The 59,506-nt window shown below is 43.8% G+C and overlaps 1 protein-coding gene and 1 long non-coding RNA gene across 2 annotated transcripts; one reads left to right on the plus strand and one right to left on the minus strand.

The window, feature by feature from the left end:
* Positions 1-15,129: 15,129 nt before the first annotated feature.
* Positions 15,130-21,220, plus strand: LOC111770571 (uncharacterized). The gene is made up of 2 exons (XR_002803837.2): positions 15,130-15,267; positions 20,627-21,220. It is a non-coding gene; the product is annotated as an uncharacterized lncRNA (long non-coding RNA).
* A 3,927-nt stretch (positions 21,221-25,147) lies between these two features.
* Positions 25,148-29,337, minus strand: LOC100053601 (major allergen Equ c 1). Its single transcript, XM_001489323.6, has 7 exons — positions 29,141-29,337; positions 28,644-28,780; positions 27,845-27,918; positions 27,068-27,178; positions 26,608-26,709; positions 26,385-26,430; positions 25,148-25,427 (listed from the first exon to the last, which is right to left on the minus strand). Exons 1-6 carry the CDS (start codon positions 29,234-29,236, stop codon positions 26,387-26,389), a joined length of 564 nt encoding a protein of 187 aa, XP_001489373.1. The 5' UTR covers positions 29,237-29,337; the 3' UTR covers positions 25,148-25,427; positions 26,385-26,386.
* Between the last annotated feature and the right edge of the window lie 30,169 nt (positions 29,338-59,506).

The following is a 59,506-nucleotide window of genomic DNA, read 5'->3' on the forward strand; positions in this document are numbered from 1 at the left end:
CACTCATTTAACCACTCCTCTAAGAAAAATCAGGAAATAAAGAAGAAAGTGGACCTCATAACACTCAATTTTATTAATGTACGCTGAGAACAAGAAGGCAACCTGTCCTTATATTTCTGCATCAGCTCTAAGATCCCAGAAACCAAAATCATGCTTGTATATCTTCCATTTCCAAAAAAGAAAGTTTAGAGAGAAGAACATCATTTATATTTCTTAATTAACTTTAGCATTTACATTTACCATTTACTTTTTCAGATTTCCAGGGAGTATTTGCCATTTCCACAATTTGACATATAATTTTTTGTGGAAAACTTCCTTCGGTGTGCTATTGTTACAGACTTCTGTCAGTGTAGGTCAAGTTCACGGCTGTAACAGATAAATACAAAAATATTATTTGCTTGAACATCATACAAACCTATCTTAGCTTCATATAACACCCAAACATAGGCTTTCAAAGATCAAATGACTCTGCTTGTTGCTCTTCTTCCAACAATGATTTAGGGACCCGGGTACCATCTATTTTGCAGATTTGCCATTGTCAACATGTGACATCAAAACTTGCTACAGTGTTCAGCCCTAGCCCACTCATCGCAAAGAGTGAAAAAGCTGTTGCCCCTCATGGGGGTGTTTTCACTGGCCAGCCCCTATGGAGCAAACATCACTTCTAGACACATACACTTGGCCAGAACTCATTCACATGGGCATAGCTAAGAGTAAAGAGGCTGTGAAATAGAATCTAATTTCCTGACTAAGGAGAAGGGGAGACGAGTTTGGTGAATTAGAGCACTGATTTCGACACTATGGGGACTGATGTTGTTTTTAATATTAACATCCTGTTTTCTTGTGGGGACACATTTTATCCAATAAAACTCTGACTCAAACTCCGATTCCACATATTAAACTCACGAAATGGAATTGAGTGAAGAAGACAGAATGTTAACCAATATGGTTCACAGCATCATTGGCTCTTTAAAAGGGAGATTCACATTGATCCCAAGGGCATGGATTGAAGTTGAAAACCAGCCAAGACTGTTGTTGTCTCAAAATAAGAAAGAAAGTTATTGAGATTTAGTATTATTTAGATATAGATTGACACTGGTGCTGTCACTCAGTCACTATGACAGATGCTCACGTGTTGGGATGGTATATAATGTTATTCAGTCAGCATGCAGAGAGGTTGACAGTGGGACACACTCCTTGCTGTGCTTTCAACACACTTGGCTGTCATTCAGTTTATGTGTGATCTGATAGATGAACATCTCAATTATTGTCATTTCTTTATTCAGGTCCTTGACAATTTCTAGAGCTCCTATTATGCAATTTGGGTTGTACCTGGGGGGGGGGGCACTCTTTGAGATCCTTGCACACAAAACATTTTTTAAGCTGAGTGATGTCCACTGCGGACATCTTCTCCATCCACCTTTATTCCTCATCAGCCCCTGTTTCAAGGACGGACTTCACAACCAGGTCTGTGAATCTCCTCGCAGGAAACCTTCAAGCAGATCAGCGAAAGAGATGATTTTAAAAAACCGCAAAAACCAGTCCCTGGCCTGGACAGTTCTTTCCTGCACCCTCCCCTCAGGTGAAGAAGGCCAGATGGCCATGAATTGTGAGTTTGAATGAAATACATTCAATGGGAACCACTAATTCTCAATCCATGCAAATTTTACCTCCTCACACTATTCTTAAAGTTGCTTTTTCTGTCATCCCCCACTCCACTCATCCCCCTTCCTGATGTACACAACCTGCACTCCAAAGATAATCATAAACCAGAACTCAGAAATCTGGGCTATTTTACATGAATCCACACCCATCCAGAAACGTCTCTTTATTTCAGCTCAAGGAAAGTGGGCAGAAGGTTCTTTGCCCCTGGGGGCACGTTCCCATTCCCAGGGCATAGGTAAGCACACCAGAATACTCAACTTTCCTAGATCCGTCCTCCCCCCTTTTTGTCTAACAAATTCCTTCCTTGCCAACACAAAAATCCCACTGGAATGCTTAAGTGCTTTCGTGTTCTGTTTCTCTTTTTATCCAACCCATCATTTCCTCATCCTGATCACTCAAGAAAGGCCAAAAACCAATCAGGAGATCTCAGAACTAGAGAGAGTTTTGACAAGAATGACTGAATACTCTTGTATTAATCATTTTTATTCCTGTTGCTCATTAGTCAGTTTTTGTCCCTTTCATTTTTTCAATTTGCATATGTCCATATAGTCCTTGGATATTATACATTAATGAAAGAGTGAATGAATGAATGCAAATACATTATAAGAGTGTCAAGATCTGATTTGGGAGATGATGAGTCTCAGCAGATGAATTAATATACAACTACCTTTGAAAGCCGTGTCTGAGCTTCTTCTGATGAGTCTGGTGGTTTTCCTGGTGGTCATTGCTGTGTTCCCTGAATTCCCAGGCAGTGTGGGGAGAGGAGTCTCAGTCTGTGCCACCTCAACTCTGGGTCTGAGGGCAGCTTTCCGTGGGTGTTAGTACCAGTATTCCTGAAGCAGGTGTTCCCTTTCGGCATCCTTCGGACTATTTAAAAAAACTGCCTACTTTTGCCTTTATATAAGTTCAATTTTCAACCTCCACTGGAGAAAATAACACACTTAAGCTCTTTTAGAGCTAGAATTATTTGATAGAGGGTTGAGGTCAGGTGCCCTGAAATTCAGTCTCATCTCTAGAACTCAATATGCCCCATTCGTCCTGAAAAGAGAAGCTTCACTGATGTTCCACCCCCGGCGTCAGCTGGAAAGAGTGATGCTCTATGTTCCTACTACAGTCAGGCAAGCTGCTCAGGAATTTACTGTCTCTCAGGGAAAATATAAATTCTCCTGCAGTTTACTGAAGGAATTTTTTTTTTCAGAATCGCATATTGTGGAAATATATTTTTGAGGACCTGCACTCGTATGATATGAGGTAAAATTATTGCACATGTACGTGAAAACACTTTGCTCTACAAAACATATACACTGAGGAATACCATATGTAAAATAAACACAGAAAAATGAATTTAAATTAAAATTAGTGTAAAGACTTAAGAGTAAAAGGTAAATCTTTAACATATAGACGGCTAAAGCCTTACCCATACCACACCTACAGCCAGGAGTGGCAAGAGGAAGACGCAGAGAGAGAGAGCAGTTAGAAAACTAAGAATGAGAAGAATAAAGCTTCATGGAAGGTAAGGAAAAGAAAAGTAAAACTAGTAAAAGAAAGCTTCTTGGAAGTAGATATCTAAGTAAATTTTCGGAAAGTACTCATATAGAGGTCGAGTCCTAACACTTGAGTTTAGGTGCTGCAAAGTGGAGCTTCCTTTGTATGTACACCTGCAGTGAAAGTTCTCTGAACATAGACAGAAATTGTTTCTCTAAGGGGTTTTTCCTCCCAGAGGCTGGTATGCAAGGACAGGACTTGGGATCTCAACCTTGGGAAGAGATGTCCCCACACCCATGAGAAAACCAAGCAGGAATCAGAGGGTCCACGGAAGTAGAGGTCACTGAGTCAGACACAGTGAATCTCCCATATAGTCCAGCACAGCACAGCAAGGGTCTAGAGTTCACAAAGGGGTTTGAGGCCAAGATGCAGCTCGTGAGGAAATCCTCCTTTGCCCGGCCTATGCTCTGTGCACAAATCCCCCTTGGTGACCTAGCAGTGGACTAGCTGTGGCACCACAGGGTTTAGGATCCTGGGACCCCATTCTCTCTAACACTTTGAGTACATGCATAACCACCTGGGACTTTGGAAGCAAGGTTCCACCTGGAAAGGAAAAAGCTCATATCTCTTCATCACTGCCTCTCAGCAGTGGAGACCTGGTGCTGGTGGTCATTTCTAGAGCCAGGTAGTCTCCTTTCTCCTTCAGCAACAGGCAGAGCCTGATAGGGCTTCCTCTGTAAGTTATTTTTTTTATGCCTTGCTGCATTTAATATTTTTTCTTTGTCATTGGCTTTTGCCAGCTTGACTACTATCTGAATTGGAGAAGATCTTTTTATGTTATATAGTTAGGAGATCTATGAGCTTCTTTTACTGTATTTCCAAGCTCCTTTCCCAGGTTTGGGAAGTTCTCAGCCATTATTTCTTTGAACAAGCTTTCTGTTCCACTCTCCCTCGCTTATCCCTCTGGAAGACCTGTAATCCTTATGTTACATTTCCTAATTCAGTCGGCTATTTCTCAGAGAATTTCTTCATTTCTTTTTAGTCTTAGTTTTCTCTCCTCCTCCATCTGAAGCATTTCTATGTTTCTGTCCTCTAGACTGCTTATTTGTTCCTCTAGAAGATCAGCTCTGTTATTCAGGGAGTCCAGATTTTTTTTACTCATCCATTGTGTTTTTCATCTCCAACATTTCTGATTGGTTCTTCTTTATAGTTCCAGTCTCTTTGGGGAAGAAGTTCCTGATTTCATCGAACCGTCTATCTTTATTTTTTTTGTAACTTGTTGAGGTTTTTTTTATGACAGCTGTTTTGAATTCACTGTCATTTAGGTGATAAACCTCTGTGCCTTCATGATTAATTTCTGTGTGCTTGTCATTTTCCTTCTGGTCTTGAGATTTAATATATTTTTTCATATTGTTTGATGGTGTGGATTTGTGCCTCTAAATAGTGATAGTATCTGGTTGAAGCTTCCACCTGCCACCACTGAGTGGGGGTCAAGAGCTGTGTATTCTGAGCCCGCCACAATCCATGACTCACTGGCTCACAGCCACTGCTTTTATATCTGTTGGGGCAGTCTGGCCAATCAGCTGAGCTGGAGCACCAGGTGAAGGAGGGGCACTTTCTTTCCCCTGCCCGATCCCAGTGACGTTGTCACTCTGCCCTAGCTATCTGCTCTCCTGGGGTGCTGGCTTGATGAATACAACCCCACAATAGCTTAGTCATCTCTGTGTGGGGCTTCCCCACAGTCTGTGTGACTTCTTGGAGAGTGAAGTTCTTCCCACAGACAGCTTCCCCTCCCCACTTTCCTCTCAGAAACACATGTGGTCCAGAGCCCAGGGTCCCTGCCATTGGGGGAGAGAGAGGAGATTTCCTTACCTCCTTCCGCTTCCTCTGAGGGGGTCCAGCACCTTCACTCTCAGACATGTGGCTGTGTGAGTCTCTCAGAAGTCTTTTGTGTTGTGTGAATGTCAGCTGTTGGTCAGTGAATGTCCTTTTCATTGTATCTTGGGGACAGGGTGTATGGGAGAGCTCACTCTGCCATGATGCTGACCTATAATTGATTTTGTTTATGGTGTGAGATAGAGATCTGATGTTTGTCGATGAAAATCACCAATCTATAAATGAAAATTTGGGTGAGTTTATTCTGAGCTGAAAGCTGAGGACCATGGCCCAGGAGAGTCTTTCCACAAAGGAACAGAGCACTCCAAAGAAGAGGGGGTACACAGGGTGGTTATATACCCTCAAAGAGGGTGTTTCACATATGATTGAAATGTCCCTCCCACAATAGTCACAGGATTGCCCTGTTGGCACAGTGTTTGATGGGCACAGCAGGTAGTGGGTCTGCTATCTCGGCGGGCATAGCAGGGAGCAAGTCTATTATCTCAAGCCGGGTGGTCACAGGCAGGTACCGCAAGCAATCAGCTCCTAGCCTAAGGAAAGATGCTTAATCCTTAAGGAAATGCCAACTTTGGGAGGGGGAGAGAAGCTGCACCTTTATCTCAAGGGCCTTTGTTCTTGCCATAGGGAATATCTAAAGCAGATATACAATGCATGCTCAACGGCCATGGTCAGGCCCTTTTGGAAAGACAAGGTCAGGCCGAATTAGGTTTACACCAAATGGTTTCCTCATATACTCCAATATCCTATTGCTTGCCACTTTTATTTGTCATGTTCTTCTTTCCAAATGGCTAACCATTTATCCCAGTTCTAAACCTGCATTTCCATTTGCTGGTACCTCTAAAACCAGTTTCACTTCCATACATTTCAACCTTCTCTTCTTCTGGGACCTTTGTACCTAAATTCCCACTTTCTTAAATGATGTTCCTCTCATTCTTGTTGGTCAGTTAATGCCTACTGACAAAAGACCACTAAGAACATGTATCTGGTGAAAAATATTGTTCGTATTTAGCTCATTGCTGCAAGAGAAACCATACTCCCTAGGACCTTAGGGTGTCTCAATAAGAGTGAGTTGAAAGGGGCTTATGGGATATGGGCTTGTGCTGAGTGATGTTAAGAAGGGATTAGGGAAGCACGAACCAGTTTTGGGATAGTGTCAAAGAGAAGGGCATTTCAGCATCGGGGTAACTTGGGAAGCAGCAGATAGGAGGAATGAGGTGAGGCTGAGAATGTCATTGGTGAGAAGCAGTGGTCAGTCAAATAAAGGGTCATTATCATTTTAACAGCCTCTATAGAAGCATTGTTTCCATCGTCATGTCCAGGTCCTGTTGGAAACATCGCTCATATTTTCATACGAATATCCCAGGCTGATTACTGGCAGGCCTGATTTTCTTTTTCTCACTTCTCATCCTTTGAATTAGATCTTGGCTTAAATATTACCTTCTCAGTGACTCTTTTTAACTGCTGTTGCTTATTTCTTTCCCAGTATTTATTACAAATTGTAATTATTTAATTTATTGTCAATTTGCCTTTTTTCTTCACTACTAGAATATAACATCCATGAGGGCAGGAACTCAACTCAATTCTGACATGACCCAGAGATAGAATCAGATTCCACAGGTTAAGAGTCCAGTCTGACACAACTGCCATCAAACCCTCTTCAGATGCCAGTCCCAAGTCCAGGTTGTGATCTGTGCTCCTGAACAACAAGCTATAGATGAGAGGTTCCAACTACCCGTCCCTGGGTTTCATTAATTTGCTAGAGTGGCTCACAGAACTCAGAGAAACATCTTACTTACTAGATTACTGGTTTATTATAAAAGGATGTAACTCAGGAATAGCCATATGGAAGACATGTATAGGGCAAGAAATCGGGAAACGGCTTGGAGCTTCCATGCCCTCTGCAGATACACCACTCTACCCAAGTTCAATCTCGAAAAGTTCACCAACCTGGAAGCCCTCTGAACCCCATCCTTTTGTGTCTTTATGGAAGCTTTATTACATGGTCATGATGGGTTAAATCAATGGTCACTGATGAATGAACTCAATCTCCAGCCCTTCTCCCCTCCCAGAGGTCAGGGCTGAAAATTCTAACCCTCTGATCACATGGTTGGTTCCCCTGGCAACCAGCTGCCATTCTTTGGTTACCTGGAGGCTTTCCAAAACTCACCTCAGTAACATGACAAAAGAAAGCTTTGTCAATTAAGGAATTCCAGGGGTGTTAGGAGTTCTGTGCCAGGAACCAGGATGAAAACAAATATACATTTATTATTATAAATCACAATATCACAGGTAGAGAGAACAGCACCTTCACTGAGTGCAAGTCTAGCCCTTAACAATCCACTTAAAAACATTTTTATCTGTGATCTCTTGGAATCAAAATTATGTGCCTACCAAATGTAAGCTTTTGGGATCCATGAAATTTGTAGATTTTGAGCAAAGTTATAAAAACAACTGCCTCTCCCATGTGAACCTGTTTGTGGAACCATATTGTATCTTAGAAATTCAGGCAGCCTAATTCACCTGGGCCAATCACCATGATCACACTTAGAGGATTTATTTCCAAACCTGGGATCCAAACTATCACAGTGGTCACCCTGGGAGGATGGGAGATCAGGGCCTTCCACATTTGAGCACTTAGAATTAATTCTCACTCTCGCAACACACATCATTTGTAGGAATATGCGACACTCTCTATCAATATGGGATGCAAGATAAATGTTGCAAAAATATTATGATACCTCAAAAAATCAAAGTCATGGTTAAAGCCTCAGAACAGGCCCCAGCAACAACAGCAGCTTCTCATTAATGTCTGTACTTTCCCTTATGCCTAAACAATGGCACCTAAACCAGATGGACTTTGGCTTGACCAAGGTCCCCAGACAAGGAAAAAGGACTATGGAACCCAGGAGGTGCACTCCGGATGACTCACCTAGCTGCAGATGCAAGCTCATCAGCTTGTGATCCAGTCCTTCACTTCCCAATCTCTGAAGTGCTAGAGGCAGTCAGCCAGTGAGGAAGCCATAAGGGGAACTCCCTGGGCAGGAAAACAGAAAAAAAAAAAAAAGCCACCCAGCAGTTTTGGGGAGAAATCCCAAAATAGTTTCCTCCACATCCACTAGCCACAGGCAGAGGACAGCATTTCATCTGGGTCATCAGAAATTGATACCAAGCAATGGGCTCACTCTGCTCACCAATCTAAGCCAATTAATCACAATGAGTTAGGGATGGAGAAAGGACGTTTAATTAGATTAGCTGGCAAATTGGAAGACTGGTGACTAAAGTCTCAAAAACCCATCTGCAAGGATTACAGAATCTTGAGGCAGTTACATAGGGAAAATGGGCAGTTAGGAAGGGGTTCAAGGATGTTGGTCTCCAGGCTTGATGGGCTCCAGGCATCACATTCTTCCATTCTTCTGTTAGCTGTGATGGATACCTTGTAGGTGTGTTTCCCACCTGTAGTCAGCCTGTTCCTGGGGAGAAAGTCATAGAACAAAGTTTTAATTTATCAAGCTGTTAGGGAGCACATACATAAGTGGAGGCCATAAATCGGGAGACTATGTGAGTGTTTTTAGAGTACATGAGTGGCAGTGAGTAGTCACACAGAGGAGGGGCTGGGAAATTTAGTGTAACAAGAGAACGTTACTTATGGTCACTTACACAGGACTACTCATCTTTCCAGAATTAAATTCATTTTGAAGTCACAGAAAACTAAGCAGATCTCTCCCTGAATACTCTCTAAGAAATGTTATTTTGATAGGTGGCTGAAAGTGGATGTTTTGTTAGCAGCCCCTTTAAATGAGTGGTTTCCTGAGATCAGGGATCCTCAGCTATGACAGAGGCACCCTGTGTGTAGCATCTACCTAAGCCTGTTCCACATTGTTCCCATGGGACTTGAGGGACAAAGAAAACCCATGCAAACATGACGTTCATGCTGACTCCCATGTAGTAAGTAATAGTCTCTTGTCTCTGACCCAGAAGGCTCATGTCTTCTCCCCCAGCATCCATAAAACTGTAGTAGTGTAAGTTGATTAGTTTGCAAGTAGGTTTGGGGATATGAGAAGAAAATACCCTGGGATCTGGCAGCAAGTGCTGTTGCCCAAGTGGTGGTGGGTGAAGACTCTCCCACTATCCTGCCTGTTAGTGAGACTGAAGAGTGGGAGGTAGGATTGAAACACGCAGCCCAGTAGTGCTTTTGGTGGTTGTGCACACTTCCAGTGAGAGATGCCATGAGCAGCTGCTGGAAACAAAGTAAAGGGGCCTTGCTTACTAGCACCAAACCACTTTCTCCCTTCACACCCTGATCCCTCCCTTCCTGCCCTGACGCCTCCCTTCCCCTCTACCGGCACATCAGCCACTTTAAGGAAAAGGCTAGGGAACCGTGGGTGGGGACAGGATGATGACTCTATTGGATACAGGCACCCAAGTCACCGTTCTATTTGGTCTAATACAGGAAAGGATGTCTGGCTGGGGTTCTAGGTCACAGTTGGGGAGAGAAACTAACATGATCTTGTGGATAGGTCCTTTGGGCTGACTCAATATACTGTCTTTGTTGCATCTACATCTGACTAGATAGTAATTGTTGTAGGCTTCTGCTTCACCATCCCAGAGGGGATTAGCCTAACTGAGGAAGAGCAACGCATAGATAAGGGACAAATAGTGGGACAAACTCCACTACCATTTGCCACCAGTAGTTGGGTCGAGATTCAGCATGAGAGCCTCTACCCTCTGACGAGCAAAGCTTTCACCATATAGATGTCTTGTTGGTTGGCAAGTCAGAAGCCTCAGTCTCCATGGCCCTGACTACAGTGTTGCACATCTCTGCTAGCAGGTGTGCCTGACAAACCTGAAAATTCAGGGGGCCAGATGCCAAGTAAAGTTTCTTAGGTCTACATGGGTGGGTTCAGGACACTCAGTCTCTCTGGCAGTGAAGGAAATAAAAACCAAAAAACAAATGCTGTCTTTGCCCACCCTCTGCTCCCCAAGAGGAGCCCAACACCTTAGACTCCTTGGGCACTGGAGACAGAAAAAGCCTCACTTTTGCCAGTTGGAGCCTCTGGCAAAGGGAGACAGATTCTACCTGGAAGTGCCCTCAGGGTTTTGGACTTGTGGCCTCTCTGATGTGGCTACCAAGTAGCCTTTGGAAGGCGGCTCTTAGCTTGCTGAGTTCTTGTTGAAATGGAATACTTGACCCACGAAGGCTTTGTGACTCTCAGTCTTCAAATTCCCATTTTGGGGTGGATCAACCTAACAAAGTAGAAAGACTAACAAAGTAGAAAGAGTCCAAAAAAGGCTTGCTTAGAAAGGAACATAACGTATTCAAGAACACAGCTGTCCTGAGCCCAGTGGCACCTTGGCTTTATATGGGAAAAGTACCAGATATTCCTCTACAGAAACTTCACATCCACTCCCCTCTGACAGGAGCAGAGCCACTGGCCCAACAGTGCCCTCCTCTGAGCCTGCCTGTGTCTGGCTTGATGAAGGTTTGGATAAGTTGATACCTGGCAGTGTCCACTGGGCTGACGTAGCTGTTCAGCCTCAGAGCCAACCCTGCAGAACTGGAAGTGAATGTGGTCACCCCACTCAGTGGGCAGAACTCAGACTTGTTGGGCTGTTGCTGATGGCCCAGCTGTTTGTTCTTCCACTTGGAAAAGTACAGACCTCCAGATCAAAGATGTCCCGCAAGCTGTGGAAGCAAATCATGCTTGCTGATTGAACTGTCTGGGTCATTCACTTAGATGCCTGTGGCAAGGACTCCTTCTAAGACAGCACAATCAAGCTGCTGATCAAAACTAACTGTTTTTGATGTGGAGGCAACTGTTGCATGCTGGACTCATGACTCCTCCCTAAAGTTGACCTGCTTGTCCCACGGTGCAGGAGGCCACATCACGAGGGGAGTTTCCCTTCCCCTGCCCAGCAGATCAACTCTACCAGCGCTTTGACCCTCTCTGAGGCTGTCAGGGTGGCTCACCACTGATACTGCTTCCAGTTACTGACCAGCTTACTCTGACACTGAAAGGGAGGCCTAGGGGATTCCAACTTAATTCTTAAGGTTTATAAAAATGCCCTGGTCTCTTTCACCTGATTCTTCCAGACAAAAGGTCTGGGCATGAGTAGGAACGATTGGGTAGAAGGTAAAGTTATAGCTTCTGGAATGGGACATGAGATTTTGTGGAGGTGAAGGAAGAGCAACACAGCAGCACCTGGGAGGTGTGGCAGAGGGAGAGGGCATTAATGACTGTGTCCTCCTTTGGGAATGCATTGTTTATGTGAAAGCTACACTTTGGCTTACTTCTCTCCTAAAATACAATGGCTTACACCCTAAGAAGTGGACGTAAGAGAACTGGAAGTGTTTAAGGAAATATCGCCGTGGTCCTGGTAAGCACAGGTCAGCCTGAATTCTCCGGTCTGGGTTGTTTGTGGATGAGAGAATCACCCTAGGCTTCGTCCCTGTGGGCCCAGGAAATCTGTGCAATTGCTAATACGCCCTGTTCCACCTAGACTAATGCTTTGGCTTGCTATGGAAACTTAAGGAGAAAGGCACTTGGCCTTCTAAGGTAGACACTGATGGTTTATGAGTTTTGTTTAGCTGGAAGCCTGGTGGGCATAGCTGAGGTCAATGTTGCAGGTTGACCAGCAGGACCAATTCTGCTTAGAGTACAAACTGGATGAATCTGGTCTTAGTTCCTGTCGCCTTAACTAATCATAACGGCTGAGGCCTGCCCAGTGGCATAGTCGTTGAGTTTGCGCACTCCGCTTTGGTGGCCTGGGGTTTGCCCATTTGGATCCTGGGCACAGACCTACACACCACTCATCACCCCACGCTGTGGTGCATTCAACATAGAAGAACTAGAATGACCTGCAACCAGGATATGCAAATAGATACTGGGGCTTTGGGGAGAAGGAAAAAAAAAGAGGAAGATTGGCAACAGATGTTAGCTCAAGGCCAATCTTGCTCACCAAAAAGCACACCTTAAAAAAAAGAAAATGCACAATGGTGTGTCCTTAGAGTGACTTAATGAAAAGCAAGGAGATTAAAAAGAGAAACAAACAGGGGCTGGCCCCGTGGCCGAGTGGTTAAGTTTGCGCGCTCCACTGCAGGCGGTCCAGTGTTTCGTTAGTTCGAATCCTGGGCGCGGACATGGCACTGCTCATCAGACCACGCTGAGGCAGTGTCCCACATGCCACAACTAGAAGGACCCACAACGAAGAATACACAACTATGTACCGGGGGGCTTTGGGGAGAAAAAGGAAAAAAATAAAATAAAATCTTTAAAAAAAAAAAAAAAAAAGAGAAACAAACAGATGGGGCAATATTTACACAAACAGGCATTTCAGGACTGTTGAGACTGTTAGGGCGTTAACCGGACAAACAGGGATTTTATATAAGCCCTGGCTGATTAAACAGGAAATACAGTCATCAGATTTGGTCTACATTTAGCCAACTGTAAACAAAGCAAAGAATCTCCCCAAATGAAACTTGATACGAAATTTTAGTGGGATTGTTGAAAATAGCTCTTAAAAATTACCAGGCTGTCTGGTAGGCAAAAATAGGAATAAGAATAAAACAACGTGCGGACCCAGCACTGCTCATCAGGCCATGCTGAGGTGGCGTCCCACAGAGCAGAACTAGAAGGACCTACAACTAGATATACAACTATGTACTGGGGGGCTTTCGGGAGAAGACAAAAAAAGAGGAAGAATGACAACAGATGTTAACTCAGGGCCTATATTTAAAAAAATAAATAAATAAAGGTGATAAATGCTTCATCTGAATTGAGAAATTTTGACTTGAAAATCTGACCCAGCTATTTCCTTTTACTTTATTTTGAGATTAATCTATAAAACGATGAAAAGGGAACATTTTCTACCAAAAATAATGTGACACAATGTAAACTGAAATCTGAGGGCATCTGTTTGCTTTAAATGCCTTTTGTATTTTCAAGACTGAAAAGAAATCAACCAAGTGTCAATTTGAATATTTTGGAGAGAACAAAATAGACATAGTAATACCATTGAATGCTAGGCACTAGTTTTTTGGGGGTTTTTTGGTTTGTTTTTGTTTTTGTTTTTTTGCTGAGGAAGATATGCCCTGACATAAAGTCTGTCCTAATCTCCCTCTATTTTGTACGTGGGTCACCACCACAGCACAGTCACTACCAAGTGGTGTAGGTCTGCACCCGGGAACTGAATCTGGGCTGCCAAAGTGGAGCCAAACTTAACCACTAGGCCATGGGGCCTTCCCGCAGACTTTTAATTCTTAATACCCAAATCATCATGGAATTTTCATATCTCTCAGTATAATAGGGTTTTTTGGACAGTTGTTTGGGGGAACACTTGTTTAGGTTAAAAAAAATAAGGAAACATTTTTAACAATCTGTGGGGAAAGCTTGATTTATATTCCAAATACAATTGGAAGACCTTCAGAATCATCAAAAGTGATGTGCATCTCTGATGTCCTAAGAAAAGCATCACAAAGCAACCACGTTAGTTTTTGCTGATAGAGAAGCGATGTTTTAAGCTTTTTACATCCCCACATTACAGTTTACTGTTTTCCTATAGGCACTCGATGTGTTTTACTAGGATTTTAGGAGACTGTTGGGAAGTTCCGGGTTCTGTGTAACACATTACAATTTTTCCTACTTAAAATACCAAGTGTTGGTGAGGATATGGAGGAACTGGAACTCGCACACACTGCTGATGGAAATGCAAAATGGTACAACCACTCTAGAAAAGTCTGTCAGCTTCTTAAATTAAACAGACACCTACCACATGACCCAGCTGTTCCACTTGTAGGTACAACCCAAGAGAAAGGTAAACCTATGGCCATAAAGAGACTTGTGCATGAATGTCCACAGTAGCTTTCTTTGAAATAGCCGAGAACTTGAAACAACCCAAATGTCCATCAACAGATGAATGGGTAAACACTTCTGGTATATCCATACAACAAACACTATTTAGCAACAAAAAGGAAGAGACTATTGATAAATAACACAAACGAATGTCAAAATAATTATACTGAGTGAAAATAACCAGAAAAACAACAAAAAAGAATACATACTAAAGCCTGCATTTATATAAATCTGTAAAAAATGCAAACTCTAGAGACAGAAAGTGGCTCAGGGGTTGCCTGGGGCTTGAGTGACACTGTGGGAGGGAGGGATGACAAAGGGACAGAGAGAACTTTTGAGGATGATGGACATATTCACTATCCTGACTGTGGTGATGGTCTCATGGGTATATTGACGTAAAAACTTATGAAATTTTATACTTTAAATACATGCAGGTGATTGTCAATTATACCTCAATAAAAGTATTATTAAAAATAGGAAGTAACTTTCCACATTGTACTTTCACACAGAACCTGTGGTTTCCAAGACCATGACTTTCATTTCTGATGTGATGTGGGAAATGCCTCTATTTGGAAGACAGAACTAATGACTTCCCCACACTGCATTGACTCACAGGCTTCAGAGAGGAGGCTCCCTCTAATAAACCTGCAGACAGCAGAGAACAACAAACACAGGATCCTTGCAGGCCCTATTTCTAAGCTCTGCAGCTCCTCCGGGTGTTGGGAGGAGGCCCGAGAGGTCTGGGGGCTCCGGACGCCCGGGTTCTACAAAGCATCTGTACCAGTCTCCCCCTTAGCGAGGAGACTGAAACCTCAAACTTCCTCCTCTCCCCACAGCCCCCTTGGGCTGCCTTCCCCTCCATGCTCCGCGCGGACCTGCAGAGAATGCGAGGAAGCCAGCGTGAGCCCCAAGCCTTCTGGAAGAGGCCTCCCAAAGGGGCTTCTTTGTGCCAGACTCAGCCCAGGCGGCGGGACGCCCGGCTTTCCTAGCAGCGCCCTGCGATGTGCGCGGTCGGCCAGCAGGCGGCGCCAGGCTTCCCGCGGACGTCCTCAGAGCGCGGCGCCAGGCTCCCGCATGTGTCCACCACCAGGTCCCCGCCCACTCGGTGCATCTCTCCCTACTGCAGGGAGACAAGCCTGAGCCACGAGCGTTCGCGAGGCCGCCTGTGAGGGGACCTGACCATTCTCCGGGGCTCCTGTGGGCACCGGAACGGATGTGAAGGGGTCACTTTGCGATTTCGCCTCCCACCGGCCGCCTCCTGGCATCTGCATAGCATCGTTTGGCGCCGCTTCAGGCACCCCGTCTCCGCGGCTCCAGTACTAGAGAGTGTAGTTTCGAGATGTGTGGCGTGACCAACTCATTCCACCCTTCCGTAAGTGTTTTTCAGTTTTGGCTGCACTTTTAGATGCCCTGGGAGCTTTTAAAAATCCTGATGCCAGCTGGCCGGTGGCCGAGTGGTGAAGTTCCTGCGCTGCGCTGCTCTTCCGTGGCTCAGGGTTGCCAGTTCGGATGCTGAGCGCACATGGTACCACTCATCAGGCCATGCTGAGGTGGCGTCCTACATGCCACAGCTAGAGGGACCCCCACAACTAGACTATACAACTATGTACTGGGGAGGCTCTGGGGAGAAGAAGAAGAAGAAAAACAAGAGAAAAAAGAGAGAAGATTGGCAAAAGCTGTTGGCTCAGGTGCCAATCTTTAAAAAAAAAAAAAGAAGGTTAAAAAAAAATCCTGATACCTAGGACTTGTGGAACTACTGCTCACTTTTCACTGATCAAAGCAAGTCCCAGGGCCACGTCTAACTGCAACGTGCCTAGGAGAAGCATAAATCTTTGGTGGACAACACAAATATCACAGCCCTAGAGAAACAGAAAACTGAAGAAACCAGTTACAAAAATGATGGTCCAGTGGTTTTATGGGTTAATTCTCTGTAATTTAAATGATAATCTCTAAAGAATTCATCATCCCAAAGGTATTTGAACCATTTTCAGGTGGAAAGCTCCCTTATATATTCTATGAAGTTAACATTATCTTATAATCAAATCTGATAAGAATCATACAATAAAAATGAAAGTGCATCATACTATGGATGAATCTTAATTTTGGAGATAGATGTAAAAATTGCAATTAAATTATGACCAAACTGAATCAAGAAATGCATTGAAAGAATAATGACAGCAAATACTTTAGGTAGTACTTACTGTGTGTCAGGCACTGTTCTAAATGCTTTTCAGTATTACCTAATTTAATCTTTAGGACAATCTATTATTTAGGTATTACTGTTAGTATTATCCCCCTTTTAGAGATGGGGAAGATTTAAATGAATTCTTATTATATTCTTTGCTTTAGATCTGAGATGGAAAAGGATAGTGAAGGAATATAGGGAGCAGCAGCTCAGTGATGGGGAAAGCTTTCTACATATCTTTTCCTGACATGAAGGAATGTGGAGACATGGGCATAGCTGTCAGTTTGGGGCAGAGGGATAGCAATATACATATCATGCAAGATGACCACTCAGGTAGTAATCCCTTTATTTTTTTGAGTGGAGATGCATATACTTATCTACTGCAAGAGTCTGTGCTTCAAACCAGTCAAACTGATTTGAGGGAACAGGAAACAGGAAGCACAGGTAAAGGCTGTGTCGTGAGCTCCCCACACACTCAGTCCCTCCTTTTCTTCTGAACCCTGCAAATCTGGTCTTCCATTTTTATCTGTGTATACAGAGGCCTCCACTGCCCTCAGCCCACTCAGCCTCAACTCAAAAGACTGGGCCATGTTCAGGAATACCCATCTCCCTCCCTTTTGTCAAGTCTGTGCCTGTCATGTCAGCAGCTTCTTGAATCTTGACTTCTTTCAAGACCCCCAGGTGGCTGACAGAAATGGGAGTGGGGTAGCACTCTGGCCAGGGTTGTAGGAGGTGGGGAGAAAGGGTCATGGATCCCTTGTTCTTCTCTTGAAGGTTGACTGCGGGGCCTGCTCTTGTGTGTGTGAGGGACAACTAGGCCTCCGTTCCAAGAGCCCAGGGTTTTATGAAGAGATTTTAGGAAGCAATCTCCTTAGAGTCCCCATCTCTCTACTTCCACCAATGGGAAAAATCCTAAGGGCCCCACATTCTTTAGTCTGAGCTGAGACACCCTCCTGAAAATATTAGGACAAGACAAGGGAGAAAGAGGATGGGTTCTCTCATTCTTCCTGTGCAGGTCAGGGAAGCCCACTTCCTAAGGCAATGAGCATGGAGTGTGTGTGTCAGGTTAGGCAATGTTTCAGGTGTTGGCTACTGAAGTGAACAAAAGGAGCTCCCTGACTTTGTTGTACTTACATTCTAGAGGGAGTGAGGACAGGCAAGAAACTAATAAATATGGGGGGCCAGTCAAGCAAAGTGGGGAAAGAGCACTACTTTATACTTGGGGTTTGGAGGAGTCCTCTGTGTGAGGTGACACATAGGGACCAGAAGGCCATGAGGAAGTGGGCCATGCAGATACTGGGGACAAATATGTCAGACAAAGGGAGAAAGCAGCAAGGACAAGGGTCCAGTGATGGGAATGCTCATGGGGTGTTTGAGGAAAATTGTGTGTATAACTAATTCAGATTTAACAGAAACTGGGGAAAATGCAGGTAGATTTGTTAGGTTGTGGGATTCCTGGCAGCTGGGCAATGGCTCTCAGTGCTGCTGACCTGGTCCTATTTCGGGGGCCAGGCTCTCCTGAACAACCTGGCACTCCAGTTCTCTCTCTTTCTTTACCAAATTGTTAGCCAGTAATTGTCCATTATTCTAATAACCAAACAGATCCATCATAAACATTTTGAAACCAATAGAACAATGTTTCTGAAATGCTGTTGAAGAATGCTATATTTAAGAAATGTTTTTAAGAACAATAGCTCATATTTGGACCAGCCTGGTTCCAGGAGCAGACAGTTTCAACTCAAGTTCTGTCCTGGGACAAGAGAATCAAGTGACGAGGTCATTTAAGCCAAGAATAGAGATTTGGAATCTTCAGTGTTGTCCCTGAAACCTCAGATAACCTCAGGGTGTCCTGGTTTGATATTTACTCTGGAAGTTTATTTGACATTTATCTGCATTTCCTCCATTTGGGCTTACGTTCTTCATGATATTTAAAGGGGAGCAGTAACAGGACAACTTAAAATATCTCCTTAATCCCTCAGTCATAATATTTAATGCCTATTTTATTGAAGGCACTCTGAAGGGCTCAATTTCACAAGCATGTTTCTTTGGGGGAAAAATGGAGCACAAATGACTCTAGTAAAGAGCAGCCAGAGGGAAAGGTCATGGTGTAGAAAAGGGGGTCAGCAAAGTTTTTCTCTAAAGGGCAAAGAAGTAAATATTGTAGGCTTTGGCCAAGAGGCAAACTGGAAGATATTATGTAGGTACTAATATAATAATAGAGAAAACACATTTCTAGACTTTTGATGAAATTGAAAATATAATGTTGAGTAAAATTTTTTCTTTTGAAAATCTAAGTCTATTAGAAGAATGGAATTCTCTTTTGGAAGAACATTTTGCTCCAGTGGGTTTAAAAATTAGTGTTCCTAATATCGATCGCAAGTGTTCTTGGCTCATGGCCTATACGAAAATAGGCTTGGGCTAGATTTGGTTTCCGGGCCATAGTTTGCCAACCACTGGTATAGAAAATACGGTTTCAATGTTTAAAGTATTCCTGGAGGTTCTGGCTAAAGCTATAGGAAGAGAAGAAAAAAGAGAAGCAAGAGGATAAGAAGAGATACATTGACACTATTTGCAGATAATATAACCATGCACCTATGAAACTAGCAGAATCCACAAAGTATTAGAACTAATTTTTTTTTGTTTTTTTGGCTTTTTTTGGAGGAAGATTAGCCCTCAGCTAACTACTGCCAGTCCTCCTCTTTTTGCTGAGGAAGCCTGGCTCTGAGCTAACATCCGTGCCCATCTTCCTCTAGTTTATACGTGGGACGCCTACCACAGCATGGCTGCCAAGCAGTGCCATGTCCACACCCGGGATCCGAACCAGTGAACCCCGGGCCGCCGAGAAGCAGAACGTGCGAACTTAACCGCTGCGCCACCGGGCCGGCCCCAGTATTAGAACTAATTTTATTATAGCTAATGAAAAATTTCATCAAGGTTGCTAGAGAGATCAACTTACAAAAATCAATAGCATTTCTTTATACAATCAGTCCTCCGTATCTGTATGTGTTGCATCAGTGATTCAACCAACAATCGATCAAAATTTCACAGATACGGAGGAATTAAGTTGAATCTGTGGATGTGAAGCTCACAGATATGAGGGCTGGGTGTATTCATTGTACCAGGCCAGGTTACACAAGGGACTTGCACGTCTGCGGATTTTGGTATCTGCTGGGGGTCCCAGAATCAATCCCCCGAGGATACTGAGGGATGGCTGTACCAGCAAAAACTAATAGCAATAACTAATGGTTAAGAAAACCAAAAACAGAGGCCAGCGCTGTGGCCTAGTGGCTAAGTTCGCAAGTTCCCCTTCGGTGGCCTGGGGTTCCCTGATTCCAATCCTGGACATGGACCTACACCCTGCTCATCAAGCCGTGCTGTGGCGGCATCCCACATAGAAGAACTAGAAGGACTTACAACTAGGATATATAGCTATGTACTGGGGCTTTAGGGAGAAAAAAAAAAAGGAGGAAGATTGGCAACAGACGTTAGCTCAGGGCCAATCTTCCTCACCAAAAAAAAAAAAAACCAACTGTGAAAGTGTCTAGGAATCAACAACTAAGAATACATAAGAAAATTACTGAGGAGAAAACTTTAAAACTCTAAGGAAGGACATAGAAGGTGATCTGAATAAAATGACAGACACGGGGCTCTCAGGTTTGGCCCATTGAGCCTCATGTCAGACTTTTCACCTCCAAAACTATAATATTATAAACTTGTGCTTTTTTTTTTTTTTTTTTTGAGGAAGATTAGCACTGAGCTAACATCTGCTGCCAATCCTCCTCTCTTTTTGCTGAGGAAGACTGGCCCTGAGCTAACAACCGTGCACATCTTCCTCTGCTTTATATACGGGACACCTGCCACAGCATGGCTTGCCAGGGGTACCATGTCCACACCCAGGATCCAAACCGGTGAACCCTGGGCTGCCGAAGGGAAACGTGTGCACTTAACCTCCGCACCACCAGGCCGGCCCCTAAACTTGTGCTGTTTTCAACCACTAACTTTATGGTGATTTGTTACAGCGGAAACAAGAAACTAATACAGGACCCATTTCTCCTGTCCAGCTGGATGCCAAGAATAGAGCTTTTTAACTCTGTTTTTGATGCACAAGTAGAGTTTCCGAACATATATTTTTAACTCTTGGAAGGAAGGTGGCATCTGTGATCTACTGAGTAATCCTAGTTCATACTTGCCTGCATTTGGAATATTATTCTGTGGTGCTCTTTGCAGCAGATTGATTTCCTTTCCTTTAACCAACTCAATTTGTTTTCAGACCCTAAGAACCTGTTGATGGGCAGTGAGGGGACAGTAGGGTGCTAATGAACTAATAAGAAATGACTTAAATATCATGGTGGAAATTCCCCAATGGGACTCAGCTGTGAGCCTGGCCCTCCAGTCCCTGAGCAAAGCGTAGGAAGAAGCAGCAGCATAGCCCCCGTAATGGCTGATTCCACTGTAACTTTCACTTCATCCCTGATTTCATTAGATATTTTAGAAAATTAAAAAATACATTTGAACACTTATGTCTTTCTCTCTGTGTGTCTTTTAGGTACAACGATAACTGATGTGGGTTGACATCAGCAAGATGGTGCAATAGGAAGTGCCAGCCCTTATACGCCCCACAGAAACACCTGTTTCAACAACCACTCATGGATGAGGCTTCCTTGTGGGAGTCTGGAAGTAAAACTGAGAGGTTTCAGCTCCCAGGTGGAGCAAAGTCGTCCAAGACTAGATGCACTGAAGAAGGTTTCACATTGCCCGTGTCACCCCACTCCCAAGGTGGCACAACATTGGCATCTCTGGGAGCTTGGTAGAAAGCAGAATCTCAGGTCCCACCCCAGACCTGCTAAATCAGAGCCTGCAGTTTCACAAGATCCCCAGGGAATTGCATGCACGCTGTGAGAAGTGCTGCATTATCCTACATTTAGCAATCCATGAATGATGTTTTGCATTTGTCTGTGTGTTATTTAAAATTTATGTAAGTGATATCATACTACACATACCATTTAACAACTACCTTTTTTCTTTCAACAAGTTCTGTTTGAGAACTAACAATGCTAATATAGATCTAGTACATTCTCTTTTAATTTGTTGAAGAAAAGTCACACTTATGTTGCTGATAATGAAATCTATTATTAAATCAGTCTGTTAGTGGCATTGATTTATTGCAATCAGGTACAAATGGAGATGGTGAGAGACTTAAAGTTCTCTTTATTTTTAAAAAAGCAGTCTTTTATTTCCTGGGGGCATCACAGCCACTGGGGGAATGTACTTCCCAAAGAAAAGCGATTACTATTTATGGCTTTAAGAGTAAAGGTTACATGCCTAGGAAAAAATAATGAGTTTTTAAAATCCAGATGTCTTGATGTCAGTGAAAACAGCCAAAGTAAATTAGACCAGCAAGGACACTTTTATGCTAACAGGGTGGATGTACAGAATACAAAGGGTCATTCATCCTAACTTGAATTGAGATTTACATTCTTAATCTTTCTGGAAACTAGCTGGCAAACATCCCCAGGCTTTGATCTTTATCAGACATAAATTGGTCCGCATTTCAGAGGCCCTTTAACTGACCAGATCTTCAATACCAAGTGCAATGTCCGGCTTATTCATGATTTTAATCACCCAAGCCTAGTTAAATGTATATGGGGTATGGTGAAGATTTGCTAGCTGGGACAATTGAGAGAACCTAAAAGATGTGGTCAGTTTACTCGAGGGCTGGTGTTGGGCATCAAGGATTCAGCTGTCACAGCCTGGAAAGCTGGTAACTCTCATTACATGTTGGAAAAACATTTGGTCAAATGGTTCCTGCTGTACCTTGGAAAATAGAGCATGTGTGGACGGGGCCTGTAGCTAAGGGATGAAATGGAAAAGACTCAGGGTGTTGAAATATTGGTATCACGTACAGAATTTCTTGCTCATTTCAGCAAAACTTAGATGAGGGAAGAACTCAGGCTAGAGCCACCGAGGCTGCAAACAGAGAGAGAGAAGGTAGCACAGCTTTGCAAAGGGAGGCCCCCTCTGCCTGAAGCCTCACTCTAAGTTGAGTGAGAGTCACTGCTTCTTTACCCCAAAGTGAAGGGGTTGTAAGTAGTGGCTGTGAAGTGGAAGTCTGGTCTTAGGAGAGAATGCTGCTGTCATGACAGGTTGTGAGCCTGCAGGCAAAGAAGGGATTAAGGGCTCACCCCACCCAAATCCATTGTTTTAGATGTCCTCAAAGTAGCCACCATTAAATTGAGCAAAGCAAATGGGCTGGGAAGGGCATAAGGCCAATCTAGAAAAACACCAGAGTTTCCAGGCTTAACTCTATGTCTAGATAAGATTTTGGGGGTCTGGTTATCTGCACATGGAAGAGTCAAGAGGCAAATACATCCAAAGCCTACTAAGTTTTTGAGGAATTTGCATGGCCAAAAAACATTCAGATCTGGCCTATAGCAAAAGCATGTGACTCTTTAATCCTCAAAATAATGTCTCCAAACCCGCACAAGCAGGAAGTAGATGTGGCCATGGGGGATAAGTGACAAGGAAGAACCTCACAGAGCCAGGGCCCAAGGAGGACAGTAGTCATAAGACCATGCTTCCATCACATTCTCTTTTCCCTTAATTCTTGCACCTCTGCTTTAACCACACAGATAAGCACAACGTCCTAGGGTTGGTGGAGAAACAAGATAGAACAGGGTTCCTGAATGACTACTTGGTAGGGAGCTGCCAGCCAACTTAGAACACGTACTTCAGATTGTTCCCAGAAGGGCAAAATTAATTGTATCTTCATTAAACCATACTGGATTATGGTTGAGTCTCTTTTTTATAGCAGCCTAGCTAGATAAACTAATTAAATGTTCAGAACTGAGATATTTATCTTTTCCCACTTAGCTGGTTCTTTCAGCTGACTGGAGTAAATGACAATTCCATCCTTCAGCTGCTCAGACCAAAATTCCTGGAGGCCTCCTGTGTCCCAGCCCCTACAGGATGCATAGCATTGAACCAGGCCCTGCATTTGTGGTTTAGCTTGGTGCCTCCCAGAATTCCAGGCAGCACATGCATGGAATGGGCCTGGGTTCTAGTCCTAAAAATGTTAATACTCTTCAACCAAAGACCACCATCGATATCCTTGTAGTTGATTAGCTGGGTTGTTGCTGCAGCTAGCAAGAATGCTCACCATTGGGAACCGTGGGTATCTCAGCGAGAGAGTGTTAGGAAGAATCTACTATAGGATTTGGGGAGAATCTAAGGAAGCTCTAGATTTGGTGCTGTCAGAAAGCAGGGGCCAGTCTGTGATTGGATATCCCAATAAATCTTGTCTATAGGGAGTGGAGATAAGCATGAGAATAAAGTTGTAATCGGTAAAGAAGTAGCAGTCACTCATTCTAGCAGAGAGAGGGGCATGTTTGTAGATTGCACAGTGATCTTGCTTCTATGATCTTGGAGTGACCTTGTGTGATGCTGATGTTTTATGAGATTGTTTCCGTCCAGCAGAACAACCTGGCCTAGCCGTGAGCATCAGGCCAGCCTGTGATAACATGGAAGCCTCGCTATGGGAGTCAAGCCAGTTCCAGGATAGCAGCGGCTGCTTTTTTTCTTTCTCAAATGCGTGGCGATGCCTCTTTTGTAGGCCTCAGGCAGTCACCTTCTTTCTGTGACCCCAAGTGCGGGAGAGGAGCTGTCTTCAAATTCATTCTCACTCAGCCCCTGCTTCTCAGAGGTATGCATCTTCGGCTGCATCCCCACCTGGCCGTTGCTACACTTGTCTCCACCCCTGCACATGTGACCCAGATCTGTACTCAGAACCCAGGGGGCAGGGCTGCTCTGGCCTGTTTACCCACATCATTCCCATCTGTTCGGTTTCTTTCTTTTCTTCTGGAAAGAACCTCTCTGTCTTTGATCTACAAACCTCTTCACTCCTTGCTGTTGAGCGTTCTTAACATTTCATGCCTCATTTACATAAAATGTCCGGATTTGGAGGGTAGGTTTCAGTGTGAGCTCAAGCTGCCATCTTGACCTGGGATCAGCTGAGGGTCTTTTTGTGCCTCCCTCTGGGCTGCAGTTTCCTGACCTGTGGTACAACCCAGCCATCTTCACCATCAATGTGGCCCTGCTTGCATTGATTGCTACAGTAGTTAATGTTCTCAGCTATCTCAAGGAAATGCTGGGCTGTGCCCTTCTGGATATCAGCTGTTCTGACCCCTAAATGCCAACATTTATAAATGAAAGATTCTAATATGACGGATTGATTTTCTGCATAGCCTTTTGTCACATTTCAGCAAACCAGACCCATTGCTTCAGTCAGGAGTCGTAAGCCTGAACCTAACTTATCTTCTGATCTGGAGGTGGGGTAAGATGTGGGGAGCATCAGATGCCTAGAAAGCCTTCTCTCCATAACCTTATGTCCATGATGACTGAGTCATTCTTTTTGCAGGACAACCCCCGCCCATGTCTTGCTCTGCCCCAACACCCATGTGTAAATTTTACACTGTCAGGAAAAGATGATAAGTGGAGGAAGATCTTTTATTTTCCTTTCTCCAAAGACTGCAAGCTCCATAAGGAAGAAGTTAATAACATTTAGCCTGCTTGATGCCTCCTGACTGTACCAAGTACAGATTGCTGAGGATAGGTATTGCTCACGTGTCAGGGAATCTCACTGAATATGTTCACAGTAGGTAACAGCAGTGGTTGAAGGAGGTTTCCCAAGAGTACAAAAGGACACTGGCCATCTCATAGGATGGATGACACAGAGAAGCTGGGATGTGGAGGCACGCTCTGAAACACGTCCAGGTGGTATCAGCCTCAGCGGGATCTGTCTCTCAGTAACTCATAGAAAAAGAGAATTGTAGGATGGGCCAAATTATAGGACAAGTCTTATAGTTTGTCTCAGCAGCTCACTAAGAAATAGGCAAATCAAAGGGCAAGCAGCCCTCACAGGGACAGAGAATTACTGCAGAGGAGGGAGAATCCTGAAACTCAGGGAAGATTCTGAGAAGCTAGAGGAGGGTTATGGGTACAGGGCCAAGGAAGCCCCCTCATTTGCTTGCTGTCGGCCCCACATCTCTCACACACACAAAGACAAGTCACATGACTGCAAGGCTAATCATTTATTGATCAGGTGGAGGGAGGTCTCAGCATGGTCAAGTTCTGGGCATGGCAGAGAGAGTGGGAATTTGGGAAAAACCTTTGATTCTTGGTGTGTTGAGGAGTCTTCCTAGACAATTAGGGAAGTTCCAGAAGATGCAGAGATAATGCCTTCACATGCGATAGTGATGGAAATCAGGTGACAGAACTTGTCACAAGATGTCATGGGGATCACGGAGCGAAGATTCTGGAGCCCAGGTGAGGAAGTATTCACTCTCACTCAGCTACATAAGCCAATGAGAAAGAAAACACAGAAATTTATTAAGCACTTATGGATTGAATAGAAGACAAAGAGAACTTCTATTAGAGAGAAAAATGGTGAAGACACAGATATCAACCTGCATTGTAATCTACGTTATTTGCCAGAACAGTGGGAGGGAGGACACTGAGTAAGTGACGTTTTTCTTCTATTGCTGCTTCCATCTTAACCTTCCCTCAACTAAGGCTATGAAACCCAGAATGGAAGCGATGAAGGAACCTGGGCTCATTTCTGCCACCTTCACCATTAGAAGTTTTGAAGAATTTTTGATAAATTGAAAAATAATGTCTAAAGCCATAGCTACCTTTGATGAAGTGCTGACTTTGTGCAAGCTATAGTGGCTAAGACTTCCACATACATTGTCTGAATGAAGCCCCACAGTAAATCTGAGGCAGGAAACAGATGAGGAAACTCAGAGTCCATTTTCCAGATCAGAAGACAACTGGAAGGTGAGACAGCTTTATTCTCAGATTAGAAGTTAAGGCTGTACAGAGATCAAAGGAAGCCATTTTTACCATAAATTGGAGGGTGAGATGGCCTTCTGGGCTTGGAAGACGGACCACAAACACAGAATGTATTTGTGTCATACTCACACCCTATTACTCTTTTCTCATTTAAAACTTTAAGGCTTAATGATTTTGAGCACATTATCAGTCACTGAGCCCTTTTCACCAGCAATATTATCCACACAGGAAATCACTATGTAGACATCATTGTTTCCCTTTTAATTGCTTAGATCATTTGCTCAGAAGCTCATGGTAGGAGTGGGTCCTGAACCCGGGTCCTCCAACTCCAAATTTCAAGCTCTCTCCACAAGCTGCCTTACCAAGTTATTTTTATTGTAATCTTTAGACATAAACCCCTAATGCTTTTGGAGGACACTGATCCCTGGGCCACCCCCTCACCACCAGAGATCACCCACCTCTAAGCCTGGCCCACTCCGTTCCCTCGGAGCTGGAAACAGCGATCTGTAGAGGTAGAGCAGAGCACATTCAAACCAATTGCAGTTTATTTCCCAGAGAGAAACCAAATGATTCTCAAGATTAGGACAAAGGGGATTGATTGGAGGTATCACCTTCTCTGGGATTTCTCCTTTCAGTAACATGGGAATTTAGGAAGAGAAAACCAGAGATAGCTGAACTTACCGGTTTGAGTCAGGTCAATTATGTTTTCCTTAACAATTCCTTGTTTTTGGACAATTTTCACAAACTCTTCCTTGATTTCTGGACTCACATCTGGTTCTCGGGCTGTAGGAAGAGTGACGGTAACTACTGTGTCCTGTATATTTGTCACTGAGGCTCATGAGGGGCGTGGGGCTCCAGATGGATGGGAGGATGGATGGCACTGATTGGGTGCTTAGGCAGAGTCTTGGGGATGGGATGTAACCTGTCTTGAATTTGACATCTTTAGAATATCCTTCCGGCATGATGAGAGATTTCGTCATCTTCCCATCACTGAGCCTGAGGGGTTACCAAAGGTGAGTATCTGTCCTCAGAGGAGGAGAGACATTCCAGGATAAGATTGGGAGGACCACTTTGTCTCCAGCCTTCCTTCCTCCCCGTTTTTCCCCACCCTAGGATGAATGCTAGCATGAAAATACTCTACCATAGAACTCCAACAGTTGGAATGGTCTGTCCTTGTCAAAATTCACAAGATAAAGAATCATATGTTCATTATTGCCAAATTCACTTATGCGAAGTACATTGTATCCATCATCTGTGGAGGAAAAAGAACACAGCTCAGACCTTCTTTGGTCCATAGGAAGCAAGTAAAACCCTTTACTTATTCTCTCCCACTAACCAAATTCACGTGCATATCCTGGAAGAGATAGCAAGTGATAGCTAATGTCTTTCATTTGCATCTCCTGGGCTTCATCAGGTGACATCTAAGGGATGCTGGCAGGTCGAATACTATGGTAGGAAAATTCAGGTGCAGTGGTAACTCATCCTCCATCATGTTCCCTGCCTCTCTTGGCCATCTCTGCCAACTGTATGTCTCTGTCCTCTCTGTAAGCCCCTTTGGCATTATATACCGAGTGCGACATCCTGAGCAGTGTGCTGTGGCAATGGTCACCAGGTGTCATTAGAAAGTGGGCAGAGAATGAGAAACTGTTCTGCCAATTTATTCTCTTTTTTTTTTGCCAATTTTCTTTTGTTGCAAGAGGTACATATGACCAAATTACCTTCTTTATCTGATGGTATTATGTGCGAGGCATCTGCTTTTATGCACAAGGATCTCCCAAATTCAGGATACTAGCTATTAGAGGACCTCCATTACGTTGCCTAAATAAGCACTGATCAATAATTGAGCAAGATCTTGAAGATATTGGAGTTTAGTTGCAGCTGAAAGTAGAATTTGGGAAGACTTCTTTTGTATACTTACACTTAACACTATATACACCATCCTCTTCTGTTTTGTCAGCAACCACAGAAAATTCAGTACACTCTCCATTTACCCTGCAAAACACAGTGAACTGATGCCCAGGAGACACTGATGTGGCGGGTCCCTCACACTCTACCCATAACTTGAGTTTCTTATTCCACTTAACTGTTTAACATTTTGCTGTGCAATTTTCAAAGAGCTTCTATTTCCATTATTTCACTTTATTTGATACTTTGAGAATGAGTCAACTACTCCTATCCCTGTTACTCTACCATTACGTCCCACTATTACTGTTATTACAGCTACTTGTCTTGATAACTGGCTGAGTGCTCACCATGTGCCAGCCTCTCAGATAAATAAACATTACCTCACTTGGTCCTCATAAAAAGCCATGAGAGAGAATCATTGTCATCCTCTTTTACCCAAGGGAAAATTGGGGGTGGAAAGAGATGAGTTTTCTTGGTCACACAACTAGTAAGAGAGATTCAAGAGCTAGATAGGCTGTTGATTACACATCCTATGCTCTTAATCTGTGCTATTTGGCCACACTATTGATGATTCTGAAACCCCTCTATCCCTTACCTCCTCCACTTTCATTTAAATTTATTCTTTCCAGCAACCCTTATCTCTGAATCTAGAAAAGCCCCAGGTTCATCAAGCCCTAGATCAGTGCCAGATGAGGGGCTCTCATTTTGGATACAGGCCCAGAAGGTAGGTGTACGTGTGTGTGTGTGTAGAGGTCCAAGACCATACTGAGGCTTCTGTTTTTCCTTTCCCAAGTTAAAAAGGCCACACTTACTTTGTCTGATATTCAGCATACAGAGAAGAGTTGTCCAAGGCACGGATGAGGTCCACAAATACCCTCATGCTACCGTTTTCTTCTATCTTTTCCTTAACATCTGAAGCTAAGAAAATGGAATACCACTCTCCTGAAATCTGCAATAAATAAATAAAATGATTGGATAAGAAAAGAGGGGAGTGGATACCACATGAACACTTGTCTTCTTGAACTCAGTGCTGTGGGCCAGGTCTTATAATGGTGATGTAAAGATGGAATTAGAACTAAGGTCAGTTGACACCACATCTAGGGCTCTTTCCACTGACCCTCCAGGGAGAATGGAGGTCCCCAAGTGTTGTCATTCTTTAACATGGTACAATTGCTCTTAGTTCAAGGTCTGCAGCCACTCCTTTTGTCTAATATGTCGACCAACTCCTGCCTCTGGCAGGGCCACCTTGCTTCAGAATCCTCCGAACCGCCCCCCACAGTCAGAAGTCACTCTGCTCTACCAACTCTACCTTTGAAATATCGAAGTTTCTTATCGCAACATCACTGTTCTCTTCCTGTTGGGCACAGACAAGAATCAGCCCCAGACACAGCAACAGCAGCTTCATCCTGGCCGGGGACAGCACTGACTCCTCTATAGTCACCGGGAGTGAGTCTTTCCCTGATGGTGACTCCACTCCCCAGCTCCTCTCTCTTTATATCCATTCTGGGTCCAGATATTTGTCCCCGGGGCACCATCTTTCCTCCTCCCACTCCATGAAGTGGTCCGTCATTCCCTGGTGTGAGGCCAAGGATTGTTCCTGCCCTTTTGAAACTTGGCAGTCCCATATCTTTTAGATCTACTTAGTGACTTTCAATTTCTGAAAACACATACTCAATAAAAATAGTGGATGCTGTAAAGGGCTGCCTTTTGGAAGCAGATTTAACTGTGGACCTAGCTTGGAATCAGAAAGCCAATGATGTGTGGCAAGAATGGAGTATAACAGGGAAATGGAATGTGTGGGGAATCTATGTCCCAACGCTCACATCATGTACAGAATTAGGTGAGTTACTCCACTTTTACTAGCCTCAGAAACAAAGAAACTGTCTCTACCAAAGATAATAGTACCTATCACAAAGCATTAAAATAGAATTGACTGAAATAGTGTTGACTAAAATGTTGTCTTTAAAGTGTGATGCCTGATATCCAGTACATTTTAACTCCTTTTCCGTATTCTCAGAACTCAATCCCTGCAGCCTTTACTTCCCCCACAATGAATGAACAACTGTTCAATCACTATGGGCACCTCACTATACCATAGGCCCCATAAGAGGAATGGAGAAGTACAAGATGTCATCCCTTCCTTCAAGCAACTTTCAATGAAGGCAGAGAAATGTTTCATATACTCAATAAAAACTTAATTCTACAAGCGTATGAAATAACCCAACTGAGTGGGACCAAGACCAGACCACTGTAGGTCAGAAAGGGGCTCATGCTAGGGAGGTGGCGTCATGTAGAAAGTACTTAAGAACACAGGCTTTGGAGTCATGTAGACCTGGGCTTCATTCCCATCTCCGCCATTTTGAAGCCATGAGGACCGATTTAGCGACTCTGAGTCTTCACTTCCTCTTAATGGGGGAAGATCCGCCTATAGATTGCTGTAGGGATTCAATGGGATGATGTGCGTAGAACCCTCAGCATGGTGTCTGGCACACACTGGGCTGGTGGGATCAGAGAATTATGTCTGGAGAAGGTGGGAGTTGGGGAAGGTCATGAATGTCAGGGAGGGTATGGAGATATGGAGAGCTTGTGGGAAGAGGATTCCAGGTGAGAGGAATCCTATAAATTAGGCTCCTATGCTCCTATGTTTAAAGCTATGGCTTATTTCTGCCTTGTGCTAATGCCCCCTCCTGCACTCCCCACAGCAGAAAGAAGGTAGTGTCACGGGAGGAGCTGGGCAGAACATAGGAACTGTGGCATTATATCTGTGGCCTACTCTAAAAAGTCATCCCAGCCCCTGGGTGATCATTGCTGGTTCATTCTCAAGTAGCATCTAATCCCTGGTATTTTGAGGCCTATATAACTTTAGCCATCATGGGCTGGCTGTAAGATTTCCTGCCCCTGAGAAGGAGAAACTGAGCTTGATAAATGGTGGGAAAGACTGTACTTTATTCCCTCTATTTGATTCTTTCTGAGAATAGATGGCAGCCTATGAGAAACCGGGTTTTCAAAATGAACCCTACTCTTCCTGGCTATGATGCTGAGGAGAGAGTCAGCCACCACTACTGCACACACCATCTCTAGCCCATCCTACCACCACGGCTAACTCTGCACTCTTAGATCATAGCACAATATTGTAACTCTCTGCTTCTGGTGGAGATGTCTTTCTTGTTCACCCCTGTACCTACTATAGCACCTGATATGTAGGATCGCCTTTGGAAGGATCATACACTAAAGCCTCTCTTAAAAGCACTAGGGATTCTTGTTAATAGAACGAACCTTATAGAAAATCCCATTGTAAATAGAAATATTACTCTTGGGTAGTGACCTCCTAGTATATATTATTGGGTCACAGGAGTAGAAAGAGAGCATGGAACCGAAGTCTATGATCAGATTCCTATGTTTTGGATGATCTTATCTACTAATATCTGAGTTGACCATTCCCCACTCTGATTATTCACTTCCATTTCAAATCTTCCACATTTTTGGTGGTCAGCATGAACATCGCCAGGACAGCCTGTAAACACTGAGACAGTAAGGTCAAGGCTGCAAAAATACCCAAGACGTGTGATGCAGTCCAGCCAAGGACTTGATGAAAGAAAACCCAGGCAAAAATAAAAGCTGAAAGAACACTAAATCAATCAGGAGTGATGCTTAGCTTTACAACAGAATTCCCACGAATAAGACTCTTGTACTGCATTAAACGTTTGTGGTAGGAGCTGTGGATTAATGATCTGAAAACACTCTGACAACTTGTAGATGATTGATAAATATCACAGGCGAATGAATTATCCACCTTTATATTGGGGAGGATGGGAAGAGGTAGAGATGTGGAAAGATGACACAAAAATAAAACAAAACAAAAAGTAACCACTGATCTTATGTCCCAGATGACGGTGTAAGCACGTGGAATAAGGATTCAATGTACGAATGTTCACTTGGCCACCCATCGATGGGGAAAATGTCTATTGTATACTGCAAGATATCCAAGTACAGCATTTGACTGTAGAGCAATTTTTCCTGTGGTGTATTATGTTGCTTTAGGCGATGATGCTACTGAAGGATTTTTGAAAAATGATTCAACCGAATTCAGCTACCATTATTAAATGCCTACTCTATACTAGGCCTTTACCAGGCACTATGAGGGCTGAATAAATAAGAAAGACAGGGGCTGTGTCCTCAAGAAACTCCTAGCTAGTGCGAGGATGATTTGAAAACAATCTAATTATAAGGTAGAAAGTAAAAAAAAAAATTATATAGGAAAACAGAGAAGCCAATAATAATGAAGAAGAGGAATAAGAGGAGAAAAAATGAAACGTGATTTGATTCCGTTATAGCCTGAACACCCAATTCCAGGGGCGGAGCCAGGATTTTTTCCCTCCAGACGAGCAGAGCTTCCCCTACAGAACACGAGTTGTAATAGTCTCTGGTCCAGTGGAGAGGGAAAGAGAGGGTCTTCTGGGAAGTAAAGGTTTTGTGGAGAAAGGGTGAGAGTTGGGTTGTTCTTCCAGCCTATGGGCCCCAAGAGAATGGACTCCCTCCTTTCTGTAAGGGGACAAACAGCACTTCTGATGAGCCAGTCTGTCAGAACAACAGGCGCATTTGGAACGAGTGCACATCCCGTACTCCGGTGCCACCCTGAAGAACCAGCCTTTGGACCTTCTCTTTTGTGGAACCAACTGAGTATGGTCCTGATTCTTGTTAAGAGTAGCCAGTCTTTCCAGAACTGAGCTGTCCAGGCCACAAATATCTACCAATCTTTCTACAATACAGACCTAATATTCAATCATCTTCCCACATTTCAATGTAGCATTGACACCTGAATCCAAACTGCTAGAATACAGTCAAGTTGCATCAGCTACTTTTACATATAAGGCCCTTAAGCCTTCAACAAACTTAGAAACAATCTGACAATCAAAGAAAGAAGGTCTTATTGAAAGCCATGTTTGTTCAAGTAAGAGATTGTGCCAGAATCCACTTACCAAGGCAAACAGTTATAAGGGAGATGCATTTTGCAATAGTACAAATGTCATCAGTCCAGGAAACAGGTAGACAAAAATAATATTTTGATCTCAGAAATAGAGTCCGAACTCAGTGGGTATTAAACAAGTGCTTTACAAATATTATTTCTTTTAATCCATTATCCTGTTTTACAGAGGTATGAACTAAGGCTCAGGGAAGTTTAAACTTACCAAGATCACCAAGCCACTAAGTGGGAGAACCCATATTTGGACCCAAGACTCTTTGATCCCAGAGCCCCTACTCTTATCGACTTCACTATGTAGGTTGAGGCTTGATGTTTCTGACACGAAGGACAGATGGAACAGGGACAAGTAGTGCTTTAGACCCTCAGAGTTGTCTGCCTGGTAGTTGCTACTGACGAAGCTGCATGTAGATTTCCCCAAAATGTGGCCCTATGGGTGTAGCTGCAAGAATCTGATCAAGCAAAGGACAAGTAACAACTGTCTGAGTCAACAAATATTTGAGGGAGGAGTGGACGGATGGATGACCTGGGGAGTATAGCTCTTCTAATAAGGAAGTAGGAGATGCTTCCATACCAAAATCAAAACTATGCCCTTTCCTTCATGACTTCAAGTTAAGTACCTGGTCAACAACCACATTAACACTTCCTCACCCAATACCAAATATAGGGCATTTTATAAGTGACCCAAGAGACGAGTGACAGTCTGCCAGGTAGCTGAGAAAGGCCTGGCCTAAATCATGACAGGGTATGGGAAGGGACTTATGGAGTTCACATATGACCAGATCACAGTCTCTTTAAACCAGGCAACTTGATTGAAACTAACTGCCTGCCTGGAAATGGACTTAGTGACTTTGTCTTGTCACACTTGATTAATTGGAAAAATCACACACTGAGAAAGCCAGTGGGAACATTCAAACTGTGTTATAGAATATCAAGGCATAGTCAGTGCCAAGAAGATCAAGAAATACAAGTTTGTTTGGTTCATGTGCCAGAGTGGAAGTACACCTTGGTCCCCAGCATCCAGGATGAGTGTGCATATTGCTGGTACTGGCTCAAACCCAGTTCTAAAATATCGACTCCCCAGGTTCCTTGGAACTAACAACATCCTATCTGTGTCAGCTGGGCCCTCCGGAGAGCAGATGCCAAGACAGATTTAGGAGCGAAAAAAGTTCACTGGGGAGTAGCACTTGAGAAAGGAAAAAGGCAGGAAGCAGGATTAGGAAAGAGGAGTCGCCAGACCACGAGGTAGATCTGACAAAGTCTCCCTCAGCCCAGCGGGGAGGTCTGGAGCGTGGTAGAGGAGCCCCGTGTTAGACAGAAATGGATGGGCCCTTTCACCGCAGTCTCGCTCAGTTGTTGGCTGCGGCCACCCCTAGAAGATCTGTACCTCAGCTCAAGATTTGAGGCAAATCTGAAGGAATTAACAGCAGAGGCTGCCAGCTAAACACATTCCTCACAGCTGGCCATGAGTCCTTTCCTGGAGGCGGAATCTGAGCAATACGTCTCTGTGTCTGGCACACCATCCTAATATCCAGAAATAGGTGGTCTCCTCAAAAGAGGTCCAGAGTTCTCTTCCCACATGGGATAGGGGCAGTGATGGAAGCAACCTTTACCTCTTTTCTAGTTGGAAATTTCTACCACAACATGAGAGTTCCCTGTAGGTAAGAAAACCAAGAATCTCCGTGATTGCTGTCTCCAGATCCACTCACTAAAATTCAGCAAGTACTTCCATGTGGCCCCGGTTTACCCAGAAGGCCATCTAGGACTCTCTCAGTAGGACATCATTTAGGACCAATTTATTCCAGTGATGGTGACACCACCCAGCTTGGGAAGGGGGAAGAGAGTTTAGACAGTGGGAAGAATAATCATAAGTCTTGGATCCTTGACCCTGAGGGAAAGGGTTAAGGAGCCCCAAAGATAAAAATCATCCATGTTACAATTTTGCCATAGGCTGGGCCTAATTTGAAAACTAATAAAATCTGCTTCATACCATCAATGTGGGGATTTGATGAAATTACTTTGTTATAGAGCTTGGCACAGTGCCTGGGAGATAGTAAGTGGTCAATTAATGGAAGTTAATCATACTCCTTTATTCATTCCACAAATAGTCATCACTGGCTCACTATCCAAGCACTGAGTGCACATCGTTGATCAAAATAGCTCTGACCCCTGTCCTCACTGGGATTCTACAGTGGCCTGTTTCCATTTCATCTTCACATTCTGCATCCCACAAGGTCAATAGGATGGCACAAGGAAAAAGACCAAACTAGGTGCCTCTCCTTTAATTGTAGCCTCTACAAAAACCCTAATTTCTTCCCTTCATGCTGCAGTCCCTGCTGGAAAGCCCTCCCTTCTCTGCCTGTTCAAATGTTACCTTTCCTCCAAGGCCCAGCCCAAGAATCTCTGTCCTTTGATTCTCCCAGAGCTCACCCTCTCATCCTTTGTGTGTCCCCACAGCCCCTAGAGCTTTACTGTCACCACGCAGCAGGCAGCCATGTACTGGGTCATGCTAACGTCAAAATACAATTCTCAATGAGTTAAAGACACATAGCTCTCACACGACTATGTAGTGAGCATGTGTCAAACATTTAACTAACTTATTATTGAAGGAGCCAGCTGGTTCAATGACAGCTGCTTCCAAGGAGAATATGAAAAGCTGATGCATATATTCTCAGTGAAAGAAAAAAATACCGTAATAAATTTGATAAGTTAGACACAAAGTGGTCAATGTCCTGCAGGGTAATAAATCACAACCTTTGTGGTTACCTTCTCAATTGGACAGAGATCATTTATACACTTACCAGACAAGAATAATTTGCACCTTCTCCGTTTTTTATTAATTAATCCCTAACTTAAGAATCTGGTCTCTAAACAACAGTAAATATGAAGTTAAACATTGTCACATTTGCCAGGAGAACCAGATGACCCTACGAGGGCTTATCAGATAGGGCTCTTGTGTGACTTTGAAAGGACACGTGGTCATCTTTATAGCTTTTCTCAAATTTAGGATAATTTTTTAAAATGCTAGTTTCTATGGTTGCACGTACTTTGGAAAAGTAACAGTAACTTTGGAGTCAGGGAAACCTGGCTTTGAATTCTGACGCCACACTTAAACTCTGTGAGCCTCGGTTTCCCCAAAGAGTTGTTGCAAAGATAATGCAAAAGTTTTAGAAAGTGCTAGAATACAATAGCTTCCCAATAAATATTAGATCTTCCACTCTCTTCCTCTCCTCTTGTGAAGATAATGACCATGTCCTGTATTTCTTATTCCCCGCCCCCCAGCCCCTGGCCCAGCCAGGTTCTACTAGAATGCCTGAGCTCTGTATAGTAGGTTTTCAATAAATCCTCTCCGATGGTTTTATGTATTTCTTGTCTGACTCAGGCAAGTTCCTTCCCTTCTCTGGGCCTCAATTTACCCATTGATGGAAATGAGAAGATTCAGTGGTTCTTAACTATGGCAGCACTAGTCCTGGGGAGGTTTTGGAGGTGGGGGAGGGGGTGCAGAATTCTTGGTTTTTACAGGGACTGGAGAGTATTGACGTTTGGTGTCCAGCATCCAGGGATGGTAATCTTTCTGCAGTGCCCTGGCCAGTCCCCGACAAGGTAGAACTGTTTCATCCAACACATCAATAGCGCCCCCACTTGGAAACACTGAATGATCTCCACAGGGCTTCGCCAATTTCACCTCTGACCACAAATTCCTGCTTCTCTGGTGTGTTTTCCTGAGGGATGGAAGAGCCCAGCTGCACTACAGAGACCTGTTTTGCTCAAAGAAAAGTATGTTTTGTTTCCAAACATTTCAGCAGTTTTCCACATTATTCTGTGCCTGAAACACAGCTTCATGTTGTTGGCCCTTTCTAGTCTGAGGAATAGTTCTTGCATTTTGCTGCTGCCAGCCACACCGAGCTGATCTATTTTCTGGGGAGAGAGACTGCTCCAGGGCACCCTTATTGGAAACTGACTAGTCTTTGCTGAGTACCCACACTTGATTCAGAGAATAGCAGGGAAATTGAAGACAAGGTCCTGCCATCAGGAGGGAAAACACAAGCCTATGACAGAGGTAACCCCAGAGTTCCAGGAGAAAGCTGGAGGCCTGCTAGCTGAATTCTGAGTGAGTCCTTCCAAAAACCTTCTCTTCTCTTTGTTCCTTTGCTCACGGTCCTGCATCAGGCAGTTGTCTTGGTATCTCCCTCCTCTGGACACTGAACTCCAAGGAGAAACCACTGGGTCCCCTTCTCCTCTGTCTTCTGTTTCCTGCTGGGCTTAGCACACAGCAGGCACTAAGTTTATACACTTTTAAAACCAAATCTCATTTTCCTATCAATTCACCCTTTTCTCTGGCATCCTGAAAAGAAGCAAGTTCTGTAAGCCAACGACCAAAATGCTTTTTCTTCTCGAAAAATAGAGTCTTCATAAGAGCACTCAGATTCTTTCAGTAACTAGCAAAGCTGGAAAACGAAGTAGTCACAAGGTGGCGAAAGAAACAAATTTAATTTTCCTCCAGAAGATCTAAAGAGAAAATAGGGTCTAGCTGTACTCACTTAGGCAGTTGCTTGTTGTGATGTATTGATAAGAATCAGGTTAACACAGTTGAACGGTTAAAATCTGCTAATCAGCTTAAATGATTATTTTTAAGCAATATTTTTTCAACTTTAATTAATTCAGTGTGAGGTGGGGCAATTTTGTTAGTTTCTGTAGCTTTCTCCAACTTAGAAACTTACAGGAAACACACCGGATCATATTCAGGCGACACTTGCAGAGAGCATGGTATGTTTTGAGTTGAACCACATAAAATTGCCATTTTACAGGGCAAAAAAATAACTGAATATTGGCAGTTTCATATGGTTCAACCGAGTAGTAGTGATGCTGCTGACGTTAATGATTTTCTTTTCCTGATAGGTAATTATCAATCTTCAGTGATAGAATTTTAAAACATAATTTGATCATTAATGTGAGAAACTTTAAAAAATGCCTTCAAATGCTTAAAACTGGACCATTAAGGTTGCCTGTATGAATTTAGCAATAACTGGAACTTCTTGAGTTTTGCCCTACTTAAGTCACTTAATCTACATTAATTGAGAACTTGTTTTCTGTTATGAGTTTGAGTCAATTTTCTGGGTTGATCTGTTTTGATGTCAGCATTAGAATGCAAAAGAAATGGAAATAATTTTTTTTAAAGATTTTATTTTTCTCCCAAAGCCCCCCGGTACATAATTGTGTAATTTAGTTGTGGGTCCTTCTAGTTGTGCGTGTGGGATGCCGCTTCAGCATGGCTTGATGAGCCGTGCCCCGTCCGTGCCCAGGACGAACCAGAGAAATCCTGGGCTGCTGAAGCAGAGCGCGCAAACTTAACCACTCGGCCACGGGGCCAGCCCCTGAAATAGTTTTTAAATAGTATATATGGAACAGATTTTTTAAAATATTTGCTTTAAAAATCTACTAGTTTCTTCAACACATGATTTACAAACCTAGTATTGTACATTTTGTTTACTATAAAACAGGTATGTAAACAGTTTTGCACAATAAGAAATACCAGTCTGTGTGATGTTCCTTGTTACATGACTGTCGTGTTCAGCTTAACTGCGCGCGGTCTAGTCCATTCACTCGTGTTTTGGAGAGTGTTACTTTATTCAATGGAGTTTTAATTTAGCATATAGCAAAATGAAGGAGAGAGGGGACAGGTCAGATACTGATGAACATTCAAGTAAAATGAGGACTGAACTAATGTCCACTTGATTTAGTCTCCTGAAGATAACAGGTGGCCTTAGAAGGACCTGTTCCTGTGGGGCTACAGGGGCAGCAGCCTCTCCACGATCTCTGTGCCTGTCCATGTTTGCACCTGTTCCAGCTCATCCCACAGATGAAAGGGGAGGAATTCATACCTCCATTTTCTATCAGCAGCTTGGGACGCAGATGAAGCTCGTGGAAGCTGGCAAAAGAGGCAGACTGATGGTGCAGTGCTTGGCTGAGAGGACCTGAGGCCAGAAGTGCAGTAAGGCGCGTTGTCGCCTCCTCGTGGGCAGCCGAAGGGTCAAGCTGCATCGCACAGCCACACTGCTGCTGCTGGAGCAGCCTCTCCCTGCTTCCTTTCTTCCTCTGTGCATGGTGAGAAGGTTTCTGCAGTCAGGAGTATTCAATGGTTGCTTACTTTTGTCTTATATATATGTACATATAAATATAATTTGCAACTATTAGCTGAAGAGTCTCAGCAGAGCACAGAACTGGTGCCTATTACAAACTGCTTTAAAAATTGGACAGCCTGTTATTTTGCAAATTTGAGAAATGTAACAATGGCTTTTGGCTTTAGTCTTCATCTTGTTGATTTCCATTCGCAAGTGCAACCTATTTTCTACACAGCTTCCAGAGCTAACGTATAAAAATGGAAATGAGATCACTTCAGTCCACTGCTCAAAATCTCCAGTGATGAGCCAGCCCTGACGGCCTAGTGGTTAAAGTTCGGTGCACTCCACTTTCATGGCCTGGGTTCAATTCCGGATGCAGAACCACACCACTTGTCTGTCAGTAGCCATGCTGTGGCAGCAGCTTACATGGAAGAACCAGAAGAATTTACAACTGTACACAACTGTGTACTGGGGCTTGTGCGGAGAGGAGGAAGATTGGCAATGGATGTGAGCTTAGGGCGAATCTTCCCGTGCAAAAATTTTTTTAAAAAATGAATCTCTGCTCTGGAGTCCGGATTTCACCATTCGTTCCAATGAAACGCTTCTTTGAAAAAAAATCTCCACTGTCTTCCCATCACTCCTAGAAAACCATGTGAACTGTTTCTGGTGTTGACATCTCCAAGCCCCACCTCATGTCCTAGCCTGCTCCCTCTCTCACTGCCCTTTTTGATGTTTCCTTTGATGAGAATCATCACATCCACCTCGCCTGGTGTGTGTTGTGGAGAAAGAAGCGTAACAGACAGACAGTGCTCAGGATTCCTCTCGTTTTCCTGTTTTCCTGGCTGCACAGACGGATTTCTGCGAGCCTCAGTTTCCCGGCACTCATGCGGCATTGGGATCTCTGCATTGCGCCCCTCGCACCCTTCTGTGGGTGTGGTCAAGGCTGTTGTTGGTCAGCAAGGCCAGGAGTCGGAAAGCAGAGTCAAATAGGGCCGGTGAGGGTAGGGAGATCAGGGACAAGCTGGACTCTGCTGGGCACCTCTGCATGTCTCTGTCCATCCCCACATCTCACTACAGTGACCTTCAGAGAGTAACGGCCATTGCTTTACTTCTGCCTTCCAAACTTCATCCAAGCTCCTCTCTTGGCCAACTCTAACTGGAACTGTACAGGGAAAATGGTGCTGGGAAATATAGTTCTCAGTTTAGGCAAGTTGACAGAACACAAGCCACCTATGTGGTCAAGAAGACCAGTCTTAGGAGAAGAGACCAGAAGGACAAGAATGTGCTGACCACATGAAGCATCTAGGCAAGAGCATTCAGACCAAGGGAACCGTGTGTACAAAGGCTTAGCTTATGTGAAGAATAGGAAACAGAGCAGGGTGGGCTGGATCATAGGGAGAGAGGGGGAGGATGGGATGAAATAAAGCTAAGCTGTAAGTAGGGAATGGCCAGATCACGGGGGGCTCTATACGGCAAGGGGTTTGGATTTTATCTGAAGTGCAGGTCATCGAAGGGTTTTAAGCAGGGAAGTGACATGAGCAGATCTGAGTTTTCAAAAGGTCACACCGGCTCCTGTGAGCTGGAACCACTTGTGGTGGCGTGAGAGAGGAGGCAGTAGAGAACACCCTGCACATAGATGTTTGTGTGTGAGCGTGGGTTTCTGTAACCCAGATACCTGGAAGGGGATCTCTCAGTCAGGAGGTAAGCACATTTGACCTTTAGGCACTTATGCAACTTGCTTCGGTATCACCTCTTTGAAGAGCCTTCTATGACCCTGCCGTCTAGCTATGCCGACCCCTGTTCTTACTTCATGGCACCCATTTATTTTCTTCTTAGCACAGAAATGATGTATAAGATCTTGTGTTTATTTGCTTTTTTATTATCTGTCTTTCCCATGAAGGCAAGACCCTGTCTTATTCCCCATTATACTCACTGCCTAGGACAGTCCCTGGCATAGTAGAGAGACAGTGAGTGAAGATTTATTGGATAGATAATTGCTCTCCAAAATGTCTGAACAAGTTTATACTTTCAGCAACAACGTATGAAAATCTGCTTTCCAAATTCCTCAACCAAAAAGGATGTTACTACTGTTTTGTCGGGGTAGGGGGCAAACAAATGATATTTTGATATTTTGTCACTTATTTACATTTTAAAATTAAAACTGCAATGAAATGTCTCTATATACTAACCAGAATGGCAAAAAATAAACAAACAAAAAGCCTGACAACAGCAAATATTGGAAGAATGTGGAACAACCAGAATTCTCATACATTGTTGGTGGAATGTACACTGATACAATGGATTTATATTCTGGTGAATGAAAAATCCAACAGCAAGGACAGTCACACTTCAATTCGAGAACACTGGAGAAAAAGAAAAGAGCCTAAGACTTACAAAGAAAAAAATAGGTCACGTACAACATCAGAATGGATTTCTTCACAGGAACCCTGGAAGCTAGAAAATGGTGGAGAAATATCTTCAAAATTCTGAGAGAAAATGATTTTTAATCTAGAGTTCTACCTCCAGCCAAGCTATCAATCAAGTGTGGGAGCAGAATAAAGACAGTTTCCCATATGAAGAGTTGAACAATTTTGCTTCCTTGTATCCTTTATTAGGAAGTTTCTGGAGGAAGAGATTCATAAAATGAGGAAGGAAACAAAGCAAAAGAAAGATGTGGAAATGGGATGATACGTAAGAGAGAAGCAAAGGGAACGCCAAGGATGATGGGAAGGAAGGTTCCAAGAGAGAGCAGGAAAGTTGGCGCAAGAGGAGACGGGGAAGAGCCCCAGGAATGTGGCTCCAGGTTTAAAAGAAGAAGGAGAAGTGGGAGAAGGAAAAAAAAAAAAAGTAGAAAGAGGAGGAAGAAAAGAAATAATTAAAAGGCAATTTACACCTCTACCAGCTACTTAATGAATAAGGGAGAGGTACATAAGGAAAATAAAACTATAAAGCAACAAGGGACTTTAAGGAAAATGGAAGTTTTTAGAAGAAAAGATATGGATGACATTACACTATGAAGCTCCAGTGTAAATCATATCAAAAGGGACCGAATGATGGAAAGCCTTCAGTGCAGGCACGGGTCGTGGGAAGTCTGCATGCCCAGCCGATGCTCATGTTCTTCACGCACGTGGGTGCACTGGAGGTGGCCCTGGACAACCTTCAGTCTCTGGGGATGCCCTCTTGTGAGTGTGCACTGGTGGCACAAAGCCCACAGTCCCACAGCGCACCTGGCTCTCTGGTGGCTGACTCTCCCCCGGGGCGGCCCTGCACTAGGCCATCAACATGCTCCACGCTCAGCTCAGGCTGCAGAATCGGGGCACCAGGCCCGCGGATCCTGATTCCTAGGCTGCAGGGGTCAATCAGTAAACTGACATATTAGTTGCATAGGGCTGGGCATGTGCATGTGCTTCTGAGCAGGGCCAGTTTCCTGGGAGTGCCACCTGTGCAGTCACACAGAGCCCAGGACTCAGAAGGACCCATGCTTGGTTTAATGCTTTGCTGTCGTCATCTTGAAATTCTTAATAATTTTATTTGTAAACTTATGTTTTGTTAGTGAAGTCTGATGGGACAACGGAGCATGTGCACGAGCACAGGATGTCCACGCGATATGTGTGTCTGCCATTCTTTGCTGTCCCATTTGCATAGAACATTCACAATGTCCCATGAACACAGAATTGCAGTGAACCCACAGTGTGCAGGAATGCAGTGAGTCTCAAAAAAGGCAAGTGTGTTACACCTACACCTGAATAAATGGGGGTGCTGACAGCCCCCACAAGGCCATGCTTTCTGTGTGAACCAGAAACTCACTACCAACTCAGAAAGAAGGCAATGGTGTTGTGAGAAACACAGACGATCAAGGAGCCAGGTCACATCCTTCTTCCCTAAAGTGACTCCCCTGGAATTACTTATGCTGAAAATTACAACAAAGAAGAAAAGACAAGACAGAGCAACACATAGTTCCCTTTCCTCTGAGGCCTCATTTACCCATCAGGAAGCTGGAGGGAGAGTGTTGGTAGAATGTGCCAATGCAAGAAGTGAAATGAAAAGTGAGAGTTTTGTGCAGCATCTCTACTGTTCTGGTAAACGAAATACACACACACATGTGAATTACCAAACACAACTTTAATTTTGGTCATTCTACAGATGGGGTACCTGCTGTTGTATTGCATTGAAAGCTGGCATTGCCCAATATAAAGATGAAAAGTAAAATTCATGCTAATAATGTAAATTTCCTTTAATTAGAATGACATTAAATAGAAAAGAAAAGACACCAAGAAGACCCCAGAAGGGAAAAAAATTTATATTTTTGTACCTTTGGGGGCACTTTTTTCCTGCTTTTTGAACAAGGATTCCTGCATTTTCATTTTTCAGTGGGCCCCACAAATTCTATAGCCAGGCCTGCTTCCGAGGTCCAGTCCCTTGCTCATTTCTCATTTGTGTATTTTTGCTTCCTTCCCCCTCCCTCTTTTGTCTTGATTACATTAACCAATGGTTGTATAATTGTTTTTTAATTTTTTCCAAAAAATGAGGATTTGGGTTTATATATTAGTTCTACTTTAATAATTGCTGGCCTTTCCGTCTTATGCATCACTAATATCTGCTTTTCTTGTTATCATTTCCTTTCTTCTTTCTTTTGTTTTACCGTGATGTTTTTACGGGATTTTTGAGTTGGGAATTTAATTTATTTCTTTATTTTCTCCCATTCTGACTGACACGCCCTAGAGTCTAACTTCTGACTGCCTCATGCACGGCCAGCTGCGGAAAACAGCTGCAGAAAAGGCCAGGCCCTGGGAAGGTGCAGTTGAGGCTGGTGGCTGCTAGGCGGAGACAAAGCACTCGCGAGTGAGCCCACTGCCGGCTTCTAGCGCAAGTGGATCCCCGGTCTGATTACTTCTCGCGCCTTCCAGGTCGAGATCAGCCGTCCACTCGCTCTTCTCCGTCCCTCTCTCCCCACTGGGCCCTCGTCTAGCCCTGGCAGCAGGCCAAAGGGGCAGTCAGGAAACCTCTGCAGGCTCCGCGAGGAAAATGGAGACCCTGAACAGAAGGTGAAGGGGCGACGGTGCCCAACCCAAGGGAGGGGAAGGGCAAACTGACCACCAAGAGCAGGAGAGCTGGAGCCCTGAGAGGGCCCGGGCGTGCGCTGAGCTGTCGGAGAGTGGTGGTAGAAGGGGGGATGTGTGTGTCCTTGTGTGTCTGCGTGTGTTCGTGCACACGCGTTCCTCCGTCTCTTGCAGGGAGAGTGAGTGGCTCTAAGACGGAGCACTTAGCGGCGGGCTTGCGGGAAGGTGACATTGTCCTGGACACCTAAGGAGATGAAGGCGGGTACCGCCAGCAGGGCCTCCACGGCTCCCTGTTTTTGGTCCCCTTGTGCCCCCCCGCTGTCCCCCGTGTGGCAGTGTGGCCCTGGGACATCCTCTCTCCAGACGGGGGCCACTGTAGTGGGGAGCCTCTCACTGTGAGCACCCAGAGCCGCTGGTGGGTTAGAGGGGGGTCAGGGGTACATGCCTGGGCACACTGGGACATTTCATTTAAAGCCCCGGTCCCCCAGGTGGGTGGTGTCTACCAATGTGAATCTTTTCAAGCTGGAGAAAAGGAGTGAATTGAGGAAGCAGTGGACCAACCCCTGAACCCTGCTAGCCTGGCCTTTCTTCACCAATTTCTCTTAGTGCTGTTAAAAAATGATTGAAGAAGATAATTTAGGTGATATACACAAATTTTAACACTTCATGAGGCAGACAGCCTCCTTATAGAGAACTACAAATTGGGGCAGAATGCAAGGACGTTTTATGGGATTAAGAATAAGGAACAGGAAGAGACCAATATAAAATATCTGATTGGCTGGGGCTGAAAGAGGCTCAACACAAGGTTGACAAAAGCGAAGCCATATTGTAGAAAAGAGACCATGTCATAACTTTGAATGACCTCTGACCAACTAACCCAGATGGATTTGCACCCTCCAGGACATCCACCTGATCTGTATTTTATGACCCCTGCTAGTGCATTTACCTCCCAGCTGCGATAAGACGATAACTTCATTCTTTTGAGATCCTTAGGAACGTGACGACCCCCCAAACAGTCTATGCTGATAGGCATCATCAATGAAACTGAAAGATCTGGTGTGGCGACTCCCAGTCTGTAACACCAGAAGGTCAACATTCCTAAACCGTCCCCTATAACACACTGGCCTATATAACTGCTTCCAGATTCTGTGCCCCACTTAAGGTGGTTCTTTTGGACATTAGTCGGCCATCTCCCTTCTTACTAGCAAGCTGTAATAAAATGCCCTTTCTCTGCCACCATCTTGCATCGTGACGATTGGCTTTTGTCTTGTGGCGAGCAGATCGTGCCCTTTGTGCAGTAACAGGGCCACATGGATTACCCACCAGCATCTCTTTGTGCCTGCTGATCTATTGACATGAGAGACCTAAAGGCCAGGCGGAGGTCACAGCCTCCTGTTAGTGGACCTCCTGCCTCAGGAAACAAGACCTTGAATCTAGCCTAAATTTGTGCGCAAAGAAGGAAGAGTGGGACTCTGGGAGTGATGGGGAGAGAAGCTAATTCTACTTGACCCTTGGCTCCTGGACCTGTGTAATACAGCTTTGGGGATTGAGAGATAATAGAAAATATGCATTGGTCTCTGCCCTCAGTTCCTGGCACAGAGCTCCCAAAACCTTTGTAAATTCCTAAGCAATAAGAGTGCTGGAAGCCTCTTTCGTCCTACTGAGTGACTCTGGGTGAGCTCCTCCATGGTTCCTGGAGGGGTCTGGTCCCCAGAAAGACCAAGCGATGACTAGAAGCTTAGAATTTTCAGCTCTGCCCCCCTAACTTCTCCAGAGAGGAGAGAAGGGCTGGAAGTTGAGTTAATAATTGGTCATGCCTGTGTGAGGAAGCCTCCATAAAGTCCCAATAGTATGGGGTTTGGAGAGCATCCAGGTTGGTGACCACATCCACACCACGAGGGTGACGAACTAACTCCTTGGGGACAGAAGCTCTTGCCCGTGGGACCCTCCCAGGCCTTCCCTGTGTCTCTCTTCACCTGGCTATTCATCTGTGTGTTATGGGATCCTTTAAGAAAATGGTAAACATGAGAAAGCGTTTCCCTGAGTTCTAGCAAGTTAATTGAACTGAGGAGGAGGTCGTGGGAACCTCTGATTTGTAGCCAACTCAGTCAGAAGTTGTGGGTAACCTGGGAACCTACTACTTGGGACCGGCAGCTGAAGTAGGGCGGGTGCAGTCCTGTGGGACTGAGCCTTAACCTGTGGGATCTGAAGCTATCTCCAGGTAGACAGTGTCAGAATTGAGTTAAATTGTAGGACACCCAGCTGGCGTCACAGAGAACTGCTTGGTGTTAGAAAAAACCCTCACATTTGGTCACAAGAACTGAAGTGTTGTTGTCTTTTTTTAAGATTGGCACCTCAGCTAACATCTGTTGCTAATCTTTATTATTTTTCTTCTTCTTCCCAAAGCCACCCAAATACATAGTTGTATATTCTAGTTGCAGGTCCGTCTGGTTGTGCTATGTGGGGCGCTGCCTCAGCATGGCCTGATGAGAGGTGCCATGTCCGCACTCAGGATTCAAACTGATGAAAACCTGGGCCACTGAAGCAGAGCGTGTGAACTTAACCACTTGGCCATGGGGCCAGCCCGTGAAGTGTTCTTTGTGTGTGAGTGTGGTAGTAGTGTCAAAGTAAAGGAGACACACAGGAAATTTTCTCTACTCAGGAGGGAAAGGACCAAGGTTTCTAACTCAGGGATAGAGAACAATGTGGGAGGCATTGCTTTAATGTATGCACCACAACTTGGACAGCAGCACCCTAACCCTGAAGGTGTCCTTCCTAAGCTGGTGCCTTAGCTGAGCCTTAAAGAGGCCACTCCAAAATTCTGTTAGGATGGCAGCCTCCAGGTGATATGGCATATGGTAGGAGGAGTGGATTTCTTGATCATATGATCATTGTCACACATCCTTCACCATAAAATGGGCACACTGGTCTGAAGCAATGGTTTGTAGGATCCCACATCCATAAATTAGGCACTCAACAAGCTTTTAGTGATGCAGCCAGAGTCACTGCATACAGTGATGACAAAGCCACAACTAGGTTAGCTGTCATTTCAGGTAAGGACAAATCACTGTCTCTTCCAGGGTGGCAAGTGCCACAAGTGGCTGGCTGATCTCTTTAAGGATGTTACCACATAGAGGCTTACAGTGAGTCTCTGCTGCTAAATGTTCAGGCATTCAACAGCATGAGCTAGGTCAGCCTTGTGAGAGGGAGACCATGCTGTTGGGTCCTTCACATAACACCATGTAACACGTCTCCCGTCATCATGGTCTCTCAATTCAGGAGCCCACTGCACAAGCACTGTAGTGGGAAACGCAGAGCCTACCTGGCGTTTACTAGTTGAGTCGTCTTGTACATCTGGTTGTTGAGTGCATCTTTTGCAGAGGATTCTTTCTGACACAAAGATTTGCAGTCTGTGCACAATCCCATTCACCTGCCTCTTACCCAGACTTCCTTGGCTACAATATACCAATTTTAATTCTTTTAGGTCTCTGGGCAAGCAGCCAAGCCATTGGCCACTGCTCAGGGGTCCTTGAAGAGCCTTATCTAGACCACCTCTCACTTCCTCTGAAGTGGGTGACCCACTGCACTGATACAGGCCTTCACTGCTACTGTTCAAAAATCCTTTCTCAAACACGTGGCCAGACTTTCCCCAAAAAGTATCGGTGAATTTTTAAGTTGAATGGGGTGGGAGTCTGAACAGCTAAGCTCAAAATCTCTGAATGGAAAAGAAAATTTCCCACAGTTTTTCAGGGTTGAGGAAACAAAGACCTGCCACATTGTCTACTGAGTCCCCAGGAGGGCCACATCCTAGACAAGAAGCAACCAAGATGTAAAATAAATCTTATCAAACAACCCAGCACTAACTCAGCTTGGCTGAGGTGATCCTGTCTACTTCAAAAAGAAAGAAAGAGGGCCGGCCTGGTGGTGCAGTGGTTAAGTGCGCATGTTCTGCTTTGGTGGCCTGGGGTTTGCCAGTTTGGATCCTGGGTGCAGAATTGGCACCACTTGGCATGTCACACTGTAGTAGGCGTCCCACATATAACGTAGAGGAAGATGGGCATGGATGTTAGCTCAGGGGCAGTCTCCCACAAAAAGAGGAGGATGGCAGCAGTTAGCTGAGGGCTAATCTTCCTCAAAAAGAAAGAAAGAAAGAAGTTTTCCTGGTCAAGGTTCCGTCAACTTGTATCTCTATGGTGCATTCATTATGATGACAAGCACATAATCAAAACTTAGTTGACATGCAAAGTCCGTAGTACCAGTGATCAATAATCAAGAGACAACAAAATACAAGGATAGACAAAATTGAAGGATGGAAAATTTCAATAGTAACTTGGAATAGACCAAAAGGAATCAAATAAGCATTCAGAACAGAATACCTGAAATTAAGAACTCTACTGGATGTGTATAACAGACTGGGCTAACAGAAAAACAGACCAATAAAAATACCAAAATTGAACCATACAGGTTAAGAAAAAAAGAATAATGGCTGGCCCAGTGGCATAGTGATTAAGTTTGTGTGTTCCACTTTAGCAGCCTGGGGTTTGCCACTTTGGATCCCGGGGGCAGACCTACACAGAACTCATCAAGACAGGCTATGGTGGCATCCCATATATAAGAACTAGAAACACTTACAACTAGGATATACAACTATGTACTGGGGCTTTGGGGAGAAAAAAAGAAGAAAGGAGGAAGATTGGCAACAGATGTTAGCTCAGGGCCAGTCTTTCTCACGCACACACAAAAAAGAATAATGATAATTTTTAAAAGGATTAGAAAATGTCCCAGCCCAGAGGAGCCTAAGGAGACAAGATGACTAAATGTAACATGGTATCTTGGATAGGATCTTGGAACAGAGAAAGACATTAGGTAAAAACTAACTTGAATAAAATACAGACTTTAATTAATAATAATGTATCTACCTTGGTTCAGTAATTGTGACAAATGTACCAAACTAATGTAGAATGTTAATAGGTAAAGGTTCTGAGACCAATTCCAATGTGTGTGGTTGGGAGAGGAGTTTCCCACACCACCAAGCACCCAGGTGTCCTACAATTCAACTCAATTCTGAGGCTATTTACCTGGAGATAGCACCAGAACCCACAGGTTAAGGGCTCAGTCCCAAAAGACTGCCCCACTTCCCTTGAGACCCCAGTGGCAAGCCCAGGTTATCACCTATACTTTCGACTGACTGGCTGTAAATCAGAGGCTCCCACAACCTCCTCCTTGGGTTTAATTTGATAGAACAGCTCACAAAACTCAGAGAAACACTTTACTTCCTAGAATACTGGTTTGTTATAAAAGGATATAACTCAGGAATAGCCACATGGCAGAGAAGCACAGGACAAGGTACGGGGAAAGGGTTCGGATCTTCCACGCCCTCTCCAGGTGCACCACTCTCCCAGCACCCACATGTGTTCACCTACCTGGAGGCTCCCCAAATCCTTTCCTTTGGGTTTTTTTGGGGGCTTCTTTACATAGTCACAATGGATTAAATCATTGGCCACTGGCAATTGACTCAACCTCCAGCCCCTCTCCCCTTCTTGGAAGTTGTGGGGGAGATGAAAGTTCCAACCCTCTAATCACATGGTTCGTTGTCCTGGCAGCCAGCTTCCATCCTTATTAGGTGCAGTCCAAAAGTGACCTCACTAACATAATGAAAGACACGTTTATTGCTCTCATCACGTAAGAAATTTCAAGGTTTTAGGAGCTCTGTGCCAGAAACAGAAATGAGAACAAATATATATTTCCTGCTATGAATCAGAATACCACATAGGGAAAACAGGCTGTGGGATATATGGGAACTCTCTGTGCCATCCTTGCAATTTATCTAGAAATCTAACACTATTCTAAAATAAAAAGTTTATCAATAAAAACAAAAAGATACCTCATTATATTTCAGTTAAACCCCTATTTACCTCAACTATTTTCTGACAGCTTACATTTCTCTTTTGAGCACCATTTAGCTTTGTTTTATGTTTTACTTCCTGATGATACAGTTTATGTAATTCTTTGCATATATGCTTATCTCTTTAAAAACAGGATCAGAAACAAGCACAGTAACTTCAAAACAGCAGCACTCTGCTGACTTCTCAGCAGCTGAAGAGAATCAACTGAAAATCCATGTTTCTGGCTGAAAAGACTCAATATTTTAGAGATGCCAGTTCTCTCCTGTTCTAAGTTTAAAGTGTCCTCCTCATCCAAAAAAAACCTCTTGCAGAACGTGCGCACTTACCTGCTGTGCCACCAGGCTGGCCCTCTAATGAATATTTCTTGAAATAATGAATAAATAGAGATTTCTCTTGCTTCCCAATTCAGTGGTCTTTCTACTATAGCATGCTGCTAGTTACGCCTTCTATTATGAGGAAGTCTGACTCAAGACACTATGTTTTGCTAAGTATCAACAGTCCATGAAAGTGTCCAGATTGCCTTATGATATCGCCATAAAAAGTTCAGAATTGACTAGGATTGAGGACCCTAAAATATCTACTCTGTCCCCTTTTCTCTATGCAGACTTGCCTACAGCTAAACTATTATTAATTATGTTTTTCAATTCATCATTTGTTGAACATCTTCTAACGGCAAAGCAAGATTAGAGTTCATGTTCTCGTAGTCAGTTTTTATATTTCTTTTTTTTAAAGATTTTATTTTTTTCCTTTTTCTCCCCAAAGCCCCCCGGTACATAGTTGTATATTCTTCATTGTGGGTCCTTCTAGTTGTGGCATGTGGGACGCTGCCTCAGCGTGGTTTGATGAGTGGTGCCATGTCCGCTCCCAGGATTTGAACCAATGAAACACTGGGCCGCCTTCAGTGGAGCGTGCGAACTTAACCACTTGGCCACGGGGCCAGCCCCAGCTTTTATATTTCTAAGTGCCATGTTGTGATTTATAAGAAATATATGTTTGGTCATCAGATGACCAAAAGATATTTCTCATATATATGTGGTTTTCATTTACAGTTTCTGGCTCACAGCTCCCAAAACTCTTGGAATTTCTTATGTTAATGAAGGTGACTTTTGGTCCCAACACAAAGAGGGGGCTGGTTGTCAGGAGAACTAGCCATGTGATCAGAGGATTGTAACTTTCAGTCCCACGCCCTAATTTCTGCGAAGGAGAGGGGTTTGCAGTTCAATCACTTACCAATAGCCAATGACTTAGTCAATGATGACCACATAAGGAAGCCTCCATAAAAACCCCAAATGACAGCTCCTTGGCCCTTTCGTGGAGAGCTTCCAGGTTGGTGAGCACATGGAGACGCTGGGAGAGTGGTGTGCCTGGAGAGGGGTGGAAGCTCTGCATCTCTTCCCTCACACTCTGCCCTACACATCTTCCATCTGGATGCTCATCTGTATCCTTCATCCTACCCTTTCATAAACTAATAAGCATGTTTCCCTGAGTTCTGTGAGCTGTTCTAGCAAATTAATCAAATCTGAAGAGGGTGTCAGTAAGTCAGAAGCACAGGTAATAACCTGGACTTGCAACAGGCATCCTGAGTTGGAGGGGATTATTGGAACGTATGGTTTGGAGCCGGTCGGTCAGAAGCACAGGTAACAAACCCGGGATTACGACCAGTGTTTGAACTGGAGGGCAGTCTCGTGGGACTAAGCACTTTCCCGGTGGAATCTGATTCTATTGCCAGGTAGGTAGTGTCAGAATTGAGTTGAATTCTTGGACACTCTGCTGGCGTCTGATAAACACTTGTTGGTGTGGGGAAGCCTCCACACACACACACATGTTGGAATTGGGTCCAGCAACCCACTGCACTGAGCAAGGACTATGATCACTGATTTTTTAAAAAATCCCCATGTACTGAGTAGGGTGCCCCTTGCATAGTAGATGTTTTAATGACTACTTGTTGATTAATATTCTACAAACTGATATTTTCTCCTTTATCAGTTTAGTTTCTGGAAGCCTCCATATCAGAGTTCTAAACTGTACCTGTGCTGCTACTGCTGAGTCTGTGAAGTTTCAGGATCTGAGTAGCCAGTCAGAACCCATGACCACCCCCCAAAAATGTAATTGTAAGGGCTGGCCCAGTGGTGCAGCAGTTAAGTGTGCATGTTCCACTTCAGTGGCCCGGGTTCGCCGGTTCGGATCCCAGGTGCGGACGTGGCACCACTCAGCAAGCCATGCTGTGGCAGGCATCCCACATATAAAGTAGAGGTGGGCACAGATGTTAGCTCAGGGCTAATCTCCCTCAAAAAAAAATGTAATTGTAGACCCTGCCTTTCTTACTTCCCGGTATAACATTAGTTATTAAAAACCTGACATTAGTTATTAAAAACCTCCTGTAGTTACTATGCTCTCAACTCATAACCATACCTGCAATCAGCCGGGAAAAGATGTGTGACTACCCTAATCTTTGACACATCCATCAGATCATCCAACTGTAAATTCTTTCCTTTTCCAAGGCTGACTTCAGTGTTGTTAGAGTAGCAAAGACAAGACGTTGAACACAAGGACTGCTAGAGGCTCTTGCTTTCTAAACCCCACAAATGGTATCAGTGCATTTGTAACCATCATAGGCCAATTCCGAGGGGCCCTTTTGTATCATATTGTATCACTAACAATGTTGTATCAAAGTTGTTTTGCAGAGGTAAAGAGCAAAAACTGCAAGTCATGTCGCTGGAGCATGCTCAGAAGATGGGAACCTTGTGCTCAGATGACCTCAAGCTGCATAGGAACCAAAAGCTCCCCAACTACAGAACTCAATGTAAAGAGAAAGTGGAGTGGGGAAGCTAATAAGTGAGGGGTCCCTTGATTTGTAGGACATCAGACTTATAAGACTGTTACACTCCCACCCTCCAATCAGATTCCACCAAGTTAGCACTTTTGTATAACCACTCCCATGCCCAATTCCTTAAAAGTCGGTCCTCATTCAGCTTGGGGAGATGGATTTGAGCCTTGCCTCCTGTCTCCTTGCTGGCTGGCCATGCAATAAAGCTCTTTTTCTCTCAAAAGCTGCTGCTGTAGTATTGCTCTCTCTGCACATCAGACATGAGCCTTTGTTCTGTAACACATTTGAACTACAAAGAGGCTCAGGAAACATTAAGGCTAATTCCTTGGTCTGCAATTCAAGCCAACAGTGATTAAGTGACTTGCTGAGGTCACACAGTTAGACACTGGCAGGGCTAGCACTATAGCTTCTCTTCTATTCTCAAGTTCCGTATTATTTCTCTCCATTTTAAAATAGTCCAAATTCTATTTGTGAAAAGAATGACCAGAAGAAAAATGTGAAGTATTTGTCAAATTCATAGAGGAAAAACATTTTTTTGAGTTTTTTTTTTTATTAAGATGATGATAGATTATAACCTTGTGAGATTTCAGTTGTACATTATTGTTAGTAATGTTGTGGGTACACCACTTCACCCTTTGTGCCCTCCCCCTACCCCCCCTTTTCCCTGGTAACCACCGATCAGTTCTCCATGTCTATATGTTAACTTCCACCTATAAGTGGGGTCATATAGAATTCGTCTTTCTCTGTCTGGCTTATTTCACTTAACATAATACCCTCCAGGTCCATCCATGTTGATGCAAATGGAACAATTTGGTCCTTTTTTATGGCTGAGTAGTATTCCATTGTGTATATATACCATATCTTCTTTATCCAGTCGTCAGTTTCTGGGCATTTAGGTTGGTTCCACATCTTGGCTATTGTAAATAATGCTGTCATGAACATAGGGGTGCATGGGACGCTTGGGATTGCTGATTTCAGGTTTTTAGGATAGATACCCAGTAGTGGGATGGCTGGGTCATAGGGTATTTCTATTTTTAACTTTTTGAGAAATCTCCATACTGTTTTCCATAGTGGCTGCACTAGGAAAAACATTTTTTTTAAATCATTGGTTCAGAATCCTGTAGAGATTTTCTTGAAAGAGCAGTGGGCTAAGTTTCTCTCAGTCTTTCCAAGGCATGAATATATTATGAAGTAAATGTTTAAATAATGATCATCATAATAATGTATTCATTTTTAATCAAACAGGTAAAAGCTGTAACCATTTTCAATGGAAAGCCCCATGGTTGACATAAGCAACTTACTGCCTGTAAACCTCCATTCACCAACAACACTGGAATATGTACACAAGTGAAGTGCAATCAGGATACCTTTGACTGCTCTAAACCAAGCTTGAAAACATAGATACCAGAGCTTTGAGAACTGACAAAACGTCTTTTATTTTCTATGTTTGAAGTAAACTAAACTGAAAATGAGATGGGCTTGGAAGGGAAGGAAATGCTATGTGTTTGGTTCTGTTCCAATGGGGCTATAGGTGAACTCTTTTAACACAAGTCCCTTGTAACTCAAGAATGACAGAAGCATAATATATTAGCACAGATTTCTTCCAGTGCAAATTAGTGTTGATGGATATTACATCATTTCTAAATTTTCTTAAATCAGCATTTTATTTGAATTTTTCTGGAAAAATTAATATTGCCTATATATCCAAATAAACAAAACAAACAAAAAACAAGTGGCAGAACTATCAGGAATTTTGCTCAATTATCTCAGGCACTGTCCTGGGTAGGTGAGAGGAGGTGGGACCTAATGCAAAGCAGAGGAGTTGGCCATAAATCAGAGCACAGACCTTTTCTCTGTAGTAACAGGAGGAAGAAAGACCCTATGGGAAGTCCTCCAGGAAGGCTGGTGGAGGTCATGGTGACAGCCTTTGGAAGTTCTTGTCTGGTTGTTCTCTTCTCTCAGTGAAATAGGAAGCAGGAGATCATGAACTGAGAGTCAAGATGGGGGAGGAGTGGAGGTCTGATGTGAGTGAAGTGTGGCTGAGAGAGCAGGAAGGTGAAGGAAATAGGGACATCGTCTCTCTTTCTCCTGGCTTACTGCCTTAGCTGCTGAAACTGTCTCCCTGTATCTGCTCTTGCTCCCCTACAGTCTATTCAACAGACCCTCCAAACTGGTTCCTTTAAAATATGTCAAATCATGTGACTTCTCCTCTCAAAATCCTCCCAGGAAAATTGGCAAATTGTATGTAAATTAGACCTTGACAAAGCTGATTAAAGAATAACAACTACAACCACCTTCCTATGGCTTCCCTTCTCACCCAGAGTAAAAACCAAACTCCTCGTAGTGGCCTACATGGCCCTGTGTGACCTGGACCTTTCTTACCTTCTCACCTCAACTCCTACTACGCTATGTCACCCACCCCTCTGTCCACAATGGTCTTCTTGACGCTCTCTTGACGCTCCACAGGCTGAGCACATGTGCACCTTGGAGCCTTTGTTCATGCTGCTCCCTCTACCTGGGAAATCCCCCCACCACCAGATATCTGCAAAGCTCACCTCCTCAGTTTCAAGTCTCTACTCAATGTCACACCACCAGGGAAGCCTTCCCTGAACCCCTATAGGAAATAACAGCTGTCCCAGGCCCTCCTTAACCCCATTTCTCTAGTACAGTTTCCTCCTCTAGTCACCACCTGACACACTCTGTATTTACTTGTTTATCACCTGTGTGCTCATCCCAGACCGTCAGTTCCATGGAGACAGGGACTTTCTCATTGCTGTATTTGTTCATTGTTTTGTTCACTGCTGTGACCTCAGAGCCTCAACCCTTACCTGGCAAAAAGCTGGCTCTCAATTAAGATTTATTCAATGAATGAAAGAAAGAAACTCTTTCCTCCCTCTGGACACAGAGATGATATTTCAGGAAAGAAAAAAATAAAGCCAAACTGCAGTACAGACCAACTTGTATGTTTCATGAGTACAAATTTCCCAAACAGGCTCAAGAAAGTACGCTATCTGGAGTGAAGTGTGAGATGGAAGAGTCTGCTGTTTCCTCACGTCCTCAACTATTATGTGCCTCTCATAAGTGAGCAGCTTGCCATGCTAAGAGATATTTTAACTTTTTTTTTAAAGATCGGCACCTGAGCTAACAACTGTTGCCAATCGTTTTTTTTTTATTGCTTTTTCTCCCCAAATCCCCCCAGTACATACTTGTATTATTTTAGTTGTGGGTCCTTCTAGTTGTGGTATGTGGGATGCCGCCTCAATGTGGCTTGATGAGCCGTGCCATGTCTGCACCCAGGATCCGAAACAGCGAAACCCTGGGCCACCAAAGCAGAGCGTGCGAACTTAACCACTGGGCCACGGGGACAGCCCCTATTTTAATGTTTAAAGAATATATTTGGAGGGGATGGCCCGGTGCCGCAGCGTTTAAGGTCCCACATTACGTTTCAGTAGCCCAGGGTCTGCCGGTTCAGATCCCAGGTGCAGACATGGCACCACTTGGCAGGCCATGCTGTGGTAGGCGTCCCACATTTAAAGTAGAGGAAGATGGGCACAGATATTAGCTCAGGGCCAGTCTTCCTCAGCAAAAGGAGGAGGATTGGCAGCAGTTAGCTCAGAGCTAATCTTCCTCAAAACAAACAAACAAACAAACAAACAAGAATATATTTGGGAACATTCATACATATATTGTTGCATAGCTGTATATAGGTAGGTGTACATATAAATTATGGACAGTTTCAGAGAATTTCAAGACACATTTAACTCCATGTGACTTTTCAAACTTCAGGCGTTAACTTTAGAAATTAAACCCAGCTTAAGGTACAAAAGTCTTGAAAAGTTTTGCTCACCAAAAACAAGGTAGTAAGGGGCCAATGGTCAGGTCCTCCTCCTTATGATCTTACGTAATCAAGTAGAGATTTCAGAAGACACAGGTGGAGAAGAAAAGGGGTCCTGAGAAATCAGGATTGTCTTTATAGGAACCTGGTCTGACCACCAGGATATAACTCACACCCTCCCTAAAAATAAGGTCAGAACAAGTCTAGGAACAGATTTCTTCCCTGACGAGTACAAAGGCAAAGGCCACTAACATTGCTGTCTCTGTGGTCACTGCAGTGTCCAGGGACACAGCTCCAATCTGGCAATCCAGACCCAGAGTTAACCCCAAAACTCTGGCTCTCCCATGATGGGTGACATCTAGTGCACCAGCCCCCTCCCTGCTTATTAATAAAAATAATAACACTTGTAAAGCATTTAAGTTGTTGAAAGTGCATTCACAAATGCCAATTCAAAGAACAGTCAACTGCTCTTCAAAACCCACAGAAAGTAGGGAATCAACTCCACAGCTCTTTACAGAAGAGGCTTCAAAAATTTACCAACAAAATAAAACAAAAAACTACCTCTAGTGGAGGTGGATTTCAGAGGAAAGAGCAAAGGACTGGGTGTCAGGAAACCTAAATTCTGGGGCCACTACGTTTCTAGATCAATTTTCCTGCAATTCTCTGCCAAGGTCTGGAGTGGCCCCGCCTCGCCTTTTGCATTTGTCTGCCTGATTGATCCCATCACAGCCAAAGCCCCAAAGCCCCAACCTCTGTCTTCTTAACCCCCAACCCCGAAGTGGGAGCCCAACTCCTATCTCCTAAGGCTGGATGCACAGCTAGGCTCTGCCTCCTCATAACCCAGAGAGACACCTGGGCCTGCATAACCGGGATGCCGGGTCCAGGTCACTACTCCACAAGCGACTCCAACGCAAACCAAACACCAAACCCCAACCTCCTAATCTCTGCCGTTCTTCTGCCCTAGGCACTAAGCCGGCCCAATGCACTCTCTCAGGCCCCGCCCTGCTTCATGCCTGTGGTGGAGGGTTCTCGCGAGCTGAGCTCGGCTCACCACGGGCTCCACCGCAGGGCTATCCAGATCCCCTGAAGCCAGGAAGTGCGCCTGCGCACGCGGCCAACTGGAAGTACGTTTCTCAGCATGCTCTGCAAAGGCATGGCACCTGCGCTCAAGGTCTCTTCTTGGGCTCCAGAGTTGCCTTTCCATCTCGTTTAGAGTTGCAAAAGTACGTTTCTCTTTTGACGTTTAAATGAAAAGAAAAAGGGGGGGGGGGGGGAAGCTTTTTCTTTGGCTATAGACAAAGATGAATCCAAAAGGATGCAAATTTTTCGATAACACCCTTTCCCCTCCTTTACACAAAAGTAATGTCCATTCATTATATCAGTAGATGATTTATAAATAGCCTTTTATTCAACGGATAAGCAAAAAAGGACAAAAAAATAACAAACCTAAACTAGATGAAATTCCATAACAAACAATCACTATTAACGCTGTGGTGTATATATAGCATTATAAAAATAAATCTCTATGATAGATAACCCCGTTCTTCTTTATAAGTGTGTGTGTGTGTGTGTGAAAGAGAGAGGGAGAGAGAGAGATTTCAACCAAGAATGAGGTCATACATTTTTTGGTAAAAATTTCTTCTGGCATTTTCTATGTCTTTCTGTTAGGAATTTAGGATATGTTCATTTTAATGCTACCCAAAATATGCTACCCAAAAAATGCTAGCCAAAATAGTGCTTGGATGAATCCTTGTAGGTTAATTTGTGCCCTCCTCCACATCCATTCTTGAGAGTAAAGTCCAATAAATGAATTTCATTGAAACAGAATTGTACACATCTAGTGTTTTTCTATACAAAGAATATATATGGATTGTAAAAAATAGAGATAAAGAAAAACAACAAAATTAAAATCAGTTAAGGGGCTGGCCCCGTGGCCGAGTGGTTAAGTTCGCGCGCTCCGCTGCAGGCAGCCCAGTGTTTCGTTGGTTCGAAGCCTGGGCGCGGACATGGCACTGCTCGTCAGACCACGCTGAGGCAGCGTCCCACATACCACAACTAGAAGAAGCCACAACGAGAAATATACAACTATGTACTGGGGGGCTTTGGGGAGAAAAAGGAAAAAATAAAATCTTTAAAAAAAAAAAATTAAAATCAGTTAAAACCCCACTTTATGATACCCACTATTATATATTTAAATATATAGGCTATTTCTATGCATATATATGCAAACTATAATTACATCTGCTTAAATATGTACTATATATACTTTTAAAATTAAAAAGAGCAATGTAATATCTTGAAAGTGTTTTTTAAATTTAGTTTTTTGTAAATATTCCTTCATGTCTTTAAATGTTATTCTACATTTTTATCTTAATGGTAGCATAGTTTTCCATCAAACCGAGCAAATCTAAATACAATATTTGAATAGTAGTATATTATTTCCAACTTTTGCTATTATGAACAAATATGAAAATAAATATGCTTATAGCTAGATCTTTATCCACACCCTTATTTCGTTAGGACAAAATCACAGAGGATTAAATACATTTCAGATATTGTCAAACTACCTTTCTAAAAGGCTGTAATGATTCATACTCTTACCAGCAGCGCATGTGTCTTCGTTCATTTGGGCTGCTAACACAGGACACATGCTACAGACTGGATGGCTCATAAACAACAGAATTCCTCACAGTTCTGGAGGCTGGGAAGTCCAAGACCAAGGCGCCAGCAGATTCGCTTGTGCAGTGAGGGCCCACTTCTTGGTTCATAGACAGCCGTCTTATCCTGAGTCCTCACTGGGTGGAAGGGGCAAGGGAGCTCTCTGAGGTCTCTTTGATAAGGATGTTCATCCCATTTATAAGGGCTCCAGCCTCATGACCTAATCACCTCCCAAAGGCCCCACCTCCAAATACCTTTATATTGAAGATTAGGTTTCAACATAGGA

The sequence above is a fragment of the Equus caballus genome, chromosome 25 (assembly GCF_041296265.1).
Source record: "Equus caballus isolate H_3958 breed thoroughbred chromosome 25, TB-T2T, whole genome shotgun sequence".
Classification (NCBI taxonomy): Eukaryota; Metazoa; Chordata; class Mammalia; order Perissodactyla; family Equidae; genus Equus; species Equus caballus.

Excerpts from the sequence above, each read along its gene's own strand:
- LOC100053601 (XM_001489323.6), bottom strand. The coding sequence starts at position 29,236 with ATGAAGCTGCTGTTGCTGTGTCTGGGGCTGATTCTTGTCTGTGCCCAA. Across the intron at positions 27,919-28,643 it reads TATGCTGAATATCAGACAAA|GGTAAATGGAGAGTGTACTG; the intron begins GTAAGTGTGGCC and ends TGTGTTTTGCAG. Across the intron at positions 26,710-27,067 it reads CCAACTGTTGGAGTTCTATG|CCCGAGAACCAGATGTGAGT; the intron begins GTAGAGTATTTT and ends CTCTTCCTACAG.